Source organism: Castanea sativa, chromosome 10 (genome assembly GCF_040712315.1).
Source record: "Castanea sativa cultivar Marrone di Chiusa Pesio chromosome 10, ASM4071231v1".
NCBI lineage: Eukaryota > Viridiplantae > Streptophyta > Magnoliopsida > Fagales > Fagaceae > Castanea > Castanea sativa.
The window spans coordinates 34,052,031-34,124,119 of NC_134022.1; the positions used below are offsets into that span (position 1 = coordinate 34,052,031).

The 72,089-nt window shown below is 38.5% G+C and overlaps 5 protein-coding genes and 1 pseudogene across 5 annotated transcripts in view; all 6 read left to right on the top strand.

The window, feature by feature from the left end:
- Window positions 1-15,623: 15,623 nt before the first annotated feature.
- LOC142611732 (protein PHOSPHATE-INDUCED 1-like) lies at window positions 15,624-16,556 on the top strand. Its single transcript, XM_075783849.1, has one exon. The coding sequence runs from the start codon at window positions 15,624-15,626 to the stop codon at window positions 16,554-16,556; it is 933 nt and encodes a 310-aa protein (XP_075639964.1).
- Window positions 16,557-20,322: 3,766 nt separating this feature from the next.
- Window positions 20,323-28,215, top strand: LOC142611645 (protein PHOSPHATE-INDUCED 1-like; annotated as a pseudogene).
- Window positions 28,216-43,928: 15,713 nt separating this feature from the next.
- Window positions 43,929-50,969, top strand: LOC142613914 (protein PHOSPHATE-INDUCED 1-like). Its single transcript, XM_075786431.1, has 2 exons — window positions 43,929-44,864; window positions 49,471-50,969. The coding sequence occupies exon 2, from the start codon at window positions 49,874-49,876 to the stop codon at window positions 50,828-50,830; it is 957 nt and encodes a 318-aa protein (XP_075642546.1). The 5' UTR covers window positions 43,929-44,864; window positions 49,471-49,873; the 3' UTR covers window positions 50,831-50,969.
- A 2,563-nt stretch (window positions 50,970-53,532) lies between these two features.
- On the top strand, window positions 53,533-54,741 carry LOC142612606 (protein PHOSPHATE-INDUCED 1-like). Its single transcript, XM_075784710.1, has one exon. The coding sequence runs from the start codon at window positions 53,658-53,660 to the stop codon at window positions 54,612-54,614; it is 957 nt and encodes a 318-aa protein (XP_075640825.1). The 5' UTR covers window positions 53,533-53,657; the 3' UTR covers window positions 54,615-54,741.
- A 4,363-nt stretch (window positions 54,742-59,104) lies between these two features.
- On the top strand, window positions 59,105-60,316 carry LOC142613057 (protein PHOSPHATE-INDUCED 1-like). Its single transcript, XM_075785241.1, has one exon. It carries the CDS (start codon window positions 59,200-59,202, stop codon window positions 60,154-60,156), a length of 957 nt encoding a protein of 318 aa, XP_075641356.1. The 5' UTR covers window positions 59,105-59,199; the 3' UTR covers window positions 60,157-60,316.
- An 11,070-nt stretch (window positions 60,317-71,386) lies between these two features.
- LOC142612675 (protein PHOSPHATE-INDUCED 1-like) overlaps window positions 71,387-72,089 on the top strand; it is a 1,153-nt gene continuing 450 nt past the window's right edge. The window contains exon 1 of the mRNA XM_075784807.1: window positions 71,387-72,089. This exon is cut by the window's right edge and continues 450 nt beyond it. Within this exon, the coding sequence (XP_075640922.1) occupies window positions 71,458-72,089 (632 nt within the window). The 5' untranslated portion in view covers window positions 71,387-71,457.

Consider the following 72,089-nt stretch of genomic DNA (forward strand, 5'->3'; position numbering starts at 1 on the left):
AACTTGTCATCTTGATTTACGTTGCGCCCGTCAACTTGCTGGTCTTGCTGCCATTAGCTTGCTAAGACCGTCACCCCTCAAGGAACCGTCTACTAATTAAGTCCTTTTACTTATCATTTGTTTTCGATATCCTAGTTAGTCGTTAATTTTAGAGAGACCGTCAACTTAGGTTCTTAGAATACCTTCGTCGCTTGTAGGTAAATAGATGTTTAGAGAAGCGACGAGTGAGTAGTCGTTAGTTCGTGAGGGAGCAGGTTACGACGAGGTTTTCCCGTCAGGTTATGAGCCCGAGGAGGGCTTTTCTGGGTCGTCAGAGAGGGAGTCGTCTGCCTATTCTCCTGACGACGAGGTAGAGGGTTAAGTTGGAGAAGACGGTAAGGAAGTTGAGGGTGTTGACAATGATGACGAGGGATGAGAGGTTGAAGTGGACGTGGGAGAAGATGACGGGGGCAAGGGTAGTGGCGACGAGGGAGCTCCTAAGGAGGGAAGCTCTGGAAGCCCTGGGGATGGCCACACTCGTCCCTTTATTCTCCCTAAGATCTGGACAGTGAATGACTTCTACTTGGTGATGACAACCAAAATATCCAACGGCTTGAGAGACCGTTTCCAAATTCCTGATAACATTCCAATCTGTCTACTTGGGAAGTATGAAAAATGCTACTCTAGTAAGACCGTGGACGTCGGTATGGACCATGCCATGTTCGCGGCCAGATTGATACTTTCTTTGACAGCACTACATTGTCAGTTGGCCACCTACCTTGGTTTGTCCGTTAGTCAAATTTCCCTAAACGCTTAGAGGATATGTACATGGGCCGAGGTCATCTGGGGTCATCTTAATGGAGGGAACTGTCAGTTAACCTTGGATGAGTTCTTTTGGTGTTACAAACCCCAACACATTTCCTAGTCCAAGGGTATATACCATTTTGCTGCGAGGCAGAACACACTTAGGCTGATGTTAGATATGCCTGATTCGAATAGGAATTGGATGAGTAGATACTTTTTTGTTCAAGGGACAAATTGGGTGTGCCATCGGCATGAGTTGGTGACGATGCCTCATGGTTTTGACAATATTTGGGCATTGTCAGAGATTCAGGTTTATTACCATCTATGTCTTATAATGTCATCCACTTTTCTTTTTGGCATCTAACTTATACCATATATATGTTGATTCATGGTTTTAACGTTGTAAACTTTCTCTTATTGTCTAGCCAGCGTTCGCCCACACATCACATGCGAGCAGGATGCCTTTAGTCGTCTGGCTCTAGACATTCCTCTCAACGAACGCAAGTGTCAGGAAATGATTACCCTTGACACTTTGCACAGTTTTTGTGTGTGGTGGTCCCGAGTTGATGCCTGTAGCTCGTAGGCTAGACGCTTACTCTTGTCGGCATAAGTAATATATTTTTTTTCTTTCTTCCCGTTGTCTATATTAGCGTTTGCCTCTCTAACATTCGCCTCTTGTCCTTTGCAGAAATGGAGGCAGCGAGGCAAAGCGCCTTGGTGAGGGCAGCCACTACGAGCAAGAAGAAGAAGGAGAAGAATAGAGCTTCCTCGTTTGCTCCCAAGGGTGTCACCAAGGGGGTGCCCAAACAGAAGAGTGACGGGAAGGATGATCGTCTTCTGAAGAAAGGGACGGGCATTACTATTGGTGATGGGAAGCAAAAGAAGCCATCACTGCCTAAGCCCACCTATAGAACTAGTAAGGGCATGATGACGAAAGCCGGTCCTAATGGTGAGGGAACCCGTCGTCTTCTCATGCATAAAGGCTATGCCATTGAGATGGTCAAATCAATCATCAAGGAAACGGACGTGGAACCGTGTGCTAAACAGGATAGAGGACTTGGGGGCGTCGAGGCTCTTCGACCTCTCAAGGGTATGTTTTTCTCAAACTTTCTTACCCCTTTGTTTATTCATTGGCTTACGGTTATAATTCATTTTTAGGCACTGGTGTTTATGAAGGCGCTCCATGATAGGTGCGTCACTGAGGAGGGGGCAATCAATTGTCTTAGGAAGCATAATGAAACGCTGACTAACGAGCATGATTAGTACAAGGACGCCTTTCATACTTTCAATAAGAAGGTGATGGGGCTAGAAGAGAAGTTGAAGGAGGATACTCATCAGCGGGAAGAAGAGCAAGAGGCCAAGGCGGTTATGGAGAAGGAGTTGACAGCTCTTCTGGGATAGGCGAAGACGATTAGGGCTGACGCCGTAACGGAATTCAAGGCTCCCTAGCCTTTTATTGACGCCTGTGCCGTCTATTATGGAGACAGGTTTAAAGATTGCCTAAAGCAGGTCAAGTCCGTCTACCCCACACTTGGATTTATCCAAGGTCACCATGGACGACCCCCTGCCGTCTATTCCAGCTGGCAACACCATCCTTGAGGAGTGTGATGACTCCACTCAATCAAAGCGGGATCCAAAAAATGATGGCGTTGTTTTGGCACAGCCTGTTGTAGAGAACCCTATCTCCCCCTTGATCCTGTCCACTGAAGCCAAAGATGCTGAGAACCCCTCTGTCCAGGACCTTCCACCTAAAGCTGGTGAGGACCCTTTGGCCAAGAATGTCTAGGACCCAGTAGTTTAGATTCTTTATTTTTTAGCAACAATTCATGGTGCATTATTACGTGCCCTTCTGTTTTTTTGGGCGTTGTTTGTAAACACTTAATTTTATTTATGGTGCATTATTTTACATCCATTGCTTCTAGTAAGTTTTGATTTTTTGTCTTTCGATATGTATGTCCATTTATCCCTGATGCACTTGTCCATCAAAGGACTTGGTGATGAACCCGTCTACTTTGGTGCACTCGTCCACCCATAGGTTGATTAATGAAGTCATCCACTTGGACTAGGTAATGAAGTTGTCCACTTTGTTGGTTTACTTGTGGACTTAAATAATTTCAAGGTATCCTCGTGGGATTAGGTCGTCCACTTTGTGGGCTTTATGGTAAACCCGTCCACTTGTGGACTTAATAGTTTTCAAGGTGTCCTCATGGGACGAACTTGTCCACTTTGTGGACTTTATAGTGAATTTGTCTACTTTGTAAACTTTTTATTTTTTAAGGTGTCCTCATGGGACGAATTCATTCACTTTGTGGACTTCATTGTAGATTTGTCCACTTTGTGGACTTTGTATTTTTCAATGTGTCCTCAAGGGACAAACTCGTCCACTTTGTGGACTTTACAATAAACTTGTCCACTTTGCGAACTTCGTATTTTTCAATGTGTCCTTGAGGGACGAACTTGTCCACTTTGTGGACTTGGTCTTAAATACAGTTTTGTAGAAGCAAACATATACACAGGTTATATCCGAATAACTCTTCTTATTGTGATGTATGCATAAGTAAAGAAAAATGTTCTCAAAAGAATAAAACCCAGCCCTTTGGGCTTTAAAAAGTATTGTAGATAAAAGTTAACTAAAAGAAAGAAATAAACTGGAAATGAGGAATAACGTCCTTCATGATGTCTTCTACTACTAGTACTTCCTAAGATGCTCGGCATTCCATGGCGTAACTTTTGCCCGTCTAATGTCTCCAAGTGGTAAGTTCCTTTCCTTTGCTATGACGTGACTCTGTAGGGTCCTTTCCAATTAGGTCCGAGCTTTCCTTGGGATGGATCTCTTGTGGCACCTGTCACCTTCTTCAAAATGAGATCTCCAACCTGAAAGTCTCTATGTCTAACCCTGGAGTTGTAGTGCTTGGCCATGAGGTCTTGGTACCGTGTTAGCCTTTGCTTAGCCTTTGCTCTATGTCTAACTTGTCGTTCTTTCGTTCATCGTAATGGTTTACCCTGTAGCTTGTAAGTCCCACCTCAGTTGGGATAACCACCTTGCTTCCATATGCTAGTCGAAACAGCGTCCCTCCAGTAGGTGTTCTGGCAGTTGTCCTATAGGCCCATAGTATACTTGACAACTCTTCTGGCCATACACCCTTTGCCCCCTTGAGCTGAGTCTTGATGATTTTAAGCAAGGATCGGTTCGTGACCTTAACTTGTTCATTGGCTTGAGGGTGGGCGGGAGAAGAGTAGTGGTTTTTAATTCCCAACTACGAGCAAAAGTCCCTGAAAGATTCATTGTCATACTGCTTCCCTTTATCTGAGATCAAGACTCTTGGGATCTCGTATCTGTAGACGATGTTCCTTTAAACAAAACTGCACACGTTCCTTTCTGTGATGGTGGCCAAGGGTTCAGCTTCTACTCATTTGGTAAAGTAGTCTATGTCAACTATTAGGAACTTCAGTTGCCTCATCGCTATTGGGAACGAGCCCATGATGTCCAATCCCCATTGAGCAAAAGGCCATGGGGCCGTCATTGGAGTGAGCTCTTTTGTTGGCTGTTTGATGATGTTGTTGAACCTTTGACACTTTTTGCAGGTTTTGACATACACCAGGGCATCTTTCTACATAGTAGACCAGTATTATCCTACTCGAATTAGTTTGTGTACTAACAATTGTGACCCTAAGTAGTTCCCACAAATCCCTTCATGGACTTTTCTCATGACATAGTCCACTTCTACGGGGCTCAAGCATCTTAGGAAGGGTTGGGATAAGCCTCTTTGTATAAGATGTCCTTCATTAGGAAGAATCATGCTGCTTGAACCTTTAGCTTCCTTGCGGCCTCCTTATCGTCGACGTCGAGTAGTGTGCCATTTTTCAAATAGGAGACCAAGGGTGTGGTCCAGTCACTTTCGGAACCTATCTCCTGCACATTGATGGAATTCATTAACGGCGAAGATTGAATAATGGAAAGTGCCTCACCAGGAAGGGTCATGTATTCTGCTGATGCGGCCTCAGCATGATGGTTGGCTTGCTTGTTTTCTCCCTTTGGGACTTGAACGATTTTGGCCTGCAAGTCGTCCACCCTTTTATTTACTTGTTCCAAGTATTTCTTCATCTTCTCACCCTTACATTCGTAATCACCGTTCACTTGGTTTGCAATGACCTGGGAGTTGCAATGAACAACCACACTCATGGCCCTTATAGCTTTAGCGAGATCGAGTCCTGCTATTAGAGCTTCATATTCCGCTTCATTGTTGGTTGTTGGGAGGTCTAGACGAACCATGCATTCAATTTTGTCGCCCTCTGGAGAACAAAGTACAATACCCGCTTCTCCAGCCTGTTTGTTGGACGATCCGTCCATACATATACTCCACTGAGGATGCTCTTTTGCCCCTGGCCTTCCATGTTAGTAAATTCAGCAATGAAATCAGTGACCACTTGCCCTTTAATTGCAGTACGCGACTTGTACTGTATGTCGACTTCGCTTAGCTCTACGGCTCATAGTGTCATCCGTTTGACGACTTCGAGATTGCTCATTGCTCTCCTTAAGGGCTTGTTAGTTAGGACGATCACCGTGTGGGCTTGGAAGTATGGTTTGAGCTTATAGGCCACTGTAACCAAAGTGAAGGCGAGCTTCTCCATTGGTGGATACCTTTCCTTCGCACCATGGAGTGTTTGGCTTGTGTAGTATATGGGCTTTTGCAGCCTGTCTTCTTCTCTGACTAAGGCCACACTAACAACAGCTGGAGATACTATCAGGTAAATGAATAGCTCTTCCCCTAGTTCAGAGGGACTTAGCAACGATGGGGAAGAAAGGTAGGTCTTCAAATCCTTGAAGGCTTGCTGACACTCGGCCATCCATTCAAATGATTTCTTCAACGTGCGGAAGAAGGGTAGACACTTATCCATCGTCCTTGACACAAATCTATTCAGCGCTGCTACCTTGCCGGTGAGGCTTTGTACTTCTTTCACATTCCTCGGTGGTGCCATTTCCATTAAAGCCCAGATCTTATCTGGGTTAACTTTGATACCTCTCTGAGATACCATGAATCCCAAGAACTTCCTAGCCGTCACCCCAAATGTGCACTTGCTTGGATTAAGTTTCATGTTGTAAAAGCGTAGGGTGTCGAAAGTTTCCTGGAGATCTTCGAAATGGTCATTCTCCCTTCGGCTTTTTACCAACATGTTGTCAACGTAGACTTGAACGTTTCTTCCGATCTGACAGGACATTTTATTCATGAGCCTTTAATATGTTGCGCCAACGTTCTTGAGGCTGAACGACATTACTTTGTAGCAAAAAAGGCCTTGGTTGGTGACGAACGAAGTCTTTTCTTGGTTAGTTTCGCCCAATTTTATCTGGTTGTAGCTAGAGAAGGCTTCCATGAAACTCAGCAACTGGTGTTGAGTTGTAGAGTCTATTAAGACATCAACCTACGGGAGAGGGTAGTTATCCTTGGGGCACGCCTTGTTCAGATCCATAAAATCTACATATCCTTCACTTCCCATTGGCTTTCTTAACCATCACCACGTTGGCCAACCAGTCAGGATAGTAAACTTCTCTAATGAAGTCTATATCTTGCAACTTGCGGACCTCTTCTGTTATGGCTCTGTCTCGTTCTTCGACAAATACTCGCTTCTTTTGATGAAATTGAAAGGTAGGCGATACATTCAACCTTTGCACCATTACTGATGGATCGATTCTGGGCATGTCTTTATGGCTCTAGGCAAAGACGTCCTGGTGCTCTCGTAGGAATGATGTTAGCGCTTGGCAGACTATTGGAATAGCAAAAGTGCTGATCCTAGTCGTTCGCTCGGGCCTCGAGTTATCAAGGGGTATTTCCTCCAATCCTTCACTGAGCTCTGTCATCGCCCGCTGCTCTTCTATATTCATTGTCTATAAATGATCGTCCACTTCTAGCATTGCTATGTAGCACTCCATAGTCGGTGGGGAACTTGATCATTAGGTGGTAGGTCGAAGTTACGACCTTCCATGAGTTGAGGGTGGGTCGCCCTAAGATGGCGTTGTAGGCGGACGAGCAGTCGACAACGAGGAATGTGACATCCTTAATGATCTGCTGGGGGCAATCACCAACCGTTACGGGTAATGTGACTGCGTCGAGAGTGTATACCTTTGTCCCTCCGTATCCAACGAGTGAGGCCTTAGTTGGAACCAATCGCTCTCTATCAATCCTTATTTGCTGGAATGCTGGTAGTAGAGGATGTTAGCGGAGCTTCCATTGTCAACCAGAACCCGGTGTGTGTTGTAGTCTCCTACCCGTATGCTGACGACGAACGCATCGTCATGCAAATGGTGGAGATGTCGAGCATCTTCCTCTGAGAACTCAATGATGGGATTGTTGATTCGAGCCATCTTTGGTACGAAACATGTCAGCTGGATGTTCTAAACCATCTTGAGGTAATTCTTACGTGCCTTTTTGGATGAGCTAGAAGCCATGGTGCCTCCCACAATTATTCTTATTTCTCCTAGCGGCGGCCTAGGATGCTCGTTCTCCCGTCAAGGAGCTTGCTCTTTCTGCGGGTCTACTCCTTCTTTGCAGACTAACCTCTGCAATTTTTCTTGTCTGATAAGAGCTTCTATTTGTTGCTTCAAGTCATAGCAATAAGATGTGTCATGACCATGGTCGCGGAGAAAATGGCAGTACTTGTCTCTGGACCTCTTATTAGGACCTCCTTTAAGCTTTTCGGGAAATGTTTGGGTCCTTCATCTTTGATTTGCATTAAGACTTGGTCGATGGGGGCAGTCAGTGGAGTGAAGCTTGTGAACGTCTCTGTGGAGGGCTTGGAGCACCTGTCCTCTTGTCGTTCTCAGATCCTAGCCATCTTTCCCCCCTTATCTTGCCAGATGTCCTCCTACCTTTCCCTCTTCTTGGGCCTTCCTTTTTAGGCCAGCAGTGCATCCTCCATGTTCATGTACTTAGTTTCCTTGTAAAGTACATCTGACATAGTCTTTGGGTCTTTTTTGTATAGGGAAAATAAAACTTACCCTTTCGTAACCCGTTGGTGAACGTGGCCACGAGTATCTTGTTGTTAGCCTCGTTAATCGAGAGGGCCTCTTTGTTGAAGCGGGTAATGTAAGACCTTAACGTCTTATCCTCTCGTTGCTTGATGTTCATTAGGCATTTAGGCATGCGGTTGACTTCTTGTATATGTGTCCCCCAATAAAGTGTGAGGCAAACTGGGCGCTAAACTCTTTGAAGGTACTGATGGAACTTGGCATCAACCTGCTAAACCATTCTTTTGTAGGACCCCTTAATTTAGTGGGAAAAGCCCTGCACATAATTTCATTCGCCACGCCTTGCAGGTGCATGAGGTTCTTGAAGGTCTCCCACTGGTCCAAAGGGTCCCTTGACCCGTCATAGGCTTCTACTTGCGGTATACAAAACTTTGGCGGGAGAGGGAACGAAGTGACAGGTGCACTAGTTTGTTGAGATCACTTGATACTCCTCCCCTAAGGGCATTTATCATCAGGTCCATTTGCTCCCTCATCATTTGCATATCTGCGACCAGGTTTGAGTAGGGGCAATATCCATGGATGTCGGCCTACTCATGGCGTTGCTGCCTTCTGGCCCTTCCCTATTCTGTCTACCGTTAGCGTGCTGAAGGCTGTCGCTCTCTTGCTCCTCTTCTTGATTTCAGGGCTCAACATTCGTTTAGCGTAGCTGCTCTTCTAAGTCATGGTTTTGCTTGGTGAGGCGTTCAACGGCCGCGGCGAGAGTCTGGACCTGTCTCTTAAGAGTCGCGGTACGTCGTTCATCCCTTTAGTTGTTGGAGGTGGTTGCCATTGAGTAAGTAAGTACCATGCAACTTTTTGGTCCGGGAAGCGGTAGTGTGGCTTACTTCCTTCGTCTTCCCCATAGACGGTGCCAACTGATTATGCCAAAAATTGTTAGTAAGTTCCATGCTCCTCACGTGCTCCAAACAATACCTGCATAACACACAAAGGGAAGAAGAACCTTCGAAGAGTACTGGTGTAGTACCGGCCAAATACCCTCCGATAGTCAAGTTAGAGACTTTCTCAGAACTCTAGAGTACCAAAGCTGGGGTGAATTATGTGTACTTTAGTTTTTGCGGGTTTTGAGGTTTTTATAGTAGTGTAGAGTTGACATTCATTCCTTGGCAGAGAATATCTTTCGTTGTAGAGAAGATTCTTGTTAGCGTGCATATCTTTAGGGGACTTTTTCCTTGTAGAGATCTTCTCAATTTGGGTTATTCGTGGGGCACAAGATGATTCCATTTATACCATTTCTTGGAGTCCAAGCAAAACCATGGTGGGCTCATCAGGAGCTTCTTTGTCCTCGTCACCTTAATCCCGTCAGCTTTTCATCTCGTCTGGATGCTTAAGCTGTTAGGTCCAAAAAGCCGTCTGTGAAGAAGAAGAGTCGACGGGTAAAGATCATAGTCATCGGCTTCGGGTTTGTACACGCCATTTTTGTTAAATGTATGGTTAAGCTGACGAGTCTATTGAAGACGACGGGCCTATCCTTTTCTTTCCAGCAATTACCCTTATCAGTTAACAAATACCTCTTTTCTAATTATCAAATTATCAAAAGAAAAAATATCCTTTCAATATACAAAATTAAAGAGTTTGTCAGAAAATTATATTTTATTTCTTTGAGAAAGCTACAGGCATGGTGTTATACATATAATCATATTTGAATTTAAAAAAAAACAAAACAAAACAAACACACTTCATTTGAGCTATGTAACATATATATATATATATTTATTTATTTATTTATTGAGGAACCATTAACCATAAGAATGGGTAGGAGGACCAAATTAATTTTTGGGTTCTCTAGACTAATTTTCAATTTTGGTTGGGTTGCGAGGGTGGGGTATATATTGATGTATTCTCCAACTTTAAAATAATTTGCACATACAGTAGAATTCTCCTACATTAAGGCATATAAAAAGTAAAGTTTGGTTTTTTCCTTTTTTTTTTTACGAGCTAGCTCAACTGGTAAAGTCTTTGATGGTTGTATAGGAGATCTGGGGTTCAATCCTCGCCTACACCAAAAAATGATTGGTGTCTTGGTTTGATGATAAAGAGCTATCATCAAGAGCGGACCCCATAGGTTGAAACTCTCTTAAAAAAAAAAATTGTATACTTATACCTCATAAAACTATTATTATACTCGAATGAGTCTACATGAAATACCGTGAATATACTATAATACTATATTTGATAAAGTATATTGCTTTGAACACCCACTAAAACAATGAATGAAACTGGTATGGTAATCTTCATCTTTGCTTGGCTTGCATTGCTAAGCTAAAAGCATGAAGATTGAAAATCCAATACCCTAACTCTCTTTTGAGTTTTGACTAACACATTTTGGACCATTTCCTCCAATTCTTTTTCCTTGGAAAACTTTTAGACCGAAAAGACTTAAAAAAATTATGTTACAACTTGTCATGTGGTGACTGGTGAGTTTTCCTTTTTGATCCCATTTGTCCCCCACCAAAATCTTTCCCTCAAGGAATTAAGAGTTTGCTTGGATTGAGAGAGGGGGAGGGGAAGTAGAGGAAAGTAGAGTAGAGTTGGTTAAAAATAGACTAATTTTGAGTCAATTTTACTTTACTATACTCTACTCTCCCTTCCTCCCCTTCAATTCAAATGGATCCTAAGTTCACCACGCTATGTCTTGAGAAGTTTAAAGCATGACATATTGTAAAGTGTCAATGGCTAGAACCACATATTTTGCTAGGATCTCCCTTCTTGCTCTTGAAAGTGTCTAATCTTACCTTCAACCTCTAATTTTCATCCTAAGGAAAAAAGTTTCCCATCACAAAGTAAGAGTGGTATGGAGAGATAATGAACCACCTTGCCTTATACCTTTAGATGACTTAATATATCATCTTGATGAATGAATACTTCATATATATATATATATATATATATATATATGATGTGGTGCTGTGGTAGTCACACATTCCTTAATGAGATCCACTCATAGCAAATCAAAACACAATTTAATTAGTACCTTCTCAAGGAATTCCACTCCAATGCTTTGCTCATATGCAAGACCATAATTATCTAATCATATATATTATATTAAAATTGATGCACATAGAATTGTGTCATATATGAATTTAATTTTTTTAATTATGTTGCGTGTATTTTCCACTTATTGCAAAAATAGAGGAGTTTGTTAAATTTATGTTATAGGCGACACTAAATTTTGTAAGAATTATTTCTCTTTTTAATATAAGAATTCTATAGTAAATTAAATTTTTACTTTTAAAATTTTTATTCATTTTAAGACAATTAGACAACTCATATTTTTATAAAACAGACTCTAAAACATAACACAGAGACCAACCTTGTAAAGTAGACATAATAAAAGAAAACAAAATAATACTATATATCAAACCGGAGATGTTGACGATATAATAAGCAAAGAAGTTCTTAATTTTTTAGGGAACCCAGAAATAAAGGAGCATGAGAAGTACCTCAGGCTGCCGGTTGTTGTGGGAAAAAATAAAAAGATGAGCCTCAATTTCATCAAGGAAAGGATGTGGGCAAAACTTCAAGGGTGGAAGGAAAAACTCTTATCTCAACCAGGGAGAGAAGTCTTACTTAAGGCGGTGGTTCAAGCTATCCTTACTTTCGCAATGAGTTGGTTCAAATTGCCCGTGGGTTTGTGCAATGAAATTGAAATGCAAATAAGAAAATTTGGTGGGGTGAGCTTGGTAGTCAAAGGAAAATCCATTAGAAAAGTTAGGAAATACTTTGTAAATTGAAATCCGAGGGAGAAATGGGGTTCAAGGATTTGGTTAGATTTAATAAAGCTATGTTGGCAAAACAAATTTAGAGATTACAAACAGAGAAGACTTCTCTGCTGTATAAGGTGTTCAATACCAAGTACTTTCCCTCAGGTTCGGTGTTTGAAGCAAGAAGCTCCACGGGGTCATTTGCTTGCCAGAGCTTACTTAAAGCTAGGCATGTCATTGAAAAAGGGATGATGTGGAGAGTGGGTGATGGCTCACAGATTCGGGTGTTTCATGATAATTGGATTCCTAGTGTTCTCCTAACTAAGGCTGTACCACGCACACCAGCACTTGAGGATGACTCCACCGTTTCTTCACTCATAGACCAGACAACAAAGGAATGGAGTGGGCATCTGATTGATCATAAAATTGCCCCCTTTATGGCTCAGAAAATAAATGCCATTCCTCTATGTAGAATGAGGATGGAGGATTGCCTAGTATGGCCAAGAACTAAGGACCGAAACTATTCGGTAAAGACTGGATATCAGCTGTTGGGAGAGCTTCAAAACAGGGAGGTAGCATCGGGGTCAAGCAATGAGGACCTGAGAAGTTTTTGGAAAGGAATTTGGAAGTTTTAGATTCCAAATAAAATAAAGAACTTCTGTTGGCGTGCTTGCAAGGAATCCCTTCCAACCTTGGAAAATTTACATCGGCGCAACGTGATAAACTCTCCCCTGTGTAGCAACTGTGGGAAGGATTGCGAAACAGCACTTCACGCACTATGAGACTCTGCTAAAATACATGAGTGCTGGGGTCTTGGGTTTAATAAGCTACGACAACAACAGCTGCGCTTGGCCTCTTTCACTGACTTGGTGGCTGTCGTGAGACAACGTGAGGAAAATTTGGAACTATTCACGGTGTTAGCATGGTACATCTGGGGCAGAAGAAATAAGTGTCATTTCAATGAGCAATACTTGCCCCCGGAGAAGCTCCTTGAAGCGGCAGAAGTTACTCCAATGGAATTTTAACGCAAACCAGAAAACAGACCTGAGAAAAAGAAGTTGCAGCCACAACGTTGGTCACCACCAGCACCGGGAGTATACAAAGTAAACTATGATGGAGCATACTTTGCAGAGGAGGAAGAACCTGGGATCGGCGTTGTAGTGAGGAATGAACTGGGGCAGGTAATGGCCTCCTTAGCAGAAAAACTAGTCATGCCTTCAACTGTGGAAGTTCTTGAGGTGATGGCAGCAAGGAGGGCAATGATCTTTATGGAGGAATTGGGTTTGCAGCAGGCCATTTTTGAAGGAGATTCAGAGTTAGCCGTAAAGGCATTAAGAGGTGACTGCCCAGTCCGGTCTAGCATTGGGCACATCGTAAAAGAATTAGTGTTGGGTCTTGCACGTGCTGCTCAAAAGTGCGTGAATTTTGGCTCACTTTATTTAAATATATTAAAAAAAAAGTCTAAGAATACAACAAAATATCACAATAATTTCACAATATTGTCATTTTTTGGATTCAAATAGATATATATTTTATTTTATTTGAGAGAAATGTTACATTTATAACATTTTTAGAACAAATTTTAAATGACAAGTTATTATTGGTTTTAAACTAATAACATTGTTATTGTTATTCTCAAAACATTTATTTTTAGTTGTGGTTGGTCATAGTCTCATATTTTATTATTTTATTATTTTATTTTGACTTGTAAGAAATTGATACTTCAATATTTGTAAAAATATTGTGAAATTTGTTGTGTCGGTATAACAATATATATGCCAGCTTACATAAATATTTAAAAGGAAAAAGAAAAACACAAACCGATTACTGGGAAAAAAAAACTTTAGGCACGGGAGAAATTAATGTTAAAATGTTGTGGACTTAGCATTTTTTATTTGATCTATAAGAAACTGAGATCTCAAAAATTGTGAAAATATTGTGATAATAATAAGTGTTGTAATATTTTCTAAAAACATTTATTTTTAGTTGTAGTTAGTCACAGTCTCATATTTTATTATTTTATTTTGACTTGAAAGAAATTGACACGTCAATAATTGTGAAAATATTGTGAAATTTGTTATGTCAGTATAACAATATATATGCCAGCTTACATAAATATTTCAAAGAAACAATAAACACAAACCGACTACTGTATAAAAAAAAAAAAAAACTTTAGGCACTGTAGGTACTACAGTGCCAGTTGAATAAACCAAAAGCACTGTAGCTCTAGTGCTATCCATCAATAATAGTTTACCTATGATTTGTTGTGAAATTAATGTTGAAATGTTGTGGATTTAGCATTTTTTTTATTTAATATATAAGAAACTGAGATCTCAACAATTGTGAAAATATTGTGATAACAATAAGTGTTGTAACATTTTCTCAAAACATTTATTTTCAATTGTGGTCACAATCTCATATTTTATTTTTTTATTTCAACTTGTAAGAAATTGATATCTCAATAATTGTAAAAATATTGTGAAATTTGTTGTATCAGTATAACAATATGCATATGCCAATTTATATAAATATTTAAAATAAAAAAATACACAAACCAATTACTGGGAAAAAAAACTTTAGGCACTGTAGAAATTAAAGTTAAAATGTTATGGACTTAGCTTTTTTTTATTTGATCTATAAGAAACTGAGATTTCAACAATTGTGAAAATATTGTGATAACAATAAGTGTTGTAATATTTTTTTAAAAACATTTATTTTCAGTTGTGGTTGGCTACAGTCTCATATTTTATTATTTTATTTCGACTTGTAAGAAATTGACACGTCAATAATTGTGAAATTTGTTGTGTCAGTATAAAAATATAAATGTCAACTTACATCAATATTTAAAAGAAAAAAAAAACACAAACCGATTACTAAAAAAAAAAAATACTAATTAAACCAAAGCACTATTGTAGCTACAGTGTATTGTGATAACAATAAGTGTTGTAACATTTTTTTTAAATATTTATTTTCAGTTTCGGTTAGCTACAGTCTCATATTTTATTATTTTATTTCGCACGGTAAGAAATTGACAGGTCAATAATTTTAAAAATATTATGAAATTTGTTTTGTCAGTATAACAATATAAATGTTAGCTTACATCAATATTTAAAAGTAAAAAAAAAAAAAACACAAACTGATTACTGAAGAAAAAAAAACCAATCTCATATTTTATTTTATTATTTTATTTCGACTCGTAAGAAATTGACACGTCAATAATTGTGAAAATATTGTGAAATTTGTTATGTCGGTATAACAATATAAATGTTAGCTTATATCAATATATAAAAGAAGAAAAAAAACACAAACCTATTACTGAAGAAGAAAAAAAAAAAAAGACTCACTAAACCAAAGCACTATTGTAGCTACAGTGTTGTGCGCATTTATTGTATAGATGTAAGTCTTTAATGGGTTTTTTTCAAACCTGTTCTTTCTCTTATGTTAGCCGGCGGAGCAATGGAGTAGCTCATGCTTTAACTAGGAAGAAAGTCTTCTCCCCTATCTGTATGGATGGAATCCGTTCTACTAGACATTTCTTACCTACTGTATGTTGATGTAACGACGTAGTTTTTCACATTTTAATAAAGTGGATTGATATTTCTTCTCAAAAAAAAAAAAAAAAATTTGATGCTTAAAGTTCCCTATATTATAAATGAGTTTCAATTTGTACCGAATATTATTCCAACATTTTTATAAATTTGTAAATGTATAATACTTTCAAGTTTCGATATATTTAAAATTATTTGGGTTTTACTAACGTGTACTTTTAGGCATACATTAGTAAATTATTTAAAGAAACTTTTTATGAAAAAATGAAAACAAATTAATAACCTTTTAATAATTTTTCAATTTTTCATAAAATGTTTCAAAAAATAATTAATTAATTTTAGAGATACATTAATTAGACTCCATCTTAAATTACCTTCCCTAAAACGGTATCTATCTGGCCCATCCGACATAAAGTTCTGCACATTTCCTCACTTTTGGCACCATATCCATATATAGCCATTGCCGTTTCTTCTTGCCCTCCATTCAATCTCAGGCTTATGATCTATATGCCATTTGTGGCAGTAACAAACTGTTTTAGACCAAATTCAATTTAATATCTATATTTCATGGCCTCCTGTGTCTCAATAACCCAAATAATTTTTCTGATCGTCTTGTTCACGTCTTTGTTCCTTTACAGCTTCGCCAAACCAATCCAAACACAGCAATCACTGCTCTTCCAATACCACAATGGCCATCTTCTAACTGGGAATATCTCCATTGATATCATATGGTATGGCAAATTCGCATCCTACCAGCGAGCTATCATCACAGATTTCATTCTCTCTCTCTCTTCTTCACCACCCACAAAAGCCCAACCAAACGTTGCCACGTGGTGGAACATCACCGAGAAATACTACAACCTCGTTGATCCCAAGATTTCCAAAATCGTACCCTCGTTAGGGAACCAGATCATGGATCCGAACTGCTCAATCGGCAAACACCTGAACATTAACCAAATTGAACGGTTGGCTTCAAAAGGTAGCCAGAAACACGCCATTAACGTGGTTCTAACATCAACTGACGTGGCAGTACAAGGTTTCTGCTCCAAATGTGGGACCCATGGGTATTTGGAGAGTGAACTTGTTAATAAGCGAAAGCACCGCTATAAATTTGCTTACATTTGGGTTGGCAATGCAGAGACTCAATGCCCAAGCAATTGTTCGTGGCCATTTAACCTAACCATTTACGGACCCAAGAGCCCACCATTGGTTGCACCCAACAACGACGTGGGTGTGGATGGCATGGTCATGAACTTGGCTAGTCTGTTGGTTGGGACGGCTACGAACCCATTTGGAAATGGTTACTACCAGGGTCCGAAGGAAGAGCCACTAGAGGCTGTATCAGCTTGTCCTGGTATGTATGGTACGGGGACTTCTTTTGGCTTTCCTGGGAAACTCTTGGTGGATGTCAAGACCGGTGCTAGCTATAACGCAAATGGTGTTAATGGAAGGAAATACTTGCTTCCCCCACTCTATGATCCATCTACCAAAACATGTTAATTCAATTGTAATTTGATGGAATGTTATGTGCCCATATGTTAATGTACACTAGAATAGAATCAATAGATAGTTTAATTATTTGATGGGTTAATTATAATTTACCTACTTGTGGTTTGATTAAAATTTAAATTACTTATTCATGGTTTGAAATTTGACACTTTACCCACACGATAATATCTTAGTTAAGGCTCTGTTATTCACTTCTACTAAAAATTGGGATAAGTATGTATTTTTGCTCTTTTTTATGTTTTTCTCCTCTCAAAACATAAAATAAAATAAAATAAAATAAAAAGTGAGGGTTTTGTAAAAATTATAAATAAAACAAATGTTCTAATATGATCCTGATGAACATATGTGTAATAACCTTTATCCTACAATAAAATTCTCATTAAAATTGAATAGGAGAGATGATTTTGGAAATTTAACTTAAAGTGATTAATTTTTATTTTGCTAGAGCTAGCATGGTTTTACTTTAGCTGTGGACAGGACAATACTAAATACTAGGGCTGTCCAAACCCATCCGAAGACCTGACCCACCCGAAGAAATTGACTGGATCTGATTTGACATCGGCCGACCTGACTACTCTGACGGTTGGCGGCGAGTCTTCTCCACTAGACATTGACTCCAGTGAGCCGGTTTCGATTTTCGTACGCCAAAATTCAAGAAACCCGAACTAATTGTCGAAAAACCCAAATTCCGGCAAAAAAAACAATGAAAAACCTAGATTCTGGTGAAGAAAACCCAAATTCCAGCGAAAAATTTCTAGATCTTAGTGAAAAGACCCAGATTCAAGTGATATTTCACGTAGATGTGGTGAGATTTTGACCATATCTAGCGAAATCTCTTTGATTCCGGATTTGGGTTTTTTTTGCAGTTTCCTCACCATTTTCTCAGATTTATAACACCAACTGACCTGTCTGCCACTCATTGAAGGTCTAATTAGCCTGACCCATTGTAAACACAAAATTTCTCAATTGAAGAAAATCAAACAAATTGAAAAATGTGTTCCACAAATATATTTTTGTATCAATCAAGTAGTGAGTACAATCTCTGTTTTGACTCTTTTTACAAAAAGTACTCCTCTGATTCTATTTTATTTGAACTTGACTTGAACAAGAAATCTTATTGACTTTAATTGGAAGATGGATTGATCGGTCTTCATAATAAATTTCTAGCTTTGAACTTATTAGAGATTTATTGTTCTTCAAATTCTTCAAGCCTTTTGAATATTTTTCAAATTCTTCAAAGATTCTTGAGACAAAATTTCTCCAATGCTTGGACCTCTTGAAAACTTGGTGTCAAAAATGAGAGGGATGTTCTCTATTTATAGTAATCTTAGAGGATAAACTCCACTTCGAATTGATATACTTGAAGTATGTAGTAGACTTTTGATTGTCCCAAATTCTTCTTATAGATAATTATCTTTATTTATTTATTTTGATAAAGATAATAATCAACAAAGATAAATAATTATCTCCATTTATTCTAATAAAGATAATTATCTATCAATTTTGAATAGAAAATTTATCTATATTTTATTTATTTATTTTAATAAAGATAATTGATGGAAAACTAAAAATCTAACCAACTCCAACTCGTCCATAGGAGACGTTCAAAGCAGAACAGGCATTCCACATAGAAGGTCGTCCATGTATGGACGGCCATAAGGTCATCCATAGACGACCATCCATGAGAAGGTCATTCTTGGAGGGACGATCAACGGGAAGCGCTTGTCAAGAATGTTCCTGGACAACCCCCTAACACTTGGGGAATTCTCAAGTGTTGATTAGCCTACCAGAACTGGCAATGGAACCACATACCATTATTCCAAGGCATGGGTAAGATCCAGGTTTATCGCTAGAACTAATTAAATATTTAACTTCCAATAACGGTTATATGAAAATATATATAACCTCCATGGCGGTTAAGGAAATTATCCCTGAACCCTCTAACCTCCTCAAATATAAAGGAAGTTACAAACCTAATAACCGTTTCCAAGGTACATTATATAAGTGCCCATTTAGATTAGACAAAGGTACGTTTTTACATTTCCTAAAAAGTTGGAACTTCAGAATTCAAGAAAGAAACTAATTTTGCCATCGAAGGGTTCTTGGCTGGTTAACCCTAGTCACCTTTGATCGTTTGTTCTTTTGTTTCAGGCCTTCAAGACAGTCGCTAGTCTTTTGAACCCCAAAACATCCAGTGTACTGATTTTCTTTGCATCATCAATAATTATCCCTAAATTTTGAATAATAAATTTATCTTTATCTTGTGGGTCAAATGACATGTGGCAAATTTCAATATGTCAATGTAATATCAATTTGGATGACACATGTCATCATTTGACTTAATTAATTTGGAATTTGCCACTAAATTTTATGTGACATTTTATAATTGGCTTAAAATTTTGCCTCCTACACCAGTCTAATTCGACGATCGACAGTGGGTGAGATTTTCTGCCACCTAATTTCGTCGAGTCAGTTTTGAGTTGGGCACAAACTGGACCCAAACCAAACTGTGGATAGCCCTACTAAATACCAATCTACCAACCTACTTATTAACAGTTAAGTCAACACCACTAAAATGCCGACCTACTTCTTATTGTTGACTTCAAATGTGATGTTTCTAATCTCAATTACAACACAGGTGAGTAAAGAGATTCGATTTTACTTTGCATATGATATAAATAGTTTTTTTTATATATAAAAAAACTCGTTTGTTTTTCTTTTCTTTTCTTTTCTTTCTTGAGTGAATGTAGTTTTGCTGCGACCACTACTAACAACAATGAATTCAGTAGAATCAGAGATCTCCTTGATACAAAACAAAAGGAATATAATATAATTTATAATTATAACCTTGCAACAAAAAATAAATAACCTTTGTTAAAGGGAGAGGGGGCGTAGCATAGGAACTAGTCAACAGGACGGATGTGCGTTTGGTAAATGACGGCTCCTAAACAGATTTGCACTTTTATGTGTGTGTGTTTAATGTTTTAAGAGGAGAGAGACATAAGAGAGAGAAAAATACACATTTAATTCTATTTTTAATAGAGGAGAGTAATGTAACCCTAATTGAGTTAATTTTAAGTGGGTAAAGTGTCAAATTTCAAATTACAAGTAGGCAACTTAAATTTTAACCAAATCGCAGGTAGGTAAGTTGTAATTAGCTCTCATTTGATTTATTCATTTGTTCATTTGTATAATAACTTTTACGCTTCAAAGGGTTTCATTTTTTACAAATTTTTATACAATGAACAAAGAATTTGATGTCTAGAGTTCCCTATATTTTAAATGAGTTTCAATTTGTAGTAAATATTATTCCATCACTTTAATAAATTTGTAAGTGTGTAATACTTCCAAGTTTCGATATGTTTAAAACTATTTGAGTTTTACTAATGTGTGCTCTTAGGACATATATTAATAAACTCTTTAAAAAATTTTATAAAAAAAAAAAAAAAAAGTTACCAACTTTTTGACCCTTTTTTCAATTTTGCATAAAATATTTCTAAAAACAAATTATTAATACGTTAACAAGTTCCAAACTATTTTATCTCCATCTTAACTTACCTTCCCTTAAATGGTATCTATCTGGCCCATCCCACAGAAAGTTCTAAACATATTTCCTCCCCACTTTTAGCACCATATCCCAATTGTAGCCATTACCTTTTCTTCTTGCCCTCCATTCAATCTCAGGTCTATGATCCATTTGCCTTTTGTGGTAGTAACAAACTGTTTTAGACCAAATTCCGTATAACATCTATGTTTCATGGCCTCTTGTGTCTCAATAACCCAAATAATTTTTCTGATCGTCTTGTTCCTTTTCAGCTTCGCCAAACCAATCCAAACACAGCCATCACTGCTCTTCCGATACCACAATGGCCATCTTCTAACTGGGAATGTCTCCATTGCCATCATATGGTACGGCAAATTCAAATCCTACCAACGAGCTATCATCACAGATTTCGTTATCTCTCTCACTTCTTCTACACCCACACACTACAAAAAAATCGTTCTGTCCCAGCGTTTTTTTCCCGGCGCTTTTAAAAAACGCCGTAATAGATAAGTCTGTACCAGCGCTTTTTAAAAGCGCTGGTATAGGAAACCCTATTACGGCAGCTCAAAACCGGCGCTTTATAAATCGCTGCAATAGGAAACCTATAGCGGCGGTTTTTAAAAACGCTGGTATAGGATGCCCTATTGCAGTGTTTTATAACCGCCGCTATAGGTTAGGGTAATCTTTTTTTTTAATTAATTTAATATTTGAAATTATCCTATCCCGGCGCTTGAAAAGCGCTAGAATAGGGTAACCCTATTCCAGCGTTTCAAAAAGCGCTGGGATAGGGTCACCCTATAAGGAAATGGAAAAAGGCCTATCCCAACGCTTTTTGAAGCGCTGGAATAGGGTCACCCTATTCCAGCGCTTCAAAAAGCGCTGGGATAGGGTCCCTCCACAAGGGAATGGAGAGAGGCCTATCCCAGCGCTTTTTGAAGCACTGGGATAAGGTCACTCCATAAAGGAATGGAGATAGGCCTATCCCAGCGCTTTTTGAAGCGCTAGGATAAGGTCACTCCATAAAGGAATGGAGATAGGCCTATCCCAGCGCTTTTTGAAGCGCTGGAATAGGATGACCCTATTCCAGCACATCAAAAAGCGCTGGAATAGGGTCAAAAAACGCTGCAATAGGTCCTTCGTACCACTGAAAAAATTTCAGACTTCCCTTTTATTTTTTTTAGCTTGGCACCACTTTGGCCTCTCATTTTTGGTCTCCCACTTCTTTCCTTCAAACATTTCCCTCTAACCCACCCTTTTCTTCCTCATTTTCATGTTGGTCTCTCTCTCTCTCTCTCTTGTTTTTCTTGTGCTGCAGCCTCTCCCTTCCTCTCACCCAAATCTTACTCCCTCTTCATCTCTCATAAATAGCCACCGTTAGATCATCCCTCTAGCCTCCATATACTCCTTCATTTGTGCCTTTTCCCAACAAGATTTTAAGGTAAAAATCTAAGCTTTTTGCTCAATTTCTTTTATGAAATCCTTTGGGTTTTGCTATTTAATGATTATTATAGTAAATACTTGATGGGTTTTAGTGAATAATGTTAGATTAGAGGGTTAAGATGATTTGGGTACCAATGGCTTTGTTAAAATCCGAAAATTTCATATCATTTGAAGAGTTTTTGCTTTGATAAAAGGTTTTGGTTGATTAGTTTCCTAATGGGTATTTGAAGGTTGGTTTGCTAGATCAACTATATGGGTCTTGTTGTTGCATATGTTGATATGAGTTGATTTTTGGAATTTATTCTTTGCATTTTAAATGACTTTGGCAAATATGGGTATGAGTGAAGTGATGATTTTTTATGGGGTTTCCATCTTTGTCAATGGTTTCACAATTCCTTCCAGTCAGGGTCAATCACTTTTTATAATAATTTTCTGTTGAACTATGCTTGGTTGCTGAGAAATTAAACAAGAATAGTAAAAAAGAGATATGAAAGTTGGACATTTAGACCTTATACTAAATTTTTCTAGTTCTTGGTCTGAACTCTGAACCTTTTGAATTATTTAAAAAACAGGACAATGACTTTAAAAATTCTTCTTGGGTTTGATTGGGGATTAGTTTGTCTATATTTTTTGGGGATTGGATAAGACTTTCATATGGTTGAATCAAGAGACATGGATTTGAATGTGGGATAAGAATGTGTATGTTCATGCTCAAACTATATACCTTTTTATCTTGTTTAAGTCTAAGCTTTCGTAAAATTTATAGCTATATTACACCTCCAACTGAAATGGAGGCCTTCCTTAAAGTATTATATGAGAATTCAAAGCCATAGTGGTTGTATTTTTATTTTTATTTTTCTACCAGGAGGGTTTCTGAGAATTTTGTGATTATGTGTAGTTGTAAGTTGTAATTGATTAGATGTGCTCAGTTGTAAATTTTATAATGCACATTGTGATATATATGGTTGCTAATTTCCAATTATTTGGTTTACAGCCTCAAAACTAAAGAAACTTTGTCGTGAAAATGGTCTGGATAGGTGGCCATATAGGAAGGTAGACTTCTAAGGTACCCTAATTTGTGCTCATGTTTTGAATTTCTTGGCTATACTAAAAATAGCTCTTTCATTCATTTTCTCTGTGTTTTATCATTTGTACATATTTGTATCTCCTTTTTGCAAGTGGTGAGATTCATTTGTGAATCACATAGCAGTAGTGCAGGTTGTGTATATTTTATCTCATCAGTGATTGCTATTTGTACTTGTGTGTGTGTGTGTGTGCATGCGCGCGCGCGTGTATGTGAGGTGAATTACTAATGCATTAGCTTCACAAGCTCTGCAATTTACCAATTCTGATATTGTATGTCCCTAAATTATTACCCCAAGACCAACTGGTTGGCATGTCCGTAATTTCTAAGTTTAGAGATGAATGTTGGTTTGCTTAAAATAAAATAATTTTGTAGATGGTTAATGAGATGAAGAAACATGTAGAAACATTGACTGACACTTCTTTTGTTTTTATATTTAAAAGTAGTAAATGAAAGCAAGAAATGTCAGTTCAAAACTTCAAATGCTTATCTATGAAGTAGCTAAGTTTATCACATGTACTGTTATTGTCTAAGATGTTTACAATTATTGTAAAATAAATCAATTCTTTTAACTTATCAAAAAAAAGAAAGAAAGGAAATTACATCTTTTTCTATTACCCTTTCATTTTCATCCCCAATATGATTGTAAACCCTGTGTTTGAAATCAAATTGGACTAGACGGTTAAATCTAATATGGTTCATCCTTAGCAATAGTAATATACTAATATGCATCTTAGAACAATTTCAAACGTAACAAGTTACACTATGAGTGGTATAATTGTTATGCATGTCTTGGACTGATATCTGGTTGGCATGTCCCCAGGGGCATCGAATTCTGTTTGTATGATAATCTTCCTTTTTCTGCATTTTAATAAAACTTTTCCTTATATAAAAAAAACAAAAAATTGTTGTCCTTCAGAGTTGTGTTTGTTTAAAATCTCTAGCTACTCCTTTCCCATATGAATTTAAGCTTAGTAAACTTATGTTCTGTATGCACACATAGGGAGGAATGTACACCTAGGCAGTTGCTTAATTTACATTTTCTAGTATTGGATTGTTTTAAAGTACAAGCCAATATCAGTTCATGTAATTTTGACCACCATCAGAAAATAGATGATTAATTGTTAAGAGAGAATGTAGAAGCTTTCATTTCTCAGCACCTTCCCTTTATCTCGAGGAAAAAAAAAATCATAGATAGCATGACTTCACTTTTGTACACATATAAACCTTATCCCACATGGTACAAGTGTCAAGTGCAGCATTTAATCATTTTGATAGTGGATGGTATCAATTTCTAGGAAGATTTATTTTAACTGGGCAATATTTTATATTCTGGGTGATTTTTCTCATGATCCCTAATAAAATTTCCTTATGACTGGTAAGGCATGAGACAACTTTGGGGAGCACAGATGAGAGAAAAATAGTGGAATAATGGCTTTTGAGGGAGGTAGATTAGATGAAAGGGGGTTTTTTTTTTTTATGCTATAGGCTTATGGCAGCACATATGATGTTGATTAAGTGGTTTGGGATTATAAGTTTGGCTGATTATTTTCTTTGTAAGTTATTATGTTCTGCTGCAGGCTTTGTTCATGTACTAGTTTATCTGTATGTATGCATGTCAGCATGTGTGATTTCTTTTGGTTTGTATATCTTTGCATACCTCTCCTTATTTTAATTTATAGTTTGTTCTCTCGGTGTGCTCAGTTTAGTAGTGTCTTCTCCTTTACATGATTTTGGACATGAAGTCACCTAATTTTCGTCTTTAAGTTATCTTAATAGTCTATAATTTAGACTTAGATTTTGCTGGATTAACAGCTTGCTTTAAGTTTGACTTCCTATTTCCGCGAGCAAACTAGTGAATTGCGAAAGGGTGAGTAAAGTTTGCTTCATAATACCCTACTAGTCTATAATTATATGTTCAAAATTCTGTTGTGGTGGATTGTTGGTTTGGAACAAGCGGGTGGCTTGCATGGTGATATAAGGTGGTCTACTTTTCATTATTGAGAGTGTTGATTGTCTTGTGAATGTTGTGATATTATTGTTCAACTATGTGTGAATTTATTTTATCAACTACTAGTAAATTCAAATATTCTACTGTGGTGAGTTGTTGATTTGGAGAAAGCGGGTGGCTTGCATGGAGATATAAGGCCAATTAATGCAGATTTGACCTGACAGTAACCAATGTATGTGTTGTGAATATTGTAAAGTGGGTATGCCATCATTCTGCTTTGTCCTGATTTAATCTAGTAGCGGTTTTCTTTAATAAATTACGCGACCTTAAGATTATCCTAGTTAGACATTTCACATTAAAATATAGATATAATGCTAGTCTAGTTGTAAACTTAGCCCCCAAACAAAAAGGCCTCCATATTTCTTACTGTCTTTGCCTAATCAACTTAATCACTTCTACTCTCTTTCAATGGGACAATTAACTTTTAACACAGTTTTTAAGTACTTTATTTCCTAATTGCACATGCAAATGGCAGTCACAAGTAGGCTTAAAATAAATAGAAGAGGGGAAAATTTGCAAACCAAATCTTGGAAGAGACTGTCAAATGATTTTAATGTCATTATTTTATTAAGACATGTTTACTATTTACAAGTGATTATAAAATGGGATACAGATGAATCTCCCATAGTTGATAGTTGATAGTTGATAGTTGATAGTTCCAATATTCTCAAATGTACTTAGAGAAAGGCATCAACAACTTACCTAACTTGAGTTGTTCACATATTTCTTTCCATTTTATTATTTGTCATTTGTTCTTCTTGTTATTTTCTCTTTTGGGCTGTTTAGAATTCTGATTGAAAGTGGGATTTTTCTGCATGAAGATCCCTATAGATTCTCTTGGTAAGATTTATAAGGGAAGTCAGTAAAAAAAAAAAGAAAAAAGAAAAAAGGATCTTATTCACTGCCCTTTCCTTCTTTCGAAAAGTTAGGCTTACTAGGGGACCATAATAAGTAAAATACTTATACATGAAGGCCCATCAACTTAGGAGATCTCTAAAAGACAAAAAGTCAGCCTGTCTTATTCTCTGCCTCTTAAGGCTTTGTATACTACTTGTGTGTTCCTGTGGGTATTCTAGTTCTCCATAAAATCTAATATTAATGAGATCATTTCAAACATATTGAGGTAAGTCACTAAGAATTTGCATATAGAATAAACAACCAAGAAAAAGAAAAATAGAGAGAACTAGGAATAATAAATACACCCACTTAAAACTATTGTCCTTGAACTTACTTTCCTTTCCCATGTTGTAGGTATCCTTGCAGAATCTGTGCTACTATCAAAAGATTGATGACATATTTTTTATCCTCCTCACTGTGCCACTGCCGACGAAGCCTAGGCCTCCTAACAGTAAGTTTTAAAAAAATTTTGGTTTAGGGTTTCGATTTTGGGTTCAATTGGATTTTGTTTTTAGGGTTTTGCTTCATGGGGTTTTTATATTTTGTTTTTTTCTTTTAGCAACAAAAGGGCCTCTCTCTCAATCTCACTCGGACCTCTCTTCATTACCATTTGATTTTGTTTAAGGTATCGATTCTTGACTTTTTGTTGCTTTTAGCTCAACTTGTAGCTTTTAGTTGCTTTTACCCTTTTTTTTAAGGGTGATGTGTAATGGCAGTTAGAGGATTGAACCACATGTATCCAAGGTACTAGTTTTCATACCATAGATAAGTAATGTGTAATTGTCTCACATTACAAGTGGACAAAGTATAATTATCTCTAAAATGTTTATTAGTTTTGATCATCCCCAAGTATGATTCATCACTTTTGAACCTTTGATATATAATAAACTACACCTACCATTGTTGATGTTTAATCACCAAAGATTTCATTTTTATGTAATGGTCACCTATCATAGTAGTGAGTAATGGTTAGTTTGCTTTTGCAGGAGTGGTAGCTTGTTTGAAGTTTACCTTATTCTTTCCGTGGTCAAACACTAGGATTGCTAAAAGGTGAGTAAGATTTGCTTCTTAATTCCCTTAAATTGTTAAATAATGTGTCTACATTACTGTCGTGGTGGGTTATTGTTTTGGAGCAAGCGGGTGGCTTGCATGGAGAGAAAAGGTGGAGTATTTTCTATTAGGAGTGTTGTTTGTTTTGTGACTTACATTTTTGAAACTCAATGTGCAATGGTGAAATCGTAGTGTAGGTGCGCCTCATAACATTCTAGACATTTGGGATGTATTACTTTATGTATAATATTTTAGACATTTGGGATGTAATTATTGATATGGTGTAATTAAATATATTTAGTTTCTTGGTTTAATGTGGTATTGTATTTTCTATTGGAAAATATGAATTGTGGCTCATTACAGCTGCTATAAAATAGGTATTGAAAAATATGTATTTTAAGTACACTACAGGTGCTAAATTTTTTTTTTTTTTAAAAATGACCTATACCAGCGCTTTTGAAAGCGCTGGCATAGGTCCTTTTAAATTTTAGTCATTCAAGACCTATCCCAGCGCTTTTGGGAACGCTGGAATAGGCACAGCCTATCCCAGCGCTTTGAAAAGCGCTGGTATAGGTCTTTTAAATTATATTCATTCATGGCCTATACCAGCGCTTTTGAAAGCGCTGGCATAGGTAGTACCTATTCTAGCGCTCCCAAAAGCGCTGGTATAGGTCTTGAATGCATATAATTTAAAAGGCCTATACCAGCGTTCTCAAAGGCGCTGGGATAGGGCGTATGCCTTTCCTAGCGCTTTTGAAAAACGCTGGTATAGGTCTAGCGACCCTATACCGACTATCACTGCACGGCGGTTTGAAGCGCTGGGAAAAAAAACGCCGGGATAGGAATTTTGACCCTATCCCAGCGCTTTTTAGGGCTATCCCAGCGGTTTTGAAAACGCTGGGATAACCCCATTTTTTTGTAGTGACAATAGCCCAACCCAACGTTGCCACGTGGTGGAACATCACCGAGAAATACTACAACCTCGTTGAGCCCAACATGTCCAAACTTGTACCCTCGTTGGGGAACCAGATCATGGATCTGAACTACTCAATCGGCAAACGGCTGAACATTAACCAAATCGAACGGTTGGCTTCTAAAGGTAGCCAGAAACACGCCATTAACGTGGTTCTAACATCGGCTGACGTGGCAGTACAAGATTTTTGCTCCAAATGTGGGACCATGGGTATTAGGAGAGTGAAGTCGTTAATAATCAAAAGCACCGCTACAAATTTGCTTACATATGGGTTGGCAATGCAGAGACTCAGTGCCCAGCAATTGTTCGTGGCCATTTGACCTAACCATTTACGAACCCAAGAGCCTACCATTGGAATTGGTTGCACCCAACAACGACATGGGTATGGATGGCATGGTCATGAACTTGGCTAGTCTATTGGCTGGGACGGCTACGAACCCATTTGGAAATGGTTACTACCAGGGTCCGAAGGAAGAGCCGCTAGAGGCTGTATCGGCTTGTCCTGGTATGTATGGTATGAGGGCTTTTCCTGGCTTTCCTGGGAAACTCTTGGTGGATGTCAAGACCGGTGCTTGCTATAACGCAAATGGTGTTAATGGAAGGAAATACTTGCTTCCCCCACTCTACGATCCATATACCAAAACATGTTAATTCGATTGTAATTTGAGGGAATGTTTTGTGCCCATATGTTGATGTACAGTAGAATAGGGTCAATAGATAGTTTAATTATTTGATTTATTCATTCGTTCGTCTGTATAATAGTAACTTTTATGTTTCAAAAGGGTCTTTTTTTATTATTATTTTTTAACAAATTTTTATACTTCCCATAAAAAATTTATCATTTTTTTTTAAAATTTTAAATTGTCCATTATTAAATGGCCTAAGAACATCCATTAATCAAACCCCATTTTTTTGGAATAAATTTGAAAGAGTTTAAAAAGCAACATAATCTTTTTTTTTTTTTTTTGAGAATGTTAACATAATCATTTTTAAATCTTCCATACTTATGCAAGAATTATGATCCATAAAAATAACAATAAAAAATAAACTGCAAAGTTAACGAATTATAGTTTTGAAAAAAAAAAAAAAAAGAGGAAGGAATTTAATCAGTGTTGCATTCCATTTGTTTTGAAGTAAAATATTATCAAAATTTAAATATTTTATATTTAAAATATTTTTAGTAAAATATTTTCAGGTGTTTAGTATAACAAGTAATTTTTTTTAAACAAACCACATAACCAATGGCTCATCACTGAAGCAGCTGGTGTTGGAGGCCCGGTGATTAGACCGTTGGAACCTGTAGTCAGAGTTGTGGCTCTAGTGACCGAATTGTCGATGATCACTGTTGGAGCAGTATCTTCAATATCTATACAACCAATACCCGACAAAATGACATCTTTAGTAAGCAGACCTCCAACATTGGTTGCGTTGCGACGGTGTCTCTGACCACACAACCGTCGACAGCGGTTACCTGAGTGGAGTCTCCAACCACCAGACTACTGGTACCGGTCACTAGAGCAGAATTTCCAACCACCGGACGTTGGGCATCGGTTGCCAAAGTGATGTCTCCAGCCAATGTTACAATGACTTTGGGACCAAATGGGGAAGGGTAGCCACTATTTGGTTTTGGAAAATGTTTTACCAAATTTTTAAAGATAAATTAAACATTTTATAATTTTTTATAAAGGATTTTACAATCAAAGAAAAATAAGTTTGACTATATTTTACATAAAAAAAAACATGAAAATAGGAAAACATTTTACTTTAAAAACAAATCAAAGGGTTAAATACATACAACCATCTACTTTTAATTTGCATTGATTCTTTTTGTTCTAACCATGTTAGATCATTGTCCTCGGGAGTGAGTGAGGGGGTGGCATATAGCATATATACCATCCACACAAACAAGATTCTTAAAAAAATAACCAACAACAACAACAAATCACCACAAAAATAGGGCTGACTCTTAAGCTAGGCCATAGACAACTTAATGGAAAAGAGCCCAAAATTTTAGATTAATACTTCATCCATCCCAATTTGTTGATTATATTTAGAAAACTCAACCTTTTAAGAGAATATATCTTCTTCTTTTTTAAAGAAAAAGAAAAAAAAAATCATTACTCATGATCAATTTTTTGCAAAAACTTTAGACTTTAATTTTTGTAAGTTTTTCACATGCATTGAAGATTGTCAACTTTAGCCATCCAATCTCCCAAATGACCTCTCTCTCTCTCTCTCTCTCTCTCTCTCTCCCCCCCCCCCCCCTTAAATCAAAAATTGAGAAGAGTGGATTAATTTTGCATCTCACAAAACAATAAGAGTGGACATTGATGATGAAAAATCCACCAGTTGTCACGTGGCCCTCACTTGACTCGAAACAACACTTGCACAACAAAAGACAAGACCAAACAAAGGGCACCGATGTGGTGTCGGCCAAAAACCCTCCGAAAGTCAAGTTAGAGCTTCTTTTCTTATTCACAACCCTAAAGTGGTAGAGCTGGAGTGAATTATGCATACCGTGGTTTATGAGGGTTTTGGGATATATATAGTAGTGTGGAGCCGAAATAAGCGCCTTGGTGAGGAAGTACTTTCCTTCTAGGAGAGTAATTTGTGAATTTTACGTATCTCGTAGAGCCCTTTTCCTTATAGGAATCTTCTCGACTAGGGTCAAACGTGTAGCGGAAGAACTTTCCTTATACGTGCATTTGTGGAGGACAAGATAGGTTATGGATGAAGGTTTGCTTGTCCTCTTCAGCTTTTCCTTCCATCAGCCTTTCCTTCCTAAGGTCGCCAGCTTACACATCTGTCTCCGGAAAGGTCATCAGCTTAAAACCTTCAGCTTTGACTCCGTCAGCTTTCTTCCTTCAGCCTTGATCTCATTAGTTTTCTCCCTTCAGCCCAACGCCGTCAGATATGAGGCAGAGCCGCGGATGTCGAAGGGAGATGGTTCAGTGACTAGAGCTGATGGGTTTGTTACCCCTGTCAGCCTTCTTAAGGTGTTAGTAACTTGTAAAATCACCCTTATCAGCTGCCCCCTACTCCATGACCTTGTCAGCTATAGCTGACGGGTTATGGAGTTGACGTTATTGGGAAACCACTCATGCGTGGTAATTCGAGCCATCTTCATTAAATGGTGGGACACATGGCTTGGACTGATTGGCTCCGTGCCTGGACGAGTGTGTCGTTTAGTCTTCCGTGCCCTCTTTCGCCTATATATATATATATATATATATATATATATATATATATATATATATATATATATATATTTCATTTTCCCTCTTATTTCCAAATTTTCACACCTTGCTGATTTCGAGAGAGAGAACGTCACCGCTGATCTTTTGACTCCATCAACCAAATTGCCGTCAACTTCTTGGGACCGTCCTTTTACTCGTAAGTTCCCTTCCTTTATTTTACCTTCTTTTATTTTTCTAGTAGTGCCTTTTAGTGAGGTCGTCGGCCTAGGTTCTTAGAATAAACCCGTCGTTTGTAGGTAGTCAGATGTCTAGGGAGGCGACGAGTGATCAATCGTCGATCCGCGACGGAGCGGGTTATGACGAGGTCTTCCAATCAAGCCGTGAGCCTGAGGAGGGCCTATACTGGTCGTCAGAAAGGGAAATGTCAACCCATTCTTCTGACGAGGAAGTAGGGAGTTCTAGAGAAAGTGAGGTGAGCAAGGACGGTGGAGAGGAGAGGGTAGGTGATAGAGACCAGAGGATCAATGAAGAAGAAAAAGGAAGTACCAGTGACGGGGGCGGGAGTGACGGTGACGAGGAAACCTTAGAGAGTACCTCGGGAGCTTCTGGTGATGATCGTCCTTTCATCCTACCCCCAGAATGGTCCATCAACAAATTCCTTCTGACGATGTTGGAAAATATTTTCAAAAATTTGTGGTCCCGTTATCCAATACCAGACGATATCCCAATTCGCCTCCCCGAGGAGGGTGAGAGATGTTATTCGGGACGAACCGCGGATGTTGGCATGTATGATGCCATGCTCGCTGCCGGATTAAGATTACCATTGACGGCGTTACATCGTCAGCTGGCTAACTTTTTGGGGATATCCGTCAGCCAGATTGCCCCTAACGCCTGGCGAACATTCATTGGTGCCGAGATCCTGTGGGGTCGTCTGAGTGGTGGGAACCGTTAGTTAACTCTAGACGAGTTCTTTTGGTGCTACCGCCCTCAGCATATCTCCTCGTCAAAAGGGGTGTATCATTTCGCAATAAGGGAGAAAGAGTTAAAGTTGGTATTGAACATGCCTGATTCCAATAGAACTAGGTATGCCATTAGGAGGAGTGGGAGTCAATGCCTCATGGCTTTTTTGACAACACTTGGGCATACGTCAGGAACTCAGGTTGATCTCGTCTGCTTTTTTACTTCGTCTGTCTGTTTGGTCCTTAACCCCGTCTCCTTTTCTTTTCAGCTAACACCCGTCCACGCATTACCGCAGAACAAGAGGATTTCATCCTTCGGGTGACGGCTATCCCCTTGGACGAGCGGAAGTGTCGGGACCTAATCACGCTAGATACTTTACATTTGTATTGTGGTGGTCCCGAGCCGATGAAGGAGGCTTGCAAACTAAATGCTTACTCTCGTCAGCGTGAGTATCTCCCAATTTCTTTCGTCTGCATCTTGACGCTGTTTCTTTTCTAACCCTCTCTATCTTTTGCAGAAATGGAGTCAGTCAGGCAAAGAATACGGCCTGCCGCTGCTGCCAAGAAGAGAGAACAGGAGAAGGCTAGGGGGGAGTCGACACCGTTTTCTGCCCTGAAGTCCGTCGAGAAGGCAAGAGCCAAGAGGAAAATTGACGGCAAGGATGACCGTTCCAGGAAGAAGGTTGCCATGACTCCTGGAGATAAATCTTCCAAGAGGTCGTCACCTCCCAAGTCCGTCCATGGGGCAGGCAAAGGGCCGATGACGTCGTCAGGCCCCGTCAGCCAGGGATCCGTCCGCTGCCTTTTAACCCACAAAGATTATGCCGTGGAGGTGACGGAGTCCATTTTAAAGGATGAAGAGATGGACCCTTGTGCTGAGCAGGCAACGAATGAGATAGGGGCATCAGGCCTGTTTGATCTTACTCGGGTATGCCTCTCTTTATTTTAGTGCCCGACCAATTTTAATGTTCTAACGTTGTTTTTTCTTTGGCCATACAGGCTATGGTTCGTATGAAGGCTTTGTCAGAGAGGTGCTCTGCCAAGGAGGGGGTGATTTCCCGTCTGCATGAGCATATCAAGTACTTAGCTGACGGACAAGCGCAATACAAGAATGCGAACTGTGTCCTAGGTACGGAGCTGAAGGATTTAAAGGAGAAGTTGGCGGAGGAAAGTCGCCAGCGGAAGCTGGAAGAATAAGCCAAGATGACGGTAGAAAAGGAGCTGAAGTCCATCCTAGTTCAGGTGGAAATGGCTAGGAGCGATGCTATGACGGAGTTTAAGGACTCGTCATCCTTCATAGATGCTTGTGCCGCCTACTATGGTGACGGGTTTGAGGACTGCTTGAAACAAGTAAAATCCGTTTATTTTGACTTGGATTTATCCAAGGTTTCCATGGATGAGTCTATCCCGTCAACTCCTGTAGGCGACACCGTCAATGAGGAAGGTGACGATGCTAACCAGAGGAATGACAGCATTGTTCTTACTCAGCCAGCCGTGGAAAAGCCCATCACTTCGACTTCGTCAGCAAATCCTAATGGCGATGATCTAAATGCCGTCGGCCCTTCTATTCCTGGCGCCCAGCCTTTTATTGCCAAAGGTGACGGAAGGTCTTAAGATCCCCCCGCTTCATGAAATTCAGCACTTCTCTTTTTTTTCTTTTTTTGTAAAATGTAAACGAATTTTAATGTTTGACGCCCGTTGCTCTGGGCTTTTGTAAAGACATTATTTATATTAATCTCAATATGTTGTTTTATATTTGAGGCATATTTCTCTCTTCTATCTAAGTTAAAAAACCACTTGCTTGTGATGAGCCCGTCAGGCTATAGGTGACGATGTTGTTTTTCTGTTGTTTATCAAAGTAATAACGGCGTCAGCCCTCTTTTAGCTGAGACTTCAAGCTATTTTTATTAATCCATCAGCCTTTTGGGCGACGGCGTCGGATCAAAACTTAGCTATATGCCCGTCAGCTTTTAACGGCGTCAACTTTCTCAGCCGATAATATACTTTAGGTTGTTCGGTATCCATCGGATTTAGGGACAATGGTGTCAGCTTTCTTTTGGCTAACCATTCATAAACTCATTTGTTTTGTAGGTTTTATAACGGTCGGCCACTTAGTGGCCGTTATACTAAACCCGTCCACTTTAAGGACTTGAAAAGGCCGTCTACTTTGTGGACTTACTCATAAGATCGTCAACTTTGTGGGCTTATCCATAAGGTCGTCCACTTTTTAGACTCAATGGTAGATTCGTCCACTTTTGTGGCCATAGTCATAAGATCGTCCACTTTGTGGACTTAACCGTAAGGTCGTCCAATTTGTGGACTCAATAGTGGATTCGTCCACTTTGTGGTCTTAGTCATAAGATCGTCCACTTTGTGGACTTAACCATAAGGTCGTCCAATTTGTGGACTCAATAGTAGATTTGTCCACTTTGTGGCCTTAACCATAAGATCGTCCACTTTGTGGACTTAGTAGTATGTTCGTCCACTTTATGGACTTAATCATAAGACCGTCCACTTTGTGGACTTAATGGTAGATTCGTCCATTCTATGGGTTCAACCATAAGGTTGTCCACTTTGTGGGACAATGCTATCTCCTTGAAGACTAGCTAACATAACAAATTTATCAATCGTTTCTGAATAAACTCCTCTTATTATGATGAATGTATAAGTAGAATAATTGTTCCAAAAAGAATAAACCTTCAGCCCCTTGGGCTTAAAATGTATTGTAGGCAAAAAATAAAATAAGATAAATGATTAAAGGAAATATATTGGATAAACTGGAGACGAGGAGTGGTGTTTTTCGTGCTATCCTCTACTGGTATACTTCCTGAGGTGCTCGGCATTCCATGGGTGGTGTAGCTTCTGCCCGTCAAGTGTCTCTAAGTGGTAGGTTCCCTTCCTTAGCCATGACGTTATCTTATAGGGTCCTTCCTAGTTTGGGCCAAGCTTTCCTTGTGCGAGATCTTTGGCGGCGCCCATCACTTTCCTTAAGACGAGGTCTCCAACTTTGAAGTCTCGGTGTTTGACTCGGGAGTTGTAGTGTTTGGCCATGAGGTCCTGATATCGTGCGAGTCTCTGTTCAGCTATTGCTCTGACCTCTTCAACCGGATCAAGCTGTAGACGTATGGCCTCGTCATTCCTCCCTTCGCTGTGATTGTCCACCCTGTAACTCGTGAGCCTAATCTCAGCTGGGATGACTATATCGCTTCCGTATGTTAGTTGAAACGGAGTTTCTCCTGTGGGTGTTCTGGCCGTCGTCCTGTACGCCCATAGGACGCTTGGAAACTTTTCTAGCCATATGCCCTTTGCCCCCTCGAGCAGAGTCTTGATGATTCGAAGCAAGGATTGGTTCGTGACCTCAACCTGTCCGTTGGCTTGAGGATGAGCTGGTGAGGAGTAATGGTTCCGGATCCCTAACCGCGAACAAAAGTCTCTAAAGGCGTCATTATCAAACTGCTTACCATTGTCCGAGACTAAGACCCTGGGGATTCCGTATCTACAAATTATGTTTTTCCAAACAAAGCTTCGCACGTTCCTCTCGGTGATGGTGGCCAACGCCTCGGCTTCCACCCATTTGGTGAAATAGTCTATACCGACTATTAGGAACTTCAGCTGCCTCATTGCGGTAGGGAAAGGGCCCATAATGTCTAGTCCCCATTGGGCGAACGGTCATGGAGCTGTGATTGGAGTTAGCTCTTCTGTTGGTTGCCTAATTATGTTGCTGAACCTTTGACATTTTTCGCAAGCCTTCACATATGTCTCAACGTCCTTCTGCATGGACGGCCAGTAGTATCCTTCCCAGATCAGCTTATGTACTAATGATCGCGACCCTGAGTGGTTGCCACAGATCCCTTCGTGTACTTCCTTCATGACATAATCCGCTTCTTTGGGACTTAAGAATCTTAAGTATGGTCAGGAGAATCCCCTCTTGTACAGGACGTTCTTTATCAAGACAAAACGCGCCAATTGGACCTTCAGCTTCCTCGTCGCCTCCTTCTCCCTGGGCAACGTGCCGTCTTTTAAGTAAGAAATTAAAGGGGTGGTCCAATTGTTTTCGGAACCTATCTCCTATATGTTAACGACATCTATCAATGGTGAGGGTTGAATAAAAGAAAGTACCTTGTTGAGGGCGATCATATACTCTGTTGACGCGGTTTTGGCAAGACGGTCGGCTTGCTCGTTTTCTCCTCTTAGGACTTGGACTATCTTGGCCTGCAGCTCATCCACTCTCCTCTTCGCTTGCTCCCAATACTTTTTCATCTTTTCGCCCTTACACTTAAATTTTCCATTCACTTGGTTTTCCCCTCTTGGGACTTGGACTATCTTGGCCCTTACAACCATGTTTACGGCCCCTACAGCCTTGGCGAGGTCTAAACCCGCTATCAAGGCTTCGTACTCGGCTTCATTATTAGTCGTAGGGAAATCGAGACGGATCATACATTCGATCTCATCGCCTTCTAGAGATTTGAGTACAATTCTTGCTCCACCAGCCTTCTTGTTGGACGACCCATCTGTGAACATGCTCCATTGGGGATTTTCTGCCCCCTCGCCTTCTGCGCTGGCGAATTCTGCAATGAAGTTGGCGATCGCTTGTCCCTTGATGGCGGTGCGAGGACAATACTGTATGTCAAACTCGCTCAACTCTATTGACCATAATGCCATTCGCCCGGCAACTTCAGGACTGCCCATTGCTCGCCGTAAAGGTTTGTCAGTTAGGACGACTATTGTATGGGCTTGGAAGTATGGCTTAAGTTTACGAGCCGCCGTAACTAGAGCGAAGACGAGTTTTTCCATAGGGGGATATCTTTCTTCTGCACCATGCAGCGCCTTGCTGGCGTAGTACACGGGCCTTTGGACCCTGTCGTCTTCTCTAACTAAGGCCGCACTGATGGCAGCCGGGGAGACGGCCAGATAGAGAAAGACTTTTTCTCCTGGTTGTGAGGGACTTAGTAACGGTGGTGAAGAGAGGTAGGCCTTCAAGTATTCGAATGCTTGTTGACATTCGGTCGTCCATTCAAAAGATTTCTTCAGTGTGCGGAAGAATGGTAGACACCTATCCATTGCCCTCGACACGAATCTATTAAGCGCGGCAACCTTGCCATTAAGGCTTTGTACTTCCTTTATATTTTTAGGAGGCGCCATCCCCATTATGGCCCGAATCTTGTCCGGGTTAGCCTCGATACCTCTTTGGGATACCATGTACCCTAAGAACTTTCCAGCCGTCACTCCAAAGGCACACTTGCTTGAGTTAAGCTTCATGTTGTAGGAGCGAAGAGTATCGAAGGTTTCTTTGAGATCCTCCAAATGATCTTCTTCCCTTCGACTTTTCACTAGCATGTCATCGACATATACTTGGACGTTTCTTCCAATCTGTCGTGCAAACATCTTGTTCATGAGCCTTTGATAGGTTGCGCTAGAGTTTTTCAAGCCAAAAGGCATGACTTTGTAACAAAAAAGGCCTTGGCTTGTTACAAACGAAGTCTTTTCCTGATCAGCTTCGTCCATTCGGATTTGGTTGTATCCGAAAAATGCATCCATGAAGCTCAGCAGCTAATGTTGGGTCGTAGAGTCCACCAAGATGTTGCCTCGCAGGAGGGGGTAGCTATCTTTAGGGCATGCTTTGTTTAAGTCCATGAAGTCGACACACATCCTTCATTTTCTGTTGTTCTTTTTGACCATCACGACGTTTGCCAACCAATCAGGATAGTAAACTTCCCTAATAAATCCCGCCTCTTGTAGCTTGCGGACTTCTTCTGCTACCGCCCGATCTCTCTCTTGGGCGAAGATTCTTTTCTTCTGTCGGATGGGCGGGAAAGATGGCGACACATTCAACCTGTGTACCATGACTAATGGGTCAATTCTTAGCATGTCTTCATGGCTCCATGCGAACACGTCTCGATTTTCTTTTAGGAAGGTCGTGAGTTCTTAACGCACCGTTAGGTCTGCAAGGGTGCCAATTTTGGTCGTTCGCTCCGGTTGGGATTCGTCAAAAGGTACGTCTTCGAGCCTCTCAACGGGCTCCTTCGCTACCCAACGTTCTTCTATGTTCATGGCCTGAAGGTGGTCGTCCATCTCCATCATGGCTACGTAACATTCGCGTGCGGCTACTTGATCTCCTCTCAACTCTCCTACTCCATAATCAATAGGGAATTTTATCATCAGATGCTAGGTTGAGGTTACAGCCTTCCATGAGTTAAGGGTTGGACGTCCTATGATGGCGTTGTAGGCTGAGGAGCAATCGACTACGAGGAATGCTACATTCCTGGTGATCTGCTGAGGGTAGTCTCCAATGGTCACTGCCAAAGTGACGACGCCAAGTGGAAATACCCTCGTTCCACCAAAGCAGATGAGTGGGGCGTTAGTTGGAACTAGTCGCTCCCTTTTAATCCCCATTTGTTGGAAAGCAGGGTAGTAGAGGATGCCTGCTGAATTGTCGTTGTCGACGAGGACTCGGTGCATGTTATAGTCTCCTGCCTGTATGGTGACGACGAGCGCGACATCATGGGGATGGTGAAGATGCCATGCATCTTCTTCTGAGAATCCAATGAGGGGATTGTCAATCTGGATGTTCTGAACTCGTCATCTGGATGTTCTGAACCATTCTGAAGTATGTCTTTCGGGCTTTCTTCGATGACCCGGCGGTCGTGGTGCCCCTACAATCATCCTTATATCTCCTAGGGGTTGCCTGGGGCGATCGTTATCTCGTCGAGGATCTTGATTTTGTGGCGGGTCTACCCTCTCCTTGCTGACGAACCTCTGCAGCCTTCCTCGTCTAATAAGAGCTTCTATTTTCTGCTTCAAGTCATAGCAATCAGCAGTGTCATGGCCATGATCTTGATGAAAATGGCAGTATTTGTCCCTTGGCCTCTTGTTGGGTTCCCCTTTCAGCTTGCCGGGAAAAGTCAAGGCTCCTTCATCTTTAATCTACATCAATACCTGGTCGATAGGAGCGGTTAGAGGAGTGAAGCTTGTGAATTTCCTCGCAGGTGGTCTAAGGCATCGATCATCCCGTCGTTCTTCAGTTCTAACCTTCTTTTGCCCTCTATCCGAGCGTACATCTTCCTGTCTTTCCCTTTTTCTAGGCTTTTCCTCTTTGGCTAGTAATGCATCTTCTGCGTTCATATACTTGGTTGCCCTGTAAAATACTTCGGACATAGTCTTTGGGTCGTTCTTATACAGAGAAAACAGGAACTTACCCTTCCGCAGCCCATTTGTGAATGCTGCTACAAGTATCTTGTCATCCGCCTCGTCCATTGAGAGGGCTTCCTTGTTAAAGCGAGTTATGTATGATCTTAGAGTCTCGTCTTCTCGTTGTCTAATGTTCATCAGACATGCGGTAGACTTCTTATACTAGTGACTCCCGATAAAGTGTGATACGAATTGCGCGCCTAATTCCTTGAAAGTGCCGATGGAATTAGGCGTCAGCCTACTGTACTAGTCCCTCGCAGGACCTTTCAATGTGGTGGAAAAAGCCCTACACATGATCTCATCTGGTACACCCTAAAGATGCATTAGGGTCTTGAAGGATTCCAAGTGATCCAATGGGTCCTTAGATCCATCATAATTCTCCACCTGAGGCATGCGAAATTTTGGGGGAAGGGGGCATGAACTTACGAGTGCTGTGAAAGGCAAATCAGTTCTCTAGACCAGGTCATCCAAGTCGCTAGAGATTCGACCTCTGAGGGCGTTCATCATCACATCCATCTGTTCCTTCATCTCCTGCATCTCAGCTGTCATGTGAGGTGGTAGGGTGTCTGAGATGGATGGCTAGTTAGTGTCTTACCGCTCTAATCTACTCGGGGCGTTGCTACCCTCCGGCCCTTCCGGGCTTCTCCCATCCACGCTTGCACCTTCCTGGTCTTCCTCCGGTGCGCTAGGGTGTGTATTCCTTTGCCGCAGTTGCTCCTCCAAATCATGATTCTGTTTGGTTAAGCGCTCAACCGCCGCCGCAAGCGTTTGGACTTACCTCTCCAAGACTGTGGTGTACGGTTCGTCGCCTTGATTGTTGGTTGTTGCAATCGATCGAGTGAGTACCATGCAACTTTTGTCTTAGGGGTAGAGCAAAGGCTGATTACTCTCGAGTGCTGATGTTAATTTTCCTACAAGCGGCGCCAACTGATGATGAAAAATCCACCAGTTGTCACGTGGCCCTCACTTGACTCGAAACAACACCTGCACAACAAAAGACAAGACCAAATAAAGGGCACCGGTGTGGTGCCGGCCAAAAACCCTCCGAAGGTCAAGTTAGAGCTTCTTTTCTTATTCACAACCCTAAAGTGCTAGAGCTGAAGTGAATTATGCGTACCGTGGTTTATGAGGGTTTTAGGATATATATATATAGTAGTGTGGAGCCGAAATAAGCGCCTTGGTGAGGAAGTAATTTCCTTCTAGGAGAGTAATTTGTGGATTTTACGTATCTCCTAGAGCCCTTTTCCTTATAGGAATCTTCTCGACTAGGGTCAAACGTGTAGCGCAAGAACTTTCCTTATACGCGCATTCGTGGAGGATAAGATAGGTTATGGATGAAGGTTTGCTTATCCTCTTCAGCTTTTCCTTCCGTCAGCCTTTCCTTCCTAAGGTCGTCAGCTTACACATCTGTCTCCGGAAAGGTCATCAGCTTAGAACCTTCAGCTTTGACTCCATCAGCTTTCTTCCTTCAACCTTGATCTCATTAGTTTTCTCCCTTCAGCCCAATGCCGTCAGATATGAGGCAGAGCCGCGAATGTCGAAGGGAGATGGTTCAGTGACCAAAGCTGATGGGCTTGTTACTCCCGTCAGCCTTCTTAAAGTGTTAGTAACTTGTAAAATCACCCTCATCAGACATTAAACGAAAAAAAAAAGATAAAATTTATAATTGATTTTAAATTTAAAAAAGTTTACTTAAATTATCATTTTAGGCCTAAACTGCATTGAGCTAGCCCTAATACAAATCCATGGGTATAACACTATAACTATAAGAGAGATATAGGTAAAATTAGAAAACCCAGTGGGGGATGATAATCATGACAAGCCAAGAGGTGATAAAACAAACATTCCAATGGTAAGAGTGTTGTTGTCGTCAACTCTGCCGTGACCTTCTAAGACAAAATCATTGCGTTATCTATGTACTTGAGGGCAAGATTGCCTCTGCCTCCACTAACGGAAAGCCAATGTTGCACATGCGATATATCATAGCAATGGCTACAACGATGGCCCTTGAGACCATGTGAGTCATGTGACTGAGTTTTTGTTGTGAAGATCATGGCTGTCTATTTTGAATCATCTTGTGGTGTGCATGCATTAGACCAGTGAGATTAGCTTTAATTTATTTATTTATTTGATAGAAAAAGTAGATTTGATTTGGTAACAAAAAGAAATCAAGATGTGTTTGGATTAGTAAGACCTATGATTATTAAGTAATCTTTTAAAGAATTTTTTGACATCTTTAATTTACTTGCCTTATCTTTTTTTGGGTCACCACTTAAATTGTTAGAACCCGTTACTTGAGAATCAAACCACAAATAAATGTGCTTTTATACCAAATTTTTTTACTGAAATGTGCTTTTATACTAATAAATTTCACATTTCGATAAAGGATAGGTGATTAAAATAATTAAGAAAGATTACAACTGATTCCAACCAAAAAAAATAGTAAAAGTTCATGATTGATTCATCAAGTTTTACTTTCAACACAAGTCAAGATCAAGCTCAACACCAAGCAAGATAACATGTACATCCTTTTTTTTCATTTTCATATCAAACAAGTTAGAACTTATTAACGAGTTATTTGATTAACTCAATCAATCTCCAAACAAATTAAATATCACGATTAAAAAAATTACTCTTGCAAATATATAATATTCTAGTTATAACAAAATTATAGTTAGGAGTATTAGAATTTAATTAGATAGAAACTTATGAAAATTAGAAAATTAGATTCGTTGCTGTTATTTAGTAAAAATTATACGTAAGTTTCACTATGTATAATAATTTGTTTTCCATTGAACATAATTGTAAATTTAGACAATTGTATATATATATATATATATATATATATATATATATATATATATATATATATATATATATATATATATATATTATACGTGTATAATATAAAAAAAATAAGATTATAAATAATCAAATTGAGTTTCATACTCATGATCTAGGATAAACATATTATTATATTTAAATTTAATTCAATATTCAAGCCTAAAGTTGATTTTGCCCTTAACCTGCTTTATAAAGAATTAGAAAAAAAAAAAAAAAAGTTTCAACTTATGGCATTTATTTCTAATGATTGTTTTTTTTTTTTTTTTTTATCATCAGACCAAATATCAATTAGTTTTTTTGGTATAGACAGATCCAAAATCTCAAATCTCTTATTCGGTAACAAAAAAGTCTTAATCCAGTGTTAGAGATGAGTGGCTTGCTTTCATTCTTTCTTTCCTCACTTTTAATGCTTGGGCGGGCAAGTAGAAATAGACTTTTTTAGCAAGGGCATACTCACAGTTAGAATTGACACATTAAAAAAAAAAAAAAACCTTTAGTCGATCATTAATTAGTAGGCAGACTTTACCGATGGCCTTTTATCTAGAGGGATTTGATCGAAGTCCACCCAATTGAGCTGACTTAAAAAAAAATCTTTTAGTTGTTTGTTTTTATAAGTTGAACAAGAGCTATTAAAAGTTTACAACCTTAGAAATAAATAAAACATTAATAGCATTAAAAACAGCAATAGAAGGCCATGACGGAATGCTCACATTCTCTCTCTCGAAGAAGAAGAAGAAAACGAACTTGCTAGAAGCACCAAGAAAGTCAAGGACTCTCATTATGCAATCACTGATGATAGTCGTGGGGGAACTAGCTTCAATAGTAAACTCTCTTTCAGGGACAAACTAGTGGGGGAAATTCTGGGAGCATACTCCCAAGCTTTTGCCTTCTCGGACCAGAAGGAGGCAAAATTTGAGTCGAACGAGGAAACTAAAGAAGTAAGGGAAGGCTTTGCTACGATCTGTACCTCAAAAGAGATCAAGAAGCACATTCGAGCTCCTTGGGCTAAAGCCATTATCGTGAAGGTGTTCGGGAAAACTGTTGGATTTAATTTTCTCCATGCTAAGCTTATGGGTCTATGGAAACCAACAACGAGAATCGACATGGTTAACCTTGGAAGGGACTTCTTTCTACTGAGGTTTTCACTGGTGGAAGATCTTGAGACGGTATTCACGAAAGGGCCATGGTTTGTTGGTGAACATTTTCTATCTATCTGAAGATGGGAAGCCAACTTTAAACCCTTTGAGGCTCAGGTCTCTTAGGTGGCAGTTTGGGTCAGACTTCATGAGCTTCTCATTGAATACTATGATGTGGAAGTCCTCAGGTAGATCAAGCAAGCGTTAGGAAAGGTGCTGAGAGTGGTTATGCACACTGCAACTGAGGTAAGTGGCCGATATGCTCACATTTGCGTTTAGGTTGATGTGAGTAAGCCATTGATCACCATGGTTCGAATTAAGCAACACAATCAACGGTGGTCTACGAAGGAGTCAACAAACTATGTTTTTCCTGCGACCGGTTAGGCTACCAGAAAGAGACATGCCCGCATACTATCAAGCCTCTGTCTTCTTCCTTGAAAGATGCCTCTATGCATGACGACGCAGAGCAAACGGAGCAAATGCTAGCTGCACATGTAGCAGTGACTGAGGTTCAGAAAGTGGACCGAGACACATCGGAGAATATGGAGTCGGATGCTATCTTTGGCCCTTGAATGATGGTTTCACGAAAAAGGAAAGACAATAGAGGGGCGAAATGAAATAGCGTGCATTCCTTAACTAGTTTTAGAACTAGGCACCATCATGAAAAGCTGAAAGAGCTGTTAGGAAACATTAGTTTTGAAAAGGAAGGGTCTAGGCCGAGCATTGCCAAAGACTCGGATGGGAAGAGCAAAGCCAATACTGAGATGAATTTAAGCCCATCCGTGAGTCCATCTTTTCCTGGAAAATTTGGTACTACCTTTGTGAATGGGTTTGCTACCACGGGCTCAGAGTTGAACTCCTCAAAGGATATGGGCCGAGCCACCAAATACAAGTCCAACTTGAAGCCAAAAACTAACTCTGCCAAGGGCAAAAAGGATTTTGCACACAATAGGGTAAGCCAGTCTTCTCCAACTGTTAATGCCTCACCAAGAACAAACATCCCATTGCTGCTGACTGGTCCATCAACATCAAAAAAATTCAGGCTGAGCTTAATGGAGAATTCAAGTTTGGTGCCAAATCCAACAGCGAAATGGGCGATCAATGTGGACAAATTGATCGTGGAGATTTCGAAGGTGATAATAGAAGAAATTTGAGCTCATCCCACTCGCCCCATAGGCTGGTTCAACGCCAAACTTTGAAAAGCTTGGAAGCTGCTATTATCTTTCACACCGTTGAGTGTAGTATTAGGGTTCCTTCCTTTGATAGATTCAACTTGGGGAATGATGGAAGAGCCATGGTGGAAGTTTCACTCGGACACACCAGGGTTGGAAAAAGCGAACAAGATGGTCTGGAACAACATTCCTCAGATTTCACCAATACCGATTCTGTGTGAAATAATTTTGGAGGAAAGTTTGTTTGCGAGAAGGATGCTGGAGAATTAGGCCATTGCGACAACTTCCATGGGCAACCGGCACGCAATAAAGCTGCTGCAAGTATTTTAACCCATGACGAAATTCAACACCCATTCGATTGCTACCGAGAAAATGATGGGTGTGTTGGAGCACTATGTGACACTGAGGCCGGGCAGAGATCAGACGAAAGAATTGGTGAGGATGACCAGATGGAATTTGATGGAGGAAGCGAAATTCCTTCCTCCATTTGATGAATGTCCAACCCCCAACCATCGCTTAGTCATTTATATTTTAGCGTGGAATTGCAAGGGGGCTTTAAAGCCTACCTTTCAAAATCATGTGAGGGAGTTGGTGCAAAATCATGATTCAGCCATTATGATTGTTATGGAGACTTGCATTGGTGGTGATCGAACTAAGGATATCACTGACTGACTTTTGTTTGATGGGGCCATCCACACGAATACTATTAGGTTTGCTGGTGGATTGTGGCTCTTATGGAATTCAGATAGAGTTCAGGTTACTCAGCTAGCCTTGTTGAAGCAAGAAATTCATGTCTTGGTCAAGGTACACCTTTCTAATTTTGAATTCATATGTTCTGCTGTGTATGCTAGTCCTAGATTTCGTGAGGGATGTATTTTATGGAATAATTTTAAAAAATGCTACAAATTTTCATGATAAACCTTGGATTATTACTGGGAATTTTAATGAGGTGCTTGCAGAAGGGGATAAATTTGGGGGAAGATGCATTAGTTCTAATAGGTCCCATATTTTTTAAAGAATGTCTTGATCAATGTAATATGATTGATATGAAGTTTGTTGGGCCTCGATTTACTTGGACAAATAGAAGGAATATTAATGATTTTGTCCAAGAAAGGATTGACCGTTTCTTCGCTAATCCAAGCTGGTACGCTTCTCACCTGGATGCAAGAGTTACCCACTTTACTAGGTGTGTGTCTGATCATTGTCGTGTGCTTCTTAAGACCAATCCATCTAATGGCATCTTTCTTCCTAGACCTTTCAAATTCTAGAGTTTTTGGTTCTCGAATTTATCATCTCCTGGAATTGTCATGGCAGCTTGGGGTTGGACTAGATCACTCCGAGAATCTATTGAGAATTTTTCTAGGAAAGCTTTAGATTGGAATAAGCACCATTTTGGAAATATTTTTGGGAGGAAGAAGAGAGTCATGGCTTGCCTTAATGGCATCCAAAAAGCCATAGCCACACACCCCTCTCATTCTTTACTTGAAATGGAGAAAGCTTTGCATAAAGAGTTGAATACCCTCTTAGACCAAGAGGAGGAGTTATGTGTGCAAAATGCACATATTAATCGATTAATTGAGGGTGATAGGAATATGGCATTTCACCATATGTCTACTATTGTTAGAAGGCGGCGTAATAAAATATCTTGCATCAAGAATGACATGGGGGAGTGGATCCAAAGTGAAGTTAGGACTATGAATTTCATTAGAAGGGGGATTTGAGAAGCTTTTCACAACTAGGCTAGAGTCAGCACCTCTTACCCCACTTCGACCTTCTAGGTGGCAAGCTGCCCTTTCCGATGAAGAAAGGTTCAACTTGAGTGTAATGGTCACAAATGCCGAAATTAAAGATTGCCATTGGACATTGAAAGCTTTTAAAGCTTCGGGTCTCGATGGCCTCCATGCGGGGTTTTTTCAAAGATTTTTGCTCATTGTAGGAGATTCGGTAAAAGCAGAAGTGAGGAAAGCTTTCACGGAATGTAAAGTTCCTGAATATCTTAATAGAACTAATGTTGTTTTAATCCTAAAAATTGCAGGGCTTGAAAGCTTGGGAAATTATTGCCCAATTAGCTTATGCAATACTGTGTACAAGATTGTCACAAAGATCCTTGTAGCTAGGATTAGACAATATCTTGATAAGCTTGTCTCCCTCCTCCAATTTGCCTTTGTGCCGGGTAGGAGAAGTGTGGATAATGCCATTGTGGTCCAAGTAATTATCCATACTATAAGCAATAAGAAAGTCCGAGTGGGTTACATGGCTATCAAAGTAGATCTCAACAAGGCTTATGATAAAATTGAGTGGAGTTTTATTAGAGAAGTACTCATTAATGCCAATCTTCCCCAAAACATGGTCAGCCTTATTATGAGCTGTGTATCGTTGGTATCCACCTCCATCCTCTTCAATGGTGGTAACATGGAGCCTATTCTTCCCTCGAGGGGAATTAGGCAAGGTGATCCGCTCTCCCCCTACTTGTTCATTCTTTGCATGGAAGCCGTCGATCATCTCATTGAGGAGAAATGCAATGAAAAAAGTTGGAATCTTGTTAAAAGCTCCAATAGTGGGGTGGTGCTCTCGCACCTATTTTTCGCGGATGACTTGGTTCCTTTGCAAAACCAGACCACACTAATTGTTCAACGATTCGGGATGTCCTTGATACCTTTTGTGCTAGATCCGGCCAGACCATTAGTGAAAGCAAGTCAAGGGTATTCTTTTCCCTGAATGTTGATATGGATACTAGGGAATCCTTGTGTGATATTCTAGGCTTTCACTCAACCCCCAACCTTGGAAAATATCTCGACTTCCCCATAAAGCACCGTGGAGCCAATAATGAGGACCTTAACTTCGTTTTGGAAAAGGTTAAGCAAAACTTGGTAGGCTGGAAAGCTAATCTATTATCCTTGGCAGGAAGGGCTGTCCTCATCCAAGCATCCACCTCCACCATACCTACTTAAGTTATGCAATGCATGATGCTTCCAAAGAAGTTGCTTGACAACATTGATAGGGTCAACCGAAACTTTTTGTGGGGTTCGACAGATGATGCAAAAAAAGTTCATTGGGTGGGCTGGCATAAAGTCACTAAACCCAAAGCGAAAGGGGCCCTAGGAATTCAATTAGCCAAGGGTAGGAACCAAGCCCTATTGGCTAAATTGAACTAGAGATTTTCGATTAAAGAAGGATTTCTTGTGGGTGAAAGTTCTTAATAGTAAATACCGCTCAAATCGAAGACTAAATGCCATAAATGGAGGTAGACTCCCATGCTCTAGGACTTGGAAGGCTATGAAAATGGGGGTTAGGTGTTTAAAAAGGGGATTCGTTGGATACCGGGGAGAAACAACAATTTGAGCCTTTGGCATGACAATTGGATGCCCAATAGAACCTTAGGATCCCTCATTCAAGGCCCCCTCAAGGCTGAAGAGGATGCATTGCAAGTTAAGGATGTGTTTGGAGTTTACAAATGGGATTGGTCTCATTTATCTTTTCAACTCCCTCATAGTATCCTCATGGAGATTAACACTATTCCTTTCTTGGTGAGATCTGTCCAAGAGGAGGATAGGGTGATTTGGACAGGAGCTAATCAGGGGGATTTTGATCTTAAACATGCCTATGCTTTAGCCATGGGATGTGAATCGGCTGAAGGAGTTTTCAATGGGAATTGGGTCTGGAAAATAGATACTATACCTCGGATTAAAACTTTTATTTGTCAATGCCTACATAATAGCATTGGAGTGAGAGAATGCCTTGTCAAAAGGTGCAATACTGAATCTGACATTTGTCCAATATGCCAAAGGGAACCCGAAAGTATTCTTCACAGATTGAGGGACTGTGTGACATCAAGGCAAACCTGGGAGAGGATGGGAATCAGTCCTAACAACAACTTCTTTAAGGGAAATTTGTTTCAGTGGCTTGAAAAAAAATTGCAAGGATCATACTTGCAGATGGAGAGAGCAACCCCCATGGAATATTATCTTTCCTTTTGTTATTTGGCTGCTGTGGAAATATAGAAATGAAGTTGTCTTTAAAAACCAGCATGTCCATCTTAATGTCCATTTGGATGCTCTGTTTCGTGCCCTAGAATTTCAGTACTGTGGGCTAAATTTCAAGCAATTGGGCAGTAGGAGAGTGATTTGGATCAGATGGGAAAAACCTCAAACTTGTTGGACTTATCTTAACAATGATGGAGTAGTTCAATGGATCTCAGGTCGTGCTGGTTGTGGTGGTCTAACCAGGGATGATAGTGGAGAATGGTTGGGTGGATTTTCTCGAAGTCTTGGGTGCACAAACAGCTTTATAGCAAAGCTTTAGGCCTTTAGAGATGGTCGAATTCTCTACAATGAAATTAATTTAACTGGTGTTGATATTCAAGTAGATGCTAAAGCCATTGTTCAACTTCTAACCAACCCATATGATGCTAACACTTGTGCAATGTCTCTTCTGGATGATTGCAAGCAGCTGATTTCCCTAATAGCCCAAGTCTGGATCATTCACTGCTATCGTGAAGCCAATTCATGTGCTGACTTATTGGCTCGAATAGGACTTAGCCAAGATAGGTCCTTTGTTTTGTATCATGATCCGCTTGTGGATCTTTTGGAGCTTTTAAGCTCGGAAAAAGATGGTCCGTACCATAACAGAACCATTACTGATTTCCCCCTCCCCCCTTAGTTTGTTCTCTGTTTTGTTAATGAATTTTCCTTTCTACCAAAAAAAATAAATAAATAAAACATTAATAATAGGGATTTACTAATGTGTACCCTTAGGGCATATATTAGTAATCTATTTTAGGAAACTTTTTATGAAAAAGTAATTCACTATTTTGACATTTTTTTCAATTTTCCATAAAAATTTTCCCAAAATTGATAGTTAACTTGTACCCACACATTAACCACACCCATGGTTGTCAAAATTTTGATCTGGATCTTACGATCTTACGATTTTACGATCCCACTTGCCCAAAACGATTCGAATATATCAAGAATCTTTGCGATCGTTCAGGATTGGTCGGATTGTATGATTCTAATGATCCCAAACGAATTTTGTTTTTTGTAATCTTCTTTAACTTGACAGAAGGCTTAGTTAGACATAAATAAAAAATAAAATCTCAATAGACCAAGTTTTTTCAATCTAATATAGGGAGAGTGTCAGTTTGACCAAAATAAAAAATATTACAATAGAGTGTCATATTTTGAGGTTTTTGGCCTATTTAAATAATGTTTACAAATTAATGTAGTGATGTATAGTAATTATATCAATGAATGTATAATTTAGGTGATTATTTAACATATCAATGTGTATTTTTTATTTTTTCCTCAAATAATGTAGGATCTTACAATCCACGATTCGATTCTACAATCCATTAACTTACTTCCTATGATCCTAACGTAGGTTTTTTTTTTTTTTTTTTTTGGTAGAACAGCCTACCGGGGGATCTTGACAACATAGACGGCTGCCTTAATAATAACAGCTGAAAGTCTTGACTGGAGGCGCTAAACTTTATATTCATCTGTCCTAATTAAATTGGGCTGTCAAAATTGTCTCACTCTCCTTAGCTGGCCTAAAGCTGTAATGTTATTGTCATTTTTATTACCTACGGTTGACTTCTCTGAAAGCAAGATCGTTAAATAAATCAACGCGTTAGCACTGCTGGAATCTCACTGCAACTATTCCTCCCCTTCCTCGTAGTTTCTCACCCACAGTTTTACGCACTATATATAAGATTATATTCCACTCACAATTCTTGCATTCCACAAAGCATTCTCAGTTTCATACTCTCATCTTAGTGACCCTTACACAGTTTAATTATAATCTGCAAGGTTATCATGGCCTCTTTAGTTCCCACCTATCTTTTGCTACAATTAGTTCTGGTCATCTCTTTCTTCCAATTCAACTTAGCAGCAAGGAGACTTGCTGATTCAGCTGAATCTCAACAGCCTTTACTCTTCCAATACCACAATGGTGCTCTTCTCACTGGAAAAATCTCCATTAATCTAATCTGGTATGGCAAATTCAAGCCCACACAAAGAGCTATTATCTCAGATTTCATTACCTCCCTTTCTACTTCCACACCCACAACAGCTCAACCCTCTGTTGCCACCTGGTGGAAAACCACAGATAAATACTACCACCTAGTCAACTCTAAGAAGCCCTCCACTCTTGTTCTCTCAATGGGTACACAGATCATTGATGAGACTTACTCCTTAGGCAAATCACTCTCAAATCAGCAAATAGAAGAGTTGGCCTCAAAGGGTGCTCATAAAAATGCTATCAACGTGGTTTTGACATCAGATGATGTGGCAGTTGAAGGCTTTTGTATGAGCAAGTGTGGAACCCATGGATCTCTAAAGGGTGCATCTGTTCAAGGCAAAAGCTACAAGTTTGCTTACATTTGGGTTGGCAATTCGGAGACTCAATGCCCAGGTCAATGCGCTTGGCCATTCCACCAGCCCATCTATGGACCTCAAAGCCCACCCCTGGTTGCACCAAATAACGATGTGGGTCTGGACGGCATGGTCATCAACCTGGCTAGCCTATTGGCTGGTACAGCTACCAACCCATTTGGAAATGGCTACTTCCAAGGACCAAAGGACGCGCCATTAGAGGCTGCATCGGCTTGTCCTGGTGTGTATGGCAAGGGGGCTTACCCTGGCTATGCTGGGGACCTCTTGGTTGACCCAACAACAGGTGCTAGCTATAATGCAAATGGTGGCAATGGAAGGAAATACTTGCTTCCAGCTCTTTTTGACCCGTCTATTAAATCTTGTTCCACTCTAGTTTGAGAGATGATTTTGAAACGTGCCTACAAGTTAATGTATAGTGCAGTATATTAGACAGTAGACTCAAGAAAGAGATTAATTCTTTGATTCATTTATTTATTGTAATATGTTCGAAATGATGAAAATGCTACATCTTTATATATATCATGTGCTCTAACCTGTGGTTCTTTTTATTTAATGTATTGATATCTACCGTATAAAAGAAATTAAAGGTAAAAATCCCACTGTACCATCCATAAAAACTTTATTGAATCCAAACATTCAAAGCAAAGCAAGCTCAAAAAGCAAAGCAAGTTCAATTCATTATTTGGCATAAGGTGATAAATTTTAGAATTTTTTTCATATTTAAATACTTTATTCAAATTTTTATATGCTTTTGTTTAAAAATCATTCTTCTTACTTTATGAGATACAAAATTGCTTGTATAGTTTTTGTATTTAAATTATTTGGAACATTCATAACAAACTTGAAACTTAAAAAAAAAAAATTTAATTAAGGGTTTCAATTGTGTTGAGTTTCTATTGACTCAATATTTTGAATCCTTTTTTAAAATGGGAAAAAAAATGCAAAATCTACGTACGTTTTTTCAATTATTTATTTAAATAATTGTGATTCTACAATTTTGAGTATTTTTGTACAATCTTGGGTGCGTTTAGTTTGTTTAATGGGAGTCTTAAAACCTTTAAATATTTTGGGACAAGTGTGGGCTTTGGGCCTAGGCCTTGAGCCGATAATGATTTGAAGGAAAACCCAATATAATAGTTTTGAAACAATATTATGAAATTATGAGTAGTCATGGTTTGAATTATTTCAATATTAAAAAATTACTTCGTTTGTTTTGATTATGCAAAACTTGAGAATATAAGAAAGAATCAATTGGAAATTTGGTTCATTTTGTGGGGCATTTTCTCGCTGAATGCTCATGAATTTTAACCATTGGATGCAGTCGTGGAGGCATTTGAGGCCCCCCCCCCCCCAAATATTTTGAAAAAAACTAAGTAAATATATATATTTTTGGAATTATTTTAACTAATTTGAAAAATTTTAAAGGACCTTATCATTTTGGCGCGCACGCACACACACTTAAAAAAGTCTTAAAATTATATAATAAAAAAAATATAACTTTTATTTAAATAAAATACAATCCAATTAGTTATAAATATATACGTCAAACAATTACAATAATTCGACATTCACCATCTTTAAAATGAACACATAAGTTATTTCACAAGTATAAGTGTTTGTGGAGTGTAGAGGACAAGAATCAGAGTTCATGTCTCAATTACGAAATTTCGTAAATTAGACTAAAGTAGAATTTTTATATTACATAAATAAATAAAAAAATGAATACATAAGTGTTTTAACAATTAACTCAACAAATAAAAGAGAAAAAAAAATCTAATTTTCATAGCAACATTTAGGGTTTACTTGTACTACATCAGTTCAAAAATTAAAAAGGTAAGAGGCTTTGTTGAATGTTGATTTGTTGCACCAAGCCACCACAGATCTCTCTCTCTCTCTCTCCCCCACCCCCCCCCCCCCCCCCCCCGGTTTGCCTTCTTCCTCTTCTTCTTTTCAGTTATTTTCTTTGGCTACTGTTATTTTGTGATTTGCAATGTAAAAAGTAAAATCTAATAAAGCTTATATGTGAGTGTGACTAGACTAGACAAGAAAAGACAAGATTGAGCCTTGAAGCTTCCATGTAGGCCGTCACCCTGTGCAACACGATGCCCCTAATCGGCTAATTACTTTCCCAATTCCCACTATTTTCCACTATTTCCCAATTCCTACTATTTTTTCTTAAAATATATTATCTGTTATTATAATAATTGATATATTATATACCATAGTACATAGTAAATGTACTTGATTAAAATACACTACTATATTAACATGTATTTAGTAGTTGTTTATTATATTTAATACTACTACATCAATATTTACTTGATTTGTAAATGATTATTAAATTGTATTTCACATTACTATTTTAGATTTCACGCATACCAAAAAAAAAAATTATACATGGTCTCCCCAAAGATAAATTCTTGACTCCTCCACTAATTAGGTGACAACAAAATCCATGATTTTTGAGATATGTTAAGGATGTCCAGTATTACTGAAACTCCTTTGATATATATCACATATTTCATATTTTACCTAAAGAAACTTTATTAGTTGAGGATTTAATTTAATAAATGTTTGAAATCTCATTGTTTAATTAATTACTTTTGAAACCACTTATAAATTAAAGATTAAAAAAAAAAAAAAAAGTGGATTCCAGTTAGAAACGAAGGAAAAAGTCGGCCATAGATAATATATCTAAAATAACATGCACAATATTAGGACGTTAAATCCATTCCTTCTGCTTCCTCGCATAAGCCGAGGCGAGAAGCAATAAATTTTGTGTGCTCTCCCATCCTTATTTCACGGTCTAAATTTGTCCTATTCCCTTAGTTGGCCTACACCTGTTATGTTATTGACTTTTTTAAATTTTTTTTTTTTTTTTTTTTTTTAGAGACTGTTATGTTATTGACTAGAAAGTGGAGTCGGCAGAAAGTTTCAAGCGAAGCTAAAAAGAGGTTGCGCACAAATTGATTAAAAAAACAACGCGTTATCACTCTGGCATCTCACTTCCACTACTCAATCCTTTAAACCCCTTCCGTGTAGTTTCTCACCCACACTTTTTGGGCACCCGTATATATATATGTCTACTCACATTTCTTCATCTCCACAATCCCAGCTCCGCATTGTATTCTCAGCTTCTTTTACTTTCTCAATTAGTTCTCAACTTCTAATCTTTACTACTTACTAAACAGCTCAAAAATTCATCATGGCTTCTTTAGTTTCCACGCATCTATTACTACAACTAGTTCTAGTATTCCCTCTCTTTCATTTCAACTTGGCAGCAAGGAGACTTGCTGATTCAGCTGAAACCCAACAACCATTACTCTTCCAATACCACAATGGTCCTCTTCTCACCGGAAAAATCTCCATTAATCTCATCTGGTATGGCAAATTCAAGCCCTCACAAAGAGCTATTATCTCAGATTTCATTGCCTCCCTTTCTACTTCCACACCCACAAAAGCTCAACCCTCTGTCGCAACCTGGTGGAAAACCACTGATAAATACTACCAACTCAGCAACTCAAAGAAGCCCTCCACTCTTGTACTCTCAATGGGTACCCAGATCATTGATGAGACTTACTCCTTAGGCAAATCACTCTCAAATCAGCAAATAAAACAGTTGGCATCAAAGGGTGCCCAGGCAAATGCAATCAACGTGGTTTTGACATCAGATGATGTGGCAGTTGAAGGCTTTTGTATGAGCAAGTGTGGAACCCATGGATCTCTGAAGGCAGCATCTGTTCAAGGCAAAAGCTACAAGTTTGCTTACATTTGGGTTGGCAATTCGGAGACTCAATGCCCAGGCCAATGCGCGTGGCCATTCCACCAGCCCATCTATGGACCCCAGAGCTCACCCCTAGTTGCACCCAACAACGATGTGGGTTTGGACGGTATGGTCATCAACCTGGCTAGCCTCTTGGCTGGTACAACTACAAACCCATTTGGAAATGGCTACTTCCAAGGACCAAAGGACGCACCATTAGAGGCTGCGTCTGCTTGTCCTGGTGTGTATGGCAAGGGGGCTTACCCTGGTTATGCTGGGGACCTTTTGGTGGACCCTGCGACTGGTGCTAGCTATAATGCAAATGGTGCTAATGGAAGGAAATACTTGGTCCCAGCACTGTTTGACCCATCTTCCCAAACATGTTCAACTCTTGTATAAGGAATGAGCATGTAATGTATAGTGCAGTATATTAGACAGTAGACTCGAGAATGAGATTAATTCTTTGATTCATTTATTTATTGTATTATGGTTAATTAATGAAAATTCTATAGCTTTTTATATCGTATTCTCAAACTTGCGGTTCTTCTTCTTCTTCCTTTTTCTTACCGTATAAAAGAAAATTGCCCTTTGTATCCTATGCTTAAACTTTGTGGTCCTCTGCTCTTTTCTTTTCTTGTCTATTTATTTGTTTTTTTGGTGAAAAGGAAATTTAATTTATAGTCTACGGTAGGAAACACCCCAAACATCATCATATAACTGGTACAAAATATAAAAAGGAGGATGTGAATACAAAATAAAACTTGCACTAATAGAAGATCCTTCTTTAGCCGAAAGGTCCGTGTATTGATTTTTTTTGAAGCAGGTGAGGTGGATGTGAGTCTCCTTAAAAAACTAGAGGAAAGATCTGATGATCAAAGTACTACATAGGTGACGTGAATCGGATGAAGAATAACCTTGGGAGGTGAGAAGGGACCACTACTTTTGCATTAATCTAGATGTAGAGGTAGAGCTATCTAATGTTAAGATTTCGAACCAAGTCCAAACCATTACGAATACCCCAGAGTTTAGCAGCCATAGAGTGGTTGTGGCCAGTACTTCTAGAAAAACTCCCAATCCAAGAGCCCTTGCTACTTGCTAGCCCTATTAAGCCCACCAGCATTAGCTATACTATAGGATTGCCACATACAGAACCATCCATTTTTAGTTTGAATAAGCCCATGAGAGGGAGTTATCAACTAACGGGGATGCTATTGAAGAAAAGCTATGTAAAGCTTTCAAGCAAGAACAATTGTGAAACAAGCAGATTGAAAACGCGGAGAAGAATAGTGAGAGGAGAGAGAGAGAACAGAGAACAGAGAAAATTCTAGAAAGATTTCTGTGAAAAAATGCTTGCTTAATTAATTCTGATTACTGTTCTTCTATTTATATACAAGATCAATAAGTAACTGAATAATTACGTCTCCATATGGGGGGAATCTACTCCATATGGTAATCCTTAGGCGACAATAAGGTCCAAGATTTCTAGATGGGAATGATTCCTTAGCTGTTACAAAAAATGAAGTCCATCTAGTAGTAAAATGAGTCATGGATATCCTGTATCACATAATATATATTTAATGCTCATTGGATACTCACTGAATTGATGATGCAATAAATTAGTGGTCACGCGTCTACACAAGTTTGGGAAGAATTGCTATAACAAAACCAGAGAGAGTTTGGAGAGACACCAACTTGGTGATAGGCAAAAATACTTTGATGCTTAAGTTAACGCTAATAGTGGTAGTATATGTTGCATTAAGTGTTTTTAGAAATTTCTCATACCTTCACATGTGGAGTATCATATGTTCATATAGCACTTTGGCTGTTACCCCTATAATCTCTGCCATATCCCACAATGTGGATCAAAGAGCGTGATTGGAGGAGGTTCAGCTAAATTTCTCAAATTCTGCATCCACCATTAATATGGCACCATAATGGTGCGCAACAATTGCTCCCAAGTACGAGTGATCCTAGCAATGGACATATGTAAAAACTTGAATTGATTTTCTACGTTTTAATTCTTTTTTTTTTTTTAAGAAACAGTTGGGTATATGGAAATAATTAAAAGAATCTAACACTTAAATACTACAAATTTTAACAAATTCAATGAATAAAGGAAACAGCATTACTCTCTATCACTATCACAAGGCCTTAAACCAATTTATTTAGGACTCCAATAATTGCTCTTAGATGATTGAATTATTCTTTTGTAGCCAACTACCAAAAACCTTGTAGGTCAATTGACACATCCTGAGCTTCCAATGAAAATATTGAAGGTTCAACTCCCCCACTTCTAACTATCTATATACAAATTAATAATATATATATATTTATTTATTTTAAAGTGTCATAGTAAGACCATTAGGGCTTGTTTGGTTGGAGATTTCTATTATCTTTATTTAAAATAATTTGAACATTCTGGTTTAAAAAGTGTGATGAAAATACGTGTTTACAGTATTCATAAAGCAAAAAATGTGTTTGGTGTTGTGTTTCAAATATCATTTTTCAGTTTGTGAAAAAAATATAATTGTGTGTTTGGTATATGTAAGGACACTGAAATTAATCACAAATTCTAGGGTGTATTTCCGTAGTGTTACACTTAGTGTTTCTCTCTTTCTCTTTCTTGTTGTTTTTGCATAGATTTTTCATTTTCTTTTTCTGGATCCCTTACCTTTTGCCTCTGTCCCCCCCGCCCCCGGGCCTTTAATAGCTTCAATCATTGTTTTTATCATTACAGCTAATCTGTTACTATCCAGAGTTTCTCGGATATTTCTCCCTTACTTTATCAGTTTCTTCACCTTCTTATCTTAGAATGCTGACCACCCAAGGGTTACGTGTACTATTCAGGCTATCTTATGCATAATTAATGTGGCAGAGGTTAGGCAAGAACCCCCTCATTAATGCGGAGGCAAAAATCTTCTTTCTTCTTACGCCTTCCAAGAGTTTCCCGTGGTTATTAGTGTCTTCCAGAGGTCATGCATTGATTATCCACGCTCCATGCCTCGGATAAGCTAATGTTTTCCCTTTTTCGCGGGAATGGGCTAACCGTGGTACTCAACCTTGTCCTCAACATCTAGGACCATCCAGCTTTTAGCTCTTTTAGGGATTATCACCCTTGGAGCTTTCCCCTTATCACATTGGTCAAGCCCAACTATTTTTTCGTGGCCCAATAACCTCTTGGCCTGATTAGAGACTACTCCACTCCCCACAGTATGTGTGTGTGTGTGTGTGTGTATGTTAGTGTATTTTTTTTCTTAAAAAAGCTGACAAGTCCCCATGGTTAGAATTGAAGAAGGAAGCTTTATGTGTTGTCTAATCAAGTGGGCCTCATAATTTTCAACATATTTACAAAAATGTCATTGAGCAATGTTGTTTGAAAACTGAAAACGGAGAAGATGAGTTTTCTAAATTCAGTATTTAAACACCCTAAAATGAGCAACGTAAGTCAAACACTCCTAAAAAAACACCCTTACCAAACACCTTTTTTTTTAGAACTACAATTTTCAGTGTTCGAACACTAAAAACGGTTATTTGGAATCATATACCAAACAAGCCTTTAACATCTGGAGAGAACCATCTCATATGGTTTGCAAATTTATGCAATGGAAAACTAATAATAAATGACAATAAAAAAGCACATCCAAAAACACATTACATTATTTTAATGAACCATCATAGAAAAAAAAATTTAGTGGTCTACAAAATTAAATTTTTTTAGAGAAAGCTTTGATGAAAGTTCTTTATTGTGTCAAATTACAATTTTTTAGCTCTAATGCTCTAAAACCAAGAACGGATCTTCCTTTCACCAATTACCACTATGTTTGTTACGTAATATATCCCGGTATTACACAGCTTTACCATCATTAAAAAATCATTTAGTCAAATAAGATCCACTTTAGAGATGGATTTCATTAATGGTGGGAAAACCCAAATTCAATTGAATCCACAAACCAAAAATGTACACACCAAACCGATCAACGTAGTTTGTTCCAATTCTTGTAGGTGTAACCGAAAAACTAAGAAATCGTGCAGTGGAAACTAAACAAAATTACATAGTAACTCTCTTTTAATGCAAAACTAAGATGATCTAGATCAGCAATTGCAAAATTAAAGCCTTTGTGTGCCTGTGAATGGAAACATTATTTGATAATTAAGTCGAAGACATGACCTATAAACAAATTCACCACTAAACTAATAATCTCACCCCTAGGATGCAGTGAAGCGTATATATTTGGAATTGCAATAATTGTAATTAAGATTTAATATGAGCTGAGCATTTAATTTGTTGCCTTTTGAAATCCCAAAGTTTAAGATACAATTTCTTAAAGGAAAAAGAAAAAAAGTTAAATATATTATATGGGGAAAATATCATCGTACACTTTTTTACATCATTATATTACATAAATATCTATAATTGAAGAGAAAAATGTTTTTCACCCAAAAAAAAAAAAAAGAGAAAAATATTCACATTTTAAAAAGTGGAAAAAAGAAAAAAATGAATGCAAAAAAAATGAATATAAAAAAGAGAGGGTAAAGTATTATTAGACTATATCCTATATGTAGATTAACATGACCCGATTCGTAGGACGTTCAGTTCATTCCTTCCTCATATAAGTATAGGCCAGAAGTACTAAATTTTGTGCTTTCCATTCGGTCCCATGGCTGGCTACCACCTGTTTATGATATTGACTTGAAAGTGGATTCGGCTGAAATTTAAAAGCGAGGCTGAAAAACAGAGGACGCGCACAAAAACCAACGCGGATAATCAATTATCACGCTGGCATCTCACTGCCACTATTCAAATCCCTTGAGTCACCTACCGTATAGTTTCTCACCCACACTTTTTGGTTACTATATATATCTACTCACAATTCTTCATCCCTACAATCCAAGCTCGACATTGTATTCTCAGCTTCTTTTACTTTCTCAATTAGTTCTCAACTTCTAATCTTTACTACTTACTAAAACAGCTCAAAAATTCATAATGGCTTCTTTAGTTTCCACACATCTATTACTACAGCTAGTTCTAGTATTCTCTTTCTTCCATTTCAACTTGGCAGCAAGGAGACTTGCTGATTCATCTGAAACCCAACAACCATTACTCTTCCAATACCACAATGGTCCTCTTCTCACTGGAAAAATCTCCATTAATCTCATCTGGTATGGCAAATTCAAGCCCTCTCAAAGAGCTATTATCTCAGATTTCATTGCCTCCCTTTCTACTTCCACACCCACAAAAGCTCAACCATCTGTTGCCACCTGGTGGAAAACCACAGATAAATACTACCACCTAGTCAACTCTAAAAAGCCCTCCACTCTTGGTCTCTCAGTAGGTACACAGATCATTGATGAGACTTACTCCTTAGGCAAATCACTCTCAAATCAGCAAATAGAAGAGCTGGCATCAAAGGGTGCCCAGAAAAATGCTATCAACGTTGTTTTGACATCAGATGATGTGGCAGTTGAAGGCTTTTGTATGAGCAAGTGTGGAACCCATGGATCTCTAAAGGATGCATCTGTTCAAGGCAAAAGCTACAAGTTTGCTTACATTTGGGTTGGCAATTCGGAGACTCAATGCCCAGGCCAATGCGCTTGGCCATTCCACCAGCCCATCTATGGACCCCAGAGCCCACCCCTGGTTGCACCCAACAACGATGTGGGTCTGGATGGTATGGTCATCAACCTGGCTAGTCTCTTAGCTGGTACAACTACCAACCCATTTGGAAATGGCTACTTCCAAGGACCAAAGTACGCACCATTAGAGGCTGCGTCGGCTTGTCCTGGTGTGTATGGCAAGGGGGCTTACCCTGGTTATGCTGGGGACCTTTTGGTGGACCCTGCGACTGGTGCTAGCTATAATGCAAATGGTGCAAATGGAAGGAAGTACTTACTTCCTGCACTCATTGACCCATCAACCCAAACATGTTCAACTCTAGTCTGAGGAATGAACATAGTATGTACCCACAAGTTAATGTATAGTGTGTTACTGCAATATATTAGACAGTAGACTCAAGAGTGAGATTAATTCTTTGATTCATTTATTTTTTGTATTGTGGTTAAATAATGAAAATGCTATAGCCTAGCCTATATCTTTTATATCATATGCTGAGACTTGTGGTTCTTCTTCCTCTTCTTCAAATTTTTTTTTTTTTTAAATTATTGTTGGTATTTACTATTTTTTATATTGTTAGAAATATTGAATAGGTGTATTATATTTTCCAAATAATAAAATATACATAAGTGCCTTTATATAGGAGGCAGAGTGTATAGTACAAGTAAGTGTGCTATCCAAGTAAACAAACTAGGCCAAAAGCCCACATACCCTAATACATGTTAATAACCCTCCTCAAACTCAAGGTAGATGTGAGACCAACTTGAAGTTGTCAACCAAAGTACGAACGCGTCCCTTAGAATGTGACTTGGTGAAGATATTTGCAAGTTGATCTTTAGAGGTGACTGAGATCAGCTTGAGAGCACCATGGACAAGATGATAACGGATAAAATGACAATCGATCTTGATGTGTTTAGTCCATTCATGGAAGACATCATTGTGAGCAATATGAATGGCGCTCTAGTTGTCATAATAAAGAGGATCATAACACCCATACCCATTTTGAGTTTCGCCATAGCCAAGAAAACAACAAACCCTTGACCGAGACTCAAGTTTGTTATGTTTATGTGGCTGAAGAAGAACGAAACAGGCAAACCTAAATGAGCGAAGGTGATGATAATCTGGAGATAACCCAAAAAGACGCTCATATGGAGTTTGATTTTGGATGACAGGACTGGGAATGCGATTAATAGTATGAAGTGCAGCTTCGCCTAAAAAAGGAGCAAGAACTTTGGCAGAAAGAATGAGAGCACAAACAGTGTCAAGAATATGATGAAATTTTCGTTCGGCTTTACCGTTTTGTTGAAAGATACCTGGACAAGTTAGTTGATGAACAGTGTCATAGAAATGCAAAATAACTTGGAAAGCATATTGAGTGTATTCAAAAGCATTATCAGATCGAAAAATTTTGATGCGTTTGGAAAACTGAGTTTCAACCATTTTTGCAAAATTACAATATACTTACAATAATTCAGAACGGTGTTTCATATGAAAAATTCAGCTATAGCGAGAGTAATCATCTACAAGGACAACAAAATATCGAGATCCATCAATACTAGAGACAAAGGAAGACTCCCAAACATCAGAATGAATAAGGTCAAAGATATTAGTGGATATTGATTCACTGGTATTGAAAGGCAAAGCTGGTTGTTTTTCTAACTGACATGAAACACAATTAAAATTTTCAGTAGACATTAAACCTAACAAACCTCTAGAAGCCAATTATTGAACCCAAAAGGAAGATGCGTAACCAAATCGAGCATGACAAAGTGCAAGGGAATGAATAGAAGAAACTGCAGTAGCTGCAACAACAGAAACAGGAGCAACAAGTAGAAGACGAAGGTTGTCCACGGGAAACATATGCCCAACTCTGGGACCGGTCCCAAGCTCCTGTCCCATCCTTGGATCCTGCACAATACACCAAGAATAATCAAAGATAATGCGATAACCCAACTCAGCTAATCGTCCCGCAAAAAATAAATTGTAAGAAAGGTTAGGAACATTAAAGACCCTAGGAACCGAGAGGTTAGAGGTTGAAACAGAACCTATACTATGACCAGACACTGTGGAACCATTTGCTGTGCGAATATTAAGAGGGTGTGGTGCAGGTTTAAGTTCAGAAAATAAGGATGAGTGAGGTGTCATGTGATTGCAACAAACAAAATCTATAAGCCAAGAGGAAGGAGACATACCAGATAAAACTGAGAGAGAAGAGGAATAAGATGCATTACCAACCATACGAATGACATTAGCAATGATGTTTTTGAGGTCATCTGTGGAAATGGTGAAATTGCGTCTAGAAGACTTGGACTGTGTAGAGATAGGAGCCATTGGTTGGACACTCTCAGTGTTAGCTACAGAAATTGAAACAGCTGATTTGTTGCGATAATAGTAAGTCTCAATATTGTGGCCAAAACGTTTGCAGAAATAGCAAAAACGTTTGTTGGATTGTTGGCAACGATTATTGCAACCAGAAGAAGATTTGTCCTTATTCTTCATTTAGAAGCAAAATATGCAAAAATGGACTGTAAAAATGAAATCTACGTGAAAAACTAGGTAATGAGCATCTGGACTGCAAAATGACAACTCTGGCAAAAAGTCAACAGTCAACCCTAGTCAAAGTCAATAGTCAACGGTCAAATCTACCAAGTCAACGGTCAACAGTGACAGGACGCTGACGTCAGTTAGGGCTGACGTGGCGAAGTTGTTGGTGCGTGAGGCGTGTGATAGAGGCTGGTGCATGACTGAGGCACAACTTCTTTGGGCGGCGCGTAAGGGTGCGTGCAAGCTCCGATGATTGCGAGACTTCCACAATTAAGTAGATTGGGGTGAGACGATCGTTGTGGTACTTGCAAAATACTTATCGGAGCAAGATGCATGGCGAAAACGGTAAGTGCAGTGGTCTGTATGGTGCAGGACTTCTCAATGATGGCGGTTGCAGATCCGGAACCTAAGGACAACGGTTGGAAGACGTCGGAGGTTTTACGGCAAAAGGCTGCTGCAACTGCTGTGATGGCGGAAGCAATGTTGAGAATGGAGTAACACCAATGAAGACAAGACTGCTAAGAAAAGGTCAGAGCATTGGCTCTGATACCATGTTAAAAATACTAAATAAGTGTATTGTACTTTTCAAATAATAGAATATACATAAGTGTCTTTATATAGGAGGCAGAGTATGCGATACAAGTAAATGTGCTATACAAGTAAACAAGAAAAGGTAAAAATTCCCTTATATCCTTTGCCTAAACTTGATAGTCCTTATTGATATACCATCCAAAAGGACCATAGTGAATTTCATCTCAATATTCAAAGGCAAACAAAAAAAAATATATATATATATATATATATATATATATATATATATATATATATATATATATATATATATGGTTTAGTAAAGGGTTTTGAAATTATCTTTGGTCTTGGTTTGCTTTAATTGCAATTAGAAATCTGGTTCATTTCGTGGGTTAAGGATATCCAATAGCACATAACATATATTTATTGCTCCTTGTATACTTATAGAACCAATGATGCAACAAATCGTTGGTCATGCACCTACACGAGCTTTGGAAGAATTGTAATGTCAAAATCACACAGAGTTTTCAAAGACACCGATTTAGTGACAACCAAAGATACTTGGATACTTAAGTTTAGGAATGACAACGGATCGGGTATGGGGCGGGTTGGTTTATGCTCGAACCTGGCATGTTAACTAAACAGGTTTTTTTTAACTTCCAAACCCACCCTATCGGGCTCCGCCATGCCACTTCAGAGCCTAATCTAAAGCCCTAGTCCGTGGCCCAATCCATGATCCAATCTTAAAAAAGAAAAAAAAAATCAATTTTATGTTTTTCTTATTTATCATACAATAATTTCAAATTTATGATTTCCCCTTTCAAAATCACAAACACAAACATAAATCCTATCACAAACACAAAAATCAAAAACACAAACTCACATTTAACAATGAAATAAATTGTAAATAATAAACATTCATTAATGAAATTAAAATAAGAAAAATAAAACCTTGAGATTCACAGCTTTGAGAGAGGAAATGAGCCCTAAAAAAAATATGGAAAACTATCGAGTATCGGCCTAAGCTCTATCTCTTTCTCCTACTCGGCCTTTCTTTATCTCAGACCACCAAGGCTCTATCTCCGATCACTATCACCACCATTGGCAGTGGTTTCAACCATCAATCCCACCTCTAGGCTGAAGCCTAGGCCTAACCTCAACACGACCAAGTGCTCCTTCGATCATCACCAAAGGGCCTTTCTACCTATCTCGGCCTAAGCCTCGCACATCTATCCCTGATTTAACCTCCGTGCTTCTCCATGACAAATAGCAACCACCATTTGATGAGAGTAAGGGTGAGGGTGGGTCGGTTTGTGAATGAGGGTAAGGGTGATGGTGACTAGTAAGGGGGCGGCTGAGAGAAAAGAATTGAGAGAAAATGAGAGAATTAGGGTTAGGGTTTTGTTATAAGTGATATATATATATAGGTCTTTTTTTGTAATTTTACTTTTAGTTTAAACAGGTCAACCGGTTCAGGTTTAGGGCGAGTATTACTAATACCCACACCTGACCCGAACCCACTTTGGGTTGGATAATTAAAACCTTAACCCGACCCTAATGCTTCGCAAGTCAGGTCGGGTCAGGTCAGTTACCCATGGGTCGGGGTTATTATGCCATCCCTACTTAAGTTCGATCTCATAGTGGCAGTATATAGTATCTTTAGAGTTTTCTCATACCTTGGCATGTAGAGTATCATATGTTTATATAGCACTTTGGGTTTTACCCCCATAATCTTTGCTCTATTTTGCAATGTGGATTGTAGAGCATATTTGGAGGAGGTTCAACTAAATTTCTAAAGTTGTGCATCCACCATTAATTTGTCACATAATGGTGCGTAAATATTGCTAACATGTGTGATTGTGATCCTATCAACAATTGTGAGGACGAAAGAAATTTGTAGCAAATTGGGCCTGCGTTGAAGTCTAAATGCGCCTAACCAAAGGTTTAAATGAGTTAGGTAGGCCCACATAGGTCAAAGGAAAAGACCTTCCGAGGAGGTAGTTAGCTCAAGGAAGGAACCTAGAGAGGGACAAGCTAAGGAGGGTGAAAAACTCTTGGAACAAATTGAACATGTTGGCTCGAGGAAGGTAACAGTAACTATCCAAGGCGAAAATTGAAGGGAACTTTTGGCGAAGACACCGGCACCTCCACATTAAATGCATTACACCAATCAAGTATGTCGCATTAATGGATCAATGACACCTGCGTAGTGCCATAACCCATTGTTTCAAAAGGAAGGAAGGGGAAAGATTGGACAAGTATCTTACGAGAAGAATCACACAACCCCTAGGTGGATGACCAAGATTGAAGCACTTAAATTATATATAGTGGGAGGTCCCCCATGTACAGCGATCGAATCTAGAAATAGAAAAAGAAAAATAGAGAACACTTGGAATATTGAGAGAAGTCCATTCATGTCTCTTTCTTTAAGTTTAAATGCTCTTTGGAAATTCCGAGGAAGAAGAAATAAAATATAAGTCTTGTTTTATCATACAAATTTATCATGTTGGCATGTGAGTGTATTTCCTTATCTCATCCCCCTTCCCCTATATGTGTGTGTGTGTGTTTCTAAAAAAAAAAAAATTATCCTACAGTTCTTTATTTCAGTTCTTTATGTGTAAATATTAATTTAGACTCAACTGTTAAGGGGATATTTTTAGAGTAGCAGTGTGAGGGAAAAATATATGATAAGTTAACATACAGTGGAAAAGAAACTGGAAACTAGCATCTCGAGTTTTAGAAACTCAAGATCTATATTGAAACTCGAGTCTCAAAGACTCGCTTTGCGAGTTTGGCTGGATGAGGTGGACAGAAAATGCCACATAGATCTCGAGTCTCTGAGACTCAAGTTTTAAAAAGCAAAACGATTTTGTACTTAAGCAACAACAGAACTGAAGACGACGAAGAACAGGCCTGAAGAAAAACCAACGATCTGATGACGAAGAGGAAGAACAGACGACGAAGAATAGAGGAGACAGACGACAAAGAACAGATCTGAGATACGTTGTCTCCGCCGATGGGTTTGCCGATGTGGGTTTGCCGATGGGTTTTTTGATGTCTGCGCTTGTCTCTGCCGATTGGTTTTCTGATGTCTGCACTTGTCTCCGCCGATGGGTTTGCCGATCGGGTTTCTGATGTCTACGCTTGTCTCAGGTTGGGGTTTGTATATTTAGATGTGAAAGTGTTCTGGGGTTTGGAGGGTGAAGCGAAAATGATGACACATCGAGTTTTTGAAACTCGATTTCAACCTAAAGCAAATCGAGTTTCAGAAACTTGATTTCAACGTGGTTCCACATGGATTTTTCTTCCACATCAGCTACTACCACTTACAAATCAAGACTTAAAAACTCGAGTTTTATCTTGAAACTCGAGTTTTAGACTCTCGAGATGCTAGTTTTCAACATTGTTTTGAAACGTGACAACTAACTAAAATTTTTAATATTTAATGTTATTTAAAAAAAAAATTCCAAATGTTAATCCTAAAAACTCATCTAAAAATTAATTTTCATGAATATTAGCCCAGCCAATCAGTTAGACTCCTCGGATTTTAGCCCATACAACAGCCATTTGAAAACAAAAAACAAAAAAAAAACTTCAATTTTTTAGTAGAATGTTAAAGGTTGAATTGATTTTCTACATTTCAATTCTTTTTAAAAATATATTTGGGAATATGAGAATAATTAAAAGAATCTAATACTTACTTATTGCAAATTTTAACAAATTCAATGAATAAAGAAAAGAGCATTACTCTCTATCAATATCACTAGGCCTTAAACCAATTTATTTAGAACTCCAATAAGTGCTCTTAAATGATTGAATCATTCTTTTGTAGCCAAGTACAAAAACTTTGTAACTCAAGGTTCAAACCCTCCTTTTTCACTATCTATATCCAAAATATTAATAAAATTATTTTTTTAAGTGTCCTAATAAGAGCATTATCTTCTGGATAACAATCTCATATGTTTTGCAAACTTATGCAATGGCAGACTAATAATAAATAACGATCATAGACACATGTCCAATAACACATTACATTACTTTAAGGAACTATCATAGAAGAAATGTGTAGAGTGATTTACAAAATTAAATTTTTTAGAGCAAGCTTTGATGAAAGTTCCATGGTGTCAAATTACAATTTTTTAGCTCTAATGCTCCAAAACCAAGAATGGATCATCCATTCATCACTTTGCTAGTTATGTACACTCTGTTTGTTTTGCTGGAAAGCTTTCTGTAGAGATATGTTTTCCATATTTTCCAGTATTTGGTAGCATAAAAAAAAAACTGGTTAACGGAAAACTATCTTTAGTCAATGGAAAACCCTAATAAAAATAAGGCTTGTTTTTTATAGCTTGTTTTCCAAAAAAAAAATTTGGAAAACAATCTCTCTCACACAGTACGCTCTCTCACTATCACTCTTTCTCTTTTCCCTTTTCTTTGACTTTCTACACACCCTCACTGTCACTCACTCTGGTATCTTCTCTTCCATAGATCTCTCTCCCACACTCTCTCTCCACATTTCTCTTCCCCTTTATAACATAGTTCTTTGAGTAGATTTTTCTTCCCTCATTGCTTCGTAATTATTTCATTTCTCTCTACTAACTTGCAAAAGAAAACATATTTGCAGCGGTAATTATTCATTCCTCTCTACCAAAATCCCAATTCTTTACTTTGAATTTCAAACTTGATTTTATTTTTTTCTCTAAGAAACTTTTGGTTTGATGGATTCCATGTATAAGTTTTTTTTGCACATAAAAGTGCTAAAAAATAAAAATTAAAAAATTAAAAAAGAAGAAAGAATGAATGAATGAATGAAGTAAAAGACGAAAATTTTAAACATAGTGCCTATATGGCTCTAAATTGCTTTTACATAGAATAATCTTTTTTGTTGATAGATACATAATGTAGATACTATGTAGTAATGATATATTATGTAGATACACTATATAAATACATAATTTTGAGTAATATTAAAGACCTCTGGTTGACCATAGTAGACAATTAGTGTACCAGCAAAAAGAGTAGACAATGAAAAGTTATTGTTATTTTGTATTTATTAAAGATGTATTCCTCTGTCAATTTTATGTATATAGACAAATGGTTGATATATATATGTGTGTGTGTGTGTGTGTGTGTGTGTGTGTGTAGACGTTCCTGTCCATATATATGAGCAAGATGAGTGGTAGAGATCATGAAAATTTGATAACTAATTTTTATTATATCTATTGTTAAAATTTTAGTATAAAAACAAAATTCATTCTTGTTTTTTTTTAATATTGATTACATTAGTTAGTTTACATAATACGCATGTTTAAAATTCCACAAGAAATATAAAAAATAAAAATAAAAATAAAAATTTGCATACCAAACACCAGAAAACATTCTCAAGCTCATTTTCAAAGTCGTTACCAAACACTGAAAAATGATATAGTTTTCTAGAAAATGCTCTTTGGAAAATGAACAATTTTCCAGAAGAAGTTCTCATAAAAATAAAAATAAAATCTAGAAAAAGTTGATGCTAAAACAAACAGAGCGGTAATGTATCCCGGAATTACATAGCTTTACCGTCATTAAAGAGTCCGTTAGTCAAATAAGATCCACGGCATAAATAGAAATGCAAAACTAAGATGATCCAGATAAGCCATTGCAAAAGTAAAGCCTTTTTTGTGTGCCTGCTAATTAGGGATGGCAATTTAGATCCAACCCGCGGATACCCGGTCTAGCCCGACCCTAATGGGCCGGGTTTTACCCGGTCCGATAAAGAATAGGGTCGGATATGGGTTTTTAAAAAAAAACCCGAAGTGGGTTCGGGTCGGGTCCTGGTTTTATCAAAAAAATCCAGACCCGACCAGAAACCCGACCCGGATAAATACCCGGTTAAATACCCAGTATATTAAATTACTAAAATACCCCTTATATATATATATATATTTTTTTTTTCTGATTTTGTATTGTAACCCTAAGTCTCTACTCTCTACTCACTACACACACACAGCCGCCTCTCTCACACTCAGCCCTCTCACCTCTTGCCTCAGCACAGCCCTGCCCTCTCGCCAGCCCTCTTGCCTCAGCACAACCCTGCCCTCTCGCCTTAGCCCGCAGCCCTCTCGCCTCAGCCCGCAGCTCTCGCCTCGCGGCCTCGCCTTGGCCGAAATTCAACTTGGCCAAAAGGTACCGCACCCAAAACTCAACTTGGCCGAAATTCTCGTTTTGAACTCTAAATTCTTCTTTTTTTATTTTCGTTGTATTTTCTCAGAAACCAAAAGAAGCATAAGTCTATCTGAGTCAAAACTATTTGTAGATCCTATTTATTTTTATTTTTCCAGCTTCAAAATAATAAGAATTCTAAATTAATCTGTGTACCCAAAAAAAATTGAATATTTAATTTGATTTATTTTCTGAGGAATCAAACGCAGTGTAACTTTCACTGCCAAATCTTGAAATTGTATCCATTTTCTTCTTATCAATTGCTTCATAGCTTCGTTTTGAGTAGTTATTGATTTTTGAAATACTTAGATAAATTTAGCTGCTAAATAATGGAATATAAAATTAGCTAGTCAATCTTAGATGGAAAAGTATGAAAATTTATTGGGTAATTGATGTTTTAGTGAAAGGGGGAAAAGCGACCGTGTTGGATTTTTATATGTTAGTTCTATATGTGGGCTCATTGTCTAATTTTTATTTATAAAATCAAAATTGTATTTTTATATTTGCTTGTTACAAATTGATGATGTTTATTCCATTTTTTAATTCATTGTTGTTGTAGGTTCTTCAACTATGTCTGGTGATTGTGATCTTCAAACAATTCTTAATGATGGGGAGCCTAATGAAGAGGATGGGAGTTATGTCACAGTTGTGGCCGATTAAACATTTTGTAATAATTTAGTAGCCCTTTTAATTTCTTAGACTTGTTAGATTAATTTGTTGGTTTGTAATTATTCTAAACCTTTTGTAATTTCTTAGTCTTTTTAATTTGTTGATTTATGGAGGATAAGACATTTTGTAATTTCTTAGACTTGTGAGATTTATTTTGTAGCTTTTTAAGTAATTTATTGTCATATAAGATGATTTTGGGTGCCATATAAATGGAGGTAAATGATTTGGCTACCATATAAAAGGGCAAATTTTGGCATTTGGGCCATGTTAAATGACTTGAATAGGCTTGAATTTAGGGGAAAAAATTTAATGGGCTTCAAATTTTTTTTTTTTTGGTTGGGCCAAATTTGAGCCCAATAAGTTAAACGGGGCCCGGCGAGGCAGGTTTGGGCCCCAAGAAAAAAACCCGATTATTATTCGGGCCGGGTTCAGGTTTCGGGTCTTAGCCCGCGAGTCGGATCCAGGTATGCAAAAACCCGGCCCAAACCTGACCCATTGCCATTCCTACTGCTAATGGAAACATTATTTAATAATTAATTCCAACACAATTCACGCAACTAACTCCTAAATGTAAACAAAACATGAATTGTAAACAAATTGTCCACTTAACAAAGAATCTCACCTCCCAAGATGAATATATTATATATTTGGAATTGCACTGTCTATGGAGTATTTTACATAAATATCTATAATTGATGAGAAAAATATTCACATTTTAAAAAGTGGATTTTTTTTAATAAAAAATTTGGAGGAAAAAGTCAAATACATATCATAGAGAAAATATCATGTTACACATTTTTACCACCATTATTTTACATAAATATCGATAATTAATGAGAAAAATATTGACATTTTAAAAAGCGGGAAAAAATATATTAACCTTTGAAACATAAATTTGAAAGAAAAAAAAAATGGATATAAAAAAATAAAAAAAGGTAAAGTATCATTAGACCATGGGTCCGTTTGGATAGAACTTATTATTGAAAATTAAAAACTGAAAACTGAAAACACTGTAGCAAAATAATTTTTAAATGTGTGAATAGTATCATGGGACCCATTTTTAATAAAAAAAATTCTGTAAAGTGAAGTTTGTGGATCCCATGAACAGTACAGGAACCCACAAATATGTTGAAAGTCAACAAAATGCGGCTACTGTTTATGCACAGTAATATAAACAGTAGCCTTGTCTCCCTGACCCGTGCTGCAGCAACTGAAGAAGAAGAAAAAAAAAAAAAAAAAGGAAAACTTAGACGCAGAAAACGCAAAAAACGCTATATCCAAACGCCCTCCATATCCTATATGTGGATTAAGATGAACCATCGTAGGACGTTCAATTCATTCCTTCCTCATATAAGTCTAGACCAGAAGCACTAAATCTTTCCCATTCCCCACCACCTGTTATTGACTTGAAAGTGGGTTTGATTGAAACTTGAAAGCAGGACTAAAAAAAAGGGGACGCACACAAATTATAAAAAAACCAACGCGTTTATCAATTATCATGCTGGCATCTCACGCCCACTATTCACTGCCTTGAAACCCTTTCCTGGTAGTTTCTCACCAACACTTTTTGGGCACTATATATACCCACAATTTCTTCTTCACTACAATCCCAGCTCCACATTGTATTCTCAGCTTCTCAACTTCTAATCTTTTGTACTTAGTAAACACCTCAAAAAAGTCGTCATGGCTTCTTTAGTTTCCATACATCTATTACTACAGCTGGTTCTACAAATCTCTCTCTTCCATTTCAACTTGGCAGCAAGGAGACTTGCTGATTCAGCTGAAACCCAACAGCCTTTACTCTTCCAATACCACAATGGCCCTCTTCTTACTGGAAAAATCTCCATCAATCTCATCTGGTATGGCAAATTCAAGCCCTCACAAAGAGCTATTATCTCAGATTTCATTGCCTCCCTTTCTACTTCCACACCCACAAAAGCTCAACCCTCTGTTGCAACCTGGTGGAAAACCACTGATAAATACTACCAACTCAGCAACTCAAAGAACCCCTCCACTCCTGTACTCTCAATGGGTACCCAGATCATTGATGAGACTTACTCCTTAGGCAAATCACTCTCAAATCAGCAAATAGAACAGTTGGCATCAAAGGATGCCCAGGCAAATGCCGTCAACGTGGTTCTGACATCAGATGATGTGGCAGTTGAAGGTTTTTGTATGAGCAAGTGTGGAACCCATGGATCTCTAACGGGTGCATCTGTTCAAGGAAAAAGCAACAAATTTACTTACATTTGGGTTGGCAATTCGGAGACTCAATGCCCAGGCCAATGCGCGTGGCCATTCCACCAGCCCATCTA

Coding starts and splice junctions, on each gene's coding strand:
- LOC142611732 (XM_075783849.1), top strand. CDS start 15,624: ATGGCCTCCTGTGTCTCAATAACCCAAATAATTTTTCTGATCGTCTTG.
- LOC142613914 (XM_075786431.1), top strand. CDS start 49,874: ATGGCCTCTTTAGTTCCCACCTATCTTTTGCTACAATTAGTTCTGGTC.
- LOC142613057 (XM_075785241.1), top strand. CDS start 59,200: ATGGCTTCTTTAGTTTCCACACATCTATTACTACAGCTAGTTCTAGTA.
- LOC142612606 (XM_075784710.1), top strand. CDS start 53,658: ATGGCTTCTTTAGTTTCCACGCATCTATTACTACAACTAGTTCTAGTA.